Raw genomic sequence first — 72,089 nt, forward strand, 5'->3', positions numbered from 1 at the left:
TCTCCTGATCATCTGACACTGTCAGACGTTACCTTTGCTCTAATACATTGTTCCTGCTACTTTGTTCTTCCTTAATTCCGGATTAGTTCAGTAACATTTCTCTCCCTTTTTCCTCTTTAATTTAATGTTGATTTCTCTTCCTCTCTTTATTATTTATGTTCTTTATTTAATTATGTCTAGCTAATTCCTTTAATATGTTAGGACTAGGGAAACCGTGGTAGCAATATGTTAGGTTCGACATGATTAAATTAGTTTAGCGACAAGAATTGTATTAAGCAATATAATTGTGATTAGGTTGAATGAATGCATGCAGGAGACCGATTTATTTAGTTACCCCCGACCTGGATCGAAAGATTGGAAGGGAAGGCTTGCTTAATTACAATAGGTGATACCTAAATAGGGCGAAAGCTAAGTTAGGGAAACCCTAGGGCGATTAGAGACCGAAAGGGTATAATCGAAGGTTTAAGGACCGAAAGGTGACGACCACGCTCTTCTTATCAATAATTTAATCGACTCAGTTGAGTTATTAATAGTGTAATTTGCCCGGGGTAGACCGATTCCTAGCATATTTCTTTCTTTTATCTAATTTACCCCTGTATTTCTTCATTATTTCCTCTTGTCTTAATTCTATTTGTTTAGTCAAAACATTTCAAACCCCCAACTTGTGACATTAGACAGACCGAATAGACAAGTAGATAGTAAACCGCCTCCCTGTGGAGATCGACCCTACTTATCGCTAGCTTCTGTTAGTTATATTTAGGTATTTATTTTTCGTACATAACGACCGTATCAAATTTTGGCGCCGTTGGCGGGGAGGCAACTATTTATTTATTTGTTTAATTCTGTCTGTTTTTAGCCTCAGGGGATTTTTCCCTTGAGGCCGTTCTAATCCTTTCTTTAGTGCTGTTTTGATAGGCCTAACAGGTTCTACCTAGACAGTTCTAGGTGAAAGATCGTCAAAGGGAAGTCTTGAGTACCTTTGACCCATCACCTATGTCCCATTATATGGCGCAGCAGGTGATTTACTGCGGGAGATGTGGCTCTGCTGAGTACAATGCAGCCCTTTGCATGGCAGAAACTGACGAGGTCCTCGAGTTCAGGCTTTGGAGACGAGCTAGTCAAGCAGCTGTAGTTGTGCCGCCAAATCCACCCTATCAATGGCCACCGCAATAAGAACCTCCTGATATACAGAAAGAAGAGATTGCGGAGCTGAAATCTCTGTTGGAGACACTTGCATCCCAAGTGCAAGAAGATGATAGTCGCACTTGTGCGCGATTTGATAAGCTCGAGTCTGAAATTGCTCAGTTAGTAGCTAAGTCGGATAGTTCGCAACCAGAAGAGGTATACTTTAGTGAGAGCGGTTATTCCCATGAAGAAACCGTGTTGCCCAATTCTGAGGATGATCTCTATGATTCGGACGACAAATTTCTATCATATTTCAATAGTTTACACGAAGATTTCAGCGCTGTACAGGAAGAATCACTCGATCGAGTGAATTATATTAGTCGATCGAGTGAATTTCCAGAAGGAAGTCCTCGATCGAGTGATAATTCTGCTCGATCGAGTGAAATGCAGGAGGAAAGTCCTCGATCGAGTAATAATTCTGCTCGATCGAGTGAGTTGGCCAGTGAGAGCATTGATACGTCACTTGGGTTCATTTTAGACGACAATTTTGATGATGACAATGGTTATGGTGAGTCTCCCCTATTCAAAGCCGAGTTGGATGCGCTTGAGGCTGAGATTTACGGGACGAATTCCACTGAGGGCGACGAAAGGACAGCTGAGTCGGTATTTGCTCCTAGCATGGATGAGGTAATACATTCCTTTGTCAGTGATTCCGACATTGAGAGCAACCTACCTGAGGTAATTAGCGATGATTTTATTATTGTTAATATTCAAAGTACGCTACCTCGTTTGACTCGTGCTATTTCTTTTAATGCTATACCCCCTCCCTTGTGGACGTATAAATTAACGAATTTTCACCGTCCTTGTCATCTCAACCTTGTTAATCTGAAACGGGGCCCTAATTTATTGTCAATTGCTCCAGCGCTCCTATATTTTGTGGATAAATTTAGGAGCTCACATAGGAAATTTGTTAGGCTTAAACATTTGAACATTTTATTTTCCTATTTCTTTATTCCACTGTGGTGCTACTTACATTTCTGTGTAGCACATGCGCAGATGTATGATCTCATGCTGCGCGCTTTGAGCTGTTTTGATTATGACTGATTAGAGAGGCTCGAAGAAAAGAAGGTCAAGCTGGGACCTGACTAAAGCTAGCGCTACCCGGGAGGAAACCCGGAGATTTAATTTTCATTTTCTATTTCATTTCAGTTGTAATAAATGGTTTTCGTACTATAGACTATCTCAGTTGAGCTTATTTTGTTAGTTTGCGGGCTGTTTTTATTTGCGTTTTTGCAGGAATACACTGAGGATCACTCAATCGAGTACTTTTTGTACTCGATCGAGCACTTTTGCTGATAAATGCTCTCGATCGAGCAGTTTTTCTACTCGATCGAGCACCTGCAAAAGAGAGAACTACTCGATCGACCTAATTTCCTTTCGATCGAGCAGTTTTGGATGCCCATTCACTCGATCGACCACTAAATCCTCTCGATCGAGTGCCATCGAGTGTTTTTGACTTGGATTAGCTTCCTGAGACGGTATTCCGAGCTATTAGTGTAATACTCCGTATTTATAGTCTTGGGGGTACTCTATCGAGTAGGCCTTACTCTGTCGAGTAAGGGTAAGTGGCGAAGCAAAACAGTTTCTGACCTGTTGGGTACTCGATCGAGTAGCTTGGGCACTCGATCGAGTAGGGGGGTACTCGATCGAGTACCTTGGGTACTCGATCGAGTGTCCGGTTTTACGGGGGAGTTTTCTCGGGTTTTGTTAATTACGCAATTAAGGTATTTAAACATATTCGTAATTGTTCTAAATCACTTTTTACAAAACCTAAAACCTGTTTAAGAGAGAAAGCAACTAGTCTTCTTCCTAATCGCGTTCTTGACAATTCCCGGAGTTCGGACGGTCGGTTTGCATCGTAGTTCGTGTCGTTGGATTCCTTGCGTCGAGGGTAAGCTTTTAATATAATTTCTATAATGTTTTGATAAGATTGATGAAACCCTAATTTAGGAATTGGGGGTTTTTATGAGTAGTATTTGAGTGGTAGCATCTATGTGTTGTATGATAGGAGGAGAATTCGTAGAGGAGCCGTTTTGATACAATTTGTAGATACCGTCTGCGTGTTGTGCTTTCCGGTAGGATTTCCTACTCAAAAGTATTAGTCCCATAATGGGATATTGGTGATGTCTTGTAGTTAGTTGTTTGATATGATGATTGTGATTGTGATTGTGATTGTGGTTGTGTTTGTTGATGGTTCTCGAGATGCGTTCTCGGCTGAGTGGGGTCACTTGCCGGAGTGATCTCACGCCCTAGTTTCGCCCTTCGTGGAACCCGCCATGAAAGGGGATGTGCACATTAATGGACAGGGTTATCGCTCGTACGATGAGCGGGGCTTAGGTGGGAACGGCTGCGGTCCCCCATCGGTGGTGGTCCGGTGGACGGTCGGTATTGAGATGATGGGAGTTGGTGGTGTGTGTGTGTGTGATTCGGTTCAAATTGTCTGTTTGTCTTATTATTGTTATCTATATTGATTGTGTGATTAGTACCGACCCCGGTGTTGTTTTGTAAAACTGCGGTGATCCATTCGGGGATGGTGAGCAGATATTGAACAGGTATAGAGATGAGTCTTGGGATATTTGGGATGGCCACGACATGACGATAGAGTCTTCATTTGTAGTTTAGCATTTATTTACATTTCGGTTGAGAACGAGATAGTTTGGAATAATGTGTATTGCACTTTCGGTTTGGTTTCGAGGATTGTATTTATTCATTAAACTATTTACAATAAATGTTGTTTCTGTTTTGTCTATTTGATTATCATACCTCGGGCGACCGAGATGGTGATGTCTTCATACCTGAGTGGTCCTGGTAAGGCACTCGGAGTATGGGGGTGTTACAAATGGTATCAGAGCGACGATCCTGAAACCTGTAACCAATGAACTTAATGAACATAGGGAGTCAATTAAAATGAACCCGGGGTAAAAGTTGCAGGAGCTAGTGCAAAGGCTTGGGAGACGTCCTAAAGTCGCGGGGATCGCCCTACAACTTTGAACCGGTCACATGGGGGAAATGTGTGTTGAGTCATGTGTGTGCTTAGTAACTTGCGTAACAATGTGATGGAATGTGTTGATGGTTGGATGTTCGAATTGGAAGTTGATGAGATGAAAGAAAAGTGATGTTATATATATAGACATTGTTGATGAAATGATAGCATGATGGAATGTTTTACAACGTGGCAATTAATAGCATGAATGTTATGATATAATGTGATTTATAAAGTTAGCAATGTTAGTATGTGACGTAATATGCGGGTAGCTCTTACGTATTAGTGGTACTTGATCGAGTGAGGCTGACTCGATCGGGTAGGTTTATGGCGATTTTGAGTCCAGAATCGCGTTTTGGGGCACTCGATCGAGTAACTAGGGGTACTCGATCGAGTAGGGGGTAACTCGATCGAGTAGCCTAGATACTCGATCGAGTGGGTTAGAGATCAGAAGGGCTGTTTGGTTCTGGAGTTTGGGTACTCGATCGAGAACATGGGGGCACTCGATCGAGTAGCCCGTTACTCGATCAAGTGGGTTTGGATACTCGATCGAGTAGGTTCTGGGCAGCGTGTTTTCGTGTTTTGAAGCTTAGTACGTATGTTCATATCTACCCTTTTCTTATATATGTATAGTTTCAAGATGCCGCCAAAGAGAAATGCTTTGTACGCGAGAGCAGAGCTTATGACCACGGATGACATCGTTAAGATGTTGGAACACCAGGACGCTCTTACTGAGACCCTGAAGAGAGTGAATGAGGACAAGGATAAGAGTAAGGAGAAGGAGGTTGACCATGCTAAAGTCAGCCTCTATATTGCGAGGTTTAACCCGAAGGAGTACAAGGGAGTTGAGGAGCCTAACCATCTTGATAGTTGGCTGAGGGAGATGGAGAACATACTAGATTTAGTTCATTTGTCCGATGAGATGAGAGTGGATCAGCCGCATTCTATCCGAGGGAGGCGGTGGCAAGTGGTGGGATTCCGTGAAAGTGAGTGCCAAGGAGATATATACCAACCAAGGGTTGCTAAACCTTGGGAGGAGTTTTAGGGTTGTGAGGAAGGAGTTCGTACAGAACATGTGAGGAGTAAGTTGAGAGAGGAGTTCGATAAGTTTAAGATGACAATTTGAGATGTCGTGGCTGAGTACTACGGGCGGTTCAATGAGAAATCTAGATATCTTGAGGATATGGGTTTGAGTGAGGAGAGAATCGGCTTTGAGGTTTGAGAGAGGGCTAACCACGAAAATTATGGATAAGTTACCCGTGGGAGTCCTTGCGATGTAAAGGAAGCGTATGAGAGGGGAGAGCCGAGAGACTAGTGGAGATGGCTCGGGAGAGGTCGGGTGGAGAAAAGAGGAAGTCGAGAGCGAGGGTGGTGGCCAATCTAATTTCAAGAAAGGCAACCACAATCAATCTAAGGGATTTTCTTCGGGTCCGGGTTTAGTCTTTGGAACTTCCTTTGGGCGAGGCCGTGGGAGTGTGAGCAATAGCTGGGGAGTGACCTGCTTTGGTTGTGGTGGCGTAGGCCACAAGAGACATGAGTGCACGAGTGCACCGGGATCTTTTCAGAGACCTGCACAGAGCTTTGCGAGCAACAGACCAGCTGGATCATGGCCAAACCGGGGGGTCGAGCTACCAGAGTGGAGGCAACCGCAACGGCGTAATTCTTATCGAAGACACCGACGAACAACAACAACAACAATCAAGGGTCGGGTGCTAAGCCGACCGCATCGGCCCGATCTTGTCCGGGGAGGTGGGCGAGAAGACCGATGGCAAGTTGTTCATGATGGACAAGAAGGCGGTGAGGAAGATGCGCACGTTATCACCGGTACATTCCTTGTTAATGGTATTCCTACGTTTGTTTTGTTTGATTCGGGGCTTCTCATTCGTTTGTGTCTTGAGTCATGTAAAACAGTTGGGTTTGAGAGTATATGAGTCTGTTAGGGAGCAAGTTTTCATACCTTCGGGTGAGTCTGTATCGTGTGGGAGGTTGTTTAGAGATGTATCTTTGATAGTTGGGCAAGTCGATTTCCCGGTAGACTTGCTAGATTTTCCTTTTAATGGTTTTGAGATGATAGTTGGGATGGATTGGTTAGGAAAGTATAAAGCTAAGATAGACTGTCATCAAAAGAAAGTGTCCCTAAGAGGTCCTAAGGGTGTTAGTGTGTCTTACCGAGGGTTTCTAGTCAAACCCAAAGTTAAGATGATTTTTGTCACCTTGAAGTCGTATACGAGGAAGGGATGTCCTCTGATTTTGTGCCATGTGAGAGATGACCGGATAGAGAGCCCGGCAGTTGACGAGATACCAGTGGTGGGAGAGTTTGCAGATGTTTTTCCAGAGGAGATTCCGGGGTTGCCACCGAAGAGGGAGATAGATTTCACCGTTGAGTTGAAGCCAGGGACGGGGCCAATCTCTAAGGCACCGTACCGTATGGGTCCTAAGGAGATGGAGGAGCTTAGGAAGCAGTTGGATGATTTGATAGAGAAGGGATACATTAGACCAAGTGTATCGCCTTGGGGAGCACCAGTTCTTTTCGTGAAGAAGAAAGATGGGAGTTTGAGGTTATGCATAGATTACAGGGAGCTGAACCGTGTGACGATAAAGAACAAGTATCCTTTGCCAAGGATAGATGACCTGTTTGATCAGTTGAGTGGTGCAACAGTCTTTTCTAAGATTGATTTGAGGTCGGGGTACCATCGGGTGAAGATTAGAGAGGTGGACATACCGAAGAGAGCTTTCACGTCGAGGTATGGCCATTATGAGTATGTGGTGATGCCATTTGGGTTGTCTAATGCGCCGGCAGTGTTTATGGATTTGATGAATAGGATCTTCAGACAGTTCTTGGACCGATTCGTGGTGGTGTTTATCGATGACATCTTAGTCTACTCTAAGACTAAGGAGGAGCATGAGGAGCATCCGAGGATCGTGTTGCAGACTTTGAGGGATCATGAGTTGTATGCTAAGTTTTCCAAGTGTGAGTTCGGTTGGAGAAAGTTGCTTTTGGGGCATGTAATCTCTAAAGATGGGGTAGTGTGGATCCGGCGAAGATTGAGGTGACAAAGTGGGAAGCAGAAGAATGTTCTTGAGGTTAGGAGTTTCTTGGGTTTATTTGGATACTACGGGCGGTTCGTGAAAGATTTCTCCAAGATAGCTAGACCGATGACAGCGTTGATGAGGAAAGAGAACAGGTTTCGTTGGGTTGAGAGTTGTGAGACGGCGTTCCAAACATTAAAGGAGCGTTTGACCACAGCTCATGTCCTCGCATTACTGAAGGGAGCGAGAATTTTGAGGTTTATACGATGCTTCGAAGAATGGGCTAGGTTGTGTGTTGATGCAAAATGGTAAAGTGATTGCCTATGCTTCTAGGCAGTTGAAGCCTTATGAGGAGAATTACCCTACTCATGATCCGGAGTTGGGTGCAGTGGTGTTTGCTCTCAAGATTTGGAGACATTACCTTTATGGAGCAATCTTTAAGGTATTTTCGGATCACAAGAGTCTCAAGTACATCTTCACGTAGAAGGAGTTGAACATGAGACAGAGGAGGTGGATGGAGTTGATTGGCGATTATGACATGGAAATCATCTACCATGAAGGAAAGCCAATGTTGTAGGCGATGCTTTGAGTAGGAAGAGTGTACATTCTTTGTGTACAGCTCTATCTTTGATGAGGCTGAGAGATGAGGTAGCGAGGTTCGGGATACATATGATGCAGAAAGGAGATGCCATGGGTGATATGACAAAGACGACTTGAGTTTTATGATGATATTCGGGATAAGCGAGGCTTTGGATCCTAAGATAGTGGAGTGGAGAGTGGGGTAGAGAAAGGGACGGTGTCCGGTTTTCCATTCATACTGAGATGGTAGTTTGAGGTTTGATGGTAGGTGGTGTGTTCCTAATGATGAGGAGTTGAAAAAGACTATCATGACAGAGGCACATTGCATACCATATTCAGTGCATCCGGGTGGAGATAAGCTTTACAAAGATTTGAAGAAAACGTTTTGGTGCCCTGGGATGAAGAAATAGACAAATTTGAGTTTGTGTCCCGTTGTTTGACATGCCGAGAGTAAAAGGGGAACAGAGAAGACCACAAGGTAAGGTTCGGTCTTTGGAGGTGCCGGAGTGGAAGTGGGAATCCATTTCCATGGATTTCATTGTGGGTTTACCTAAGAGTCAACAAGGTAACAATATGATTTGGGTGATAGTGGATCGTCGACCAAGTCGCTCACTTTGTTCCAATGAAAGATACATGGACTAAGGCACAATTGGCTATGGCCTATCGAAAGAACGTGCTTAAGTTACATGGAGTCCCTAAGGACATAGTGTCTGACAGAGATGCGAGGTTTATATCGAGGTTTTGGAAGGAGTTGCAGGAATCGTTGGGGACAAATCTGAAGATGAGTACACATTTCATCCCGCGGCAGACGGGCAGATCGAGAGAACAATCAAGACTCTTGAGGATATGTTGCGAGCTTGTGTGATGGATTTTGGTGGTAGCTGGGAGCGGAGGTTGGACTTGATAGAGTTTTCTTACAACAACGGCCTATCACACCGGTATTGGTATGGCACCGTTTGAGGCTTTGTATGGGAGGAGATGTAGGAGTCCGATCTGTTGGGACGATAGTCTTTGAGGCGGTGGTTTTAGGACCAGAGATGGTACATGAGATGGTGGAACAGATTAAGATGATCAGGGAACGGATGAGAGCGGCCCGGGATCGACAGAAGAGTTATGCGAGATCTACACCGTCGGGACATAGAGTTTCGGGTTGGGGACAAGGTTCTTCTGAAAGTGTCTCCTATGCGTGGGGTTATGAGGTTTGGGAAGAAAGGCAAGCTAAGCCAGAAGTTTATAGGGCCTTATGAGATCTTAGAGCGAGTTGGGGAAGTTGCTTATCGTCGGCTTTACCAGTGCATTAGAGAGAGTACATAATGTGTTTCATGTATCGCAGTTGCGGAAGTATGTGAGTGACCCGTCACATGTGTTGGAGGCGGAGAGCTTAGAGCTGGATGAGTCTTTATCATACCTTGAGGTGCCTAAGCAGATCCTAGACCGAAAGGTTAGGAAGACCAGGAGTGGTGAGACAGTTTTGCTCAAGATCCTTTGGTCTAACCACGAGACCGAGGAAGCTACATGGGAGGCAGAGAATATCATGAAAGAGCGTTACCCCTTCCTTTTTGATCAGGTATGTATGGTTACGGGGACGTAACCTTGTTTCTTCTAGGGGGTAGGAGATGATCGCGAGAGTTTCTAAGAGTTTTATACACCTTTTTATATGTTGCGTCGGTAGGTTGTCGGGATGAGTTGGGTAAGTAGCGTGTTTTAGATTGAGTTTTGTTTTGGTTGTTGAGTCGGGAATGTTTTGGAGTACCTTTGTTTTAGTAGTGGTTTGAACCGGGGGACGAAGTTCCTTTTAAGGAGGGAAGACCGCAATACTCCGTATTTATAGTCTTGGGGTACTCTATCGAGTAGGCCTTACTCTGTCGAGTAAGGGTAAGTGGCGAAGCAAAACAGTTTCGACTGTTGGGCACTCGATCGAGTAGCTTGGGCACTCGATCGAGTAGAAGTACTCGATCGAGTACCTTGGGTACTCGATCGAGTGTCCGGTTTTACGGGGGAGTTTTCTCGGGTTTTGTTAATTACGCGATTAAGGTATTTAAACATATTCGTAATTGTTCTAAATCACTTTTTACAAAACCTAAAACCTGTTTAAGAGAGAAAGCAACTAGTCTTCTTCCTAATCGCGTTCTTGACAATTCCCGGAGTTCAGACGGTCAGTTCGTATCGTAGTTCGTGTCGTTGGATTCCTTGCGTCGAGGGTAAGCTTTTAATATAATTTCTATAATGTTTTGATAAGATTGATGAAACCCTAATTTAGGAATTGGGGGTTTTTATGAGTAGTATTTGAGTGGTAGCATCTATGTGTTGTATGATAGGAGGAGAATTCGTAGAGGAGCCGTTTTGATACAGCTGTAGATACCGTCTGCGTGTTGTGCTTTCCAGGTAGGATTTCCTACTCAGTATTAGTCCCATAATGGGATATTGGTGATGTGTTGTAGTTAGTTGTTTGATATGATGATTGTGATTGTGATTGTGATTGTGGTTGTGTTTGTTGATGGTTCTCGAGATGCGTTCTCGGTTGAGTGGGGTCACTTGCGGGAGTGATCTCACGCCCTAGTTTCGCCCTTCGTGGAACCCGCCACGAAAGGGGATGTGCACATTAATGGACAGGGTTATCGCTCGTACGATGAGCGGGGCTTAGGTGGGAACAGCTGCGGTCCCCCAGCGGTGGTCCGGTGGACGGTCGGTATTGAGATGATGGGAGTTGGTGGTGTGTGTGTGTGTGATTCACTTTGTCTGTTTGTCTTATTATTGTTATCTATATTGATTGTGTGATTAGTCTTGACCCGGTGTTGTTTTGTAAAACTGCGGTGATCCATTCGGGGATGGTGAGCAGATATTGAACAGGTATAGAGATGAGTGCGGGATAGATGGGATGGCCACGACATGACGATAGAGTCTTCATTTTGTAGTTTAGCATTTATTTACATTTCGAGTTGAGAACAGATAGTTTGGAATAATGTATTGCACTTTCAGTTTGGTTTCGAGGATTGTATTTATTCATTAAACTATTTACAATAAATGTTGTTTCTGTTTTGTCTATTTGATTATCATACCTCGGGCGACCGAGATGGTGATGTCTTCATACCTGAGTGGTCCTGGTAAGGCACTCGGAGTATGGGGGTGTTACAATTAGTCACCTCCCACGTTGCTGGCTGGTTTGGGGAGGTCCCTTATTCGCGCAATCTTGTAAGTTTTCCGCATTTACTCTCTTTCTCTTTTAGTTTGCGTTTCCTTTCCATGTTTTGGTATAATGAGGGCATTGTACGGTTTGGTTTGGGGAGGTTATGCATCCATATCTGTGTCTGCATGTTGTTTTTATTGCATTTCTGTTGTCACGTTTAATTTTTGTATGCATTGTTGTTTATTTTCATAAAAATTCAAAATCTCATAAAAATTGAAAAATTCAAAAAAATTCACGTTTATTTTAGCATATAGGTTGAGTCGGAACAGTAGATTTCAATGATGAAATTGCACTGCAATTGTCTTTTTGCTTAAGCCTTGCATTAAACTGTTATCTTTTAGCTTTGTCTTATTGCATATCCACGAGTTAATGTTAAATTTAGATGAATGAATAGACTTGACCTGTAATTTTGGCAACCTACTTATAATTTCTAAGGACTTAGAGCCGTATAAACTGGTGTCATTTGTGACCGGTTTCATGTAGGATTGTGAGTAGTTACTCCTTGCATAGCATGTTCATTAATTTGCACGTATATGAAATTCAATTGCTTTTTGCCTGCATACATTCGGGTTAGTGGTTGGTGTCACATGCAGGGAGGTGCTTACAATTTCCCTTTCTTTTATTTTTACCCATTTAACTCCACATTAGCCAAATTTGCCTATTGACCCTTAAGCTACATCCCAAATTCAGCCTGCCTTGTCAAGCTAGTTTAGTGTACGTTTTGCGGTATATATTTCATTGTGCCAAGTTTGGCTTGTATCTGTTTATTCGGAGTTGGTAATTTATGAAGAAAAGGAGGTTGATGAAAAAAAACGTGAAAAAAGAAAAAAAAAATAAGACATGAAAAAAGAAAAAAAAAACAAAAAAAAAACGTGAAAGAAAAGAAAAGAAGAAACCGAAAAAAAATAGAAAAAAAAAAGAAAGAAAAAAAAGAGTTTGTACTGTTGACGGTTTCGCTCCTATGCTTTATCTATATCATTTGAGGAGTATTTTCAGTTCGGTTTGGTGAGTTTTGTGCCAAATGAAGGGCATATGCGCTTAATTCATAATTGAGTTGGAATTGGATGTTGCCATATGGTTTTGTTTAGGTACTAGCTTGATCACCTATACCTCCACATTCCCATAAATGTTTTGCCTTTTCTTACCCATTGCCTCACTTTACCATATTTTTGTAAGCCCTCCTACATGTGTGGGACCTTGTTTGGTTGGAATGTATGTACGGTAGCTAGAATTGTCTATCATATTAGTTGCATGCATGTTTATGTGGGTCGTAGTTTAGGTGAGCGACTATTTTTTTTTCTCTCTTACATATATATGTTCACCCTTTGCTTCATGAGAGAAGAGTGACCCGTGAGAGTCCATTATTAAAGGTCTTGCAAGGTCGACGGTTCAGCTTTATTATAAACATCTTACAACTCGTTTGCATTTGACTGTTTGCTATAAGAGTTAGTTTGCTTGCATTAAATTGGTTTAAGTGGGCATTTGTAGCTAGCTCTGAGTTATCTTCTCCATTCCATTAGTTGCATTTAGTTTACTCGAGGACGAGTAAAGGATTGGTTTGGGGAGATTTGATACGTGCATTTTATATAGTCTTTTTAGGCCTTGTTATGCACGTATTTCCATGCTTTTATCGTGGTTTCATGCTACGAAATGCCCCGAATATGCTACTTTGGGTTATTTTGTTTTATTTGCAGGAATGAACCCAAAAGTAGTGAAATCGAGCCTTTTACCGTCCGTTTTGCATGCATTTGGAGGAAGAGTGAATTTGGAGCGGAATTATTGCTGTCTTGGGATGCGTGAAGCTATTTCGGGAGTTAAAAGGACAAGTCAAAGCTAAACTAACGAGATTTTGTAGCTGCTGAAGTCAAGATCCACTCGATCGAGTACTTAACTGGTCGATCGAGTGGTTTTAGGTTAAGTAATAAGTCGATCGAGCACTTTATATGGTCGATCGAACAGTTCCATATTAGTGTTTAGTCGATCGAGTGAATCTTTTGGTCGATCGAACGGTTTGAGCCTGAGTTTGCTCGATCGAGTAGTTTAAAACCACTCGATCGAGTGGATTCTCTTACGGGCTGGACTTTTTAGTTTATTTCCGTCATTAGGTTAAATAATTCCTATTTTCTTATAAATAGGAAGGTAGGACGTCAGTTGCACCTCTCTCCTGATCATCTGGCACTGTCAGACGTTACCTTTGCTCTAATACATTGTTCCTGCTGTTTTGTTCTTCCTTAATTCCGGATTATTTCAGTAACATTTCTCTCCCTTTTTCCTCTTTAATTTAATGTTGATTTCTCTTCCTCTCTTTATTATTTATGTTCTTTATTTAATTATGTCTAGCTAATTCCTTTAATATGTTAGGACTAAGGAAACCTTGGTAGCAATATGTTAGGTTCGACATGATTAGATTAGTTTTGCGACAAGAATTGTATTAAGCAATATAATTGTGATTAGGTTGAATGAATGCATGCAGGAGACCGATTTATTTAGTTACCTCCGACCTGGATCGAAAGATTGGAAGGGAAGGCTTGCTTAATTACAATAGGTGATACCTAACTAGGGCGAAAGCTATGTTAGGGAGACCCTAGGGCGATTAGAGACCGAAAGGGTATAATCGTAGGTTTAAGGACCGAAAGGTGACGACCTCGCTCTTCTTATCAATAATTTAATCGACTCAGTTGACCTAATAGTGTAGCTGCCATGGTAGACCGATTCCTAGCATATTTCTTTCTTTTATCTGATTGACCCCTGTATTTCTTCATTATTTCCTCTTGCCTTAATTCTATTAGTTTAGTCAAAACATTTCAAACCCCCAACTTGTGACATTAGACAGACCGAATAGACAAGTAGATAGTAAACCGCCTCCCTGTGGAGATCCACCCTACTTATCGATAGCTTCTGTTAGTTATATTTAGGTATTTATTTTTGGTACATAAGGACCGTATCACTTTCTTTCGTCCAAACTCATACACAAAATATATTTCCACAATCCTTCCTCTTATCCTTACAACATATTTATCTCCAAATATTTTTATGGGGATTATTTGTATGGACCTTTAGATCTACCATTATGGTCTCTTATTTTTAATGGATAAAGAAGAAGAAGAAGGGTCTTTTATGGTGAATTCATGAATTTGGATTCGGCTATTCTTAATGTTAATTTTGGGGACGTTGACACGTGTTGGAGACAAAGCTTTGTTGGTCATTTTCTTTATGGAGGTTTCATTAATTGCTAAAAAGGTAACTAGGTGTTTCTCTTTTAATTGCATCTATGCCAATTGATGTAATTAATATGATTTAATAATTAGTTTGTATGATTGGTACATGTTTGATTGTTTATTATCATTAATAATTATGTTTGCGCATGATTGTATATGATTTAAGGTTTTAATTATATATCGTATGTTGTTTATATGTTTATTATGGGTGTCATGAGCGCAATTAGGGTTTACGAATGAAACCCTAGTAGCGGCATGATAGGCGGCCAAGAGTAAGATGGTCAGTTATACTATCCTATCAGTTGAGTCCTGATGTAGTTCACGCATGTTAGTACAGCCGGTTATAGTGCATTTGTTTGTTGGCTAGTTTGAATAGGTTACGGTAGTTACGGTTATGTGCTATCGGAAAGAGCCAAAGCCGCCCGTGGATGCGGGATTTATTTGGTCTATGTTCGGGATAGGGCAGAGGCAGTGGTTATACGCTCTATTCCCCGAGTGTCGTTCGGTGTACAGTTATTGCACCGAAAATGCGCCGAGAGTCTGGCCAGGTCTTAGACAAGAGGCACTGGTTATCGTTATACATAGTACGGTGGAGGCGGGGGTTATACGTTTCGTCAGCTAGAGGCAGTGGTTATACGCTCTGGCAAGTTAGAGGCAGTGGTTATACGCTCTAACGAGCGTTCGCTCTTCGCTATGCTTTGTTGCTAGCTTTGTGCCTTCTGTTGCTGTGGATTCTATGTCACCATATTCGCCATGCTTTAATGCTAGCATTGTGCCTTTAGTTATTATGGGTCGTGTGCTACTTTGATTGTAAGTGTGCATGGTCTAGTGGTTGGATATGGTCTAGGTTTGCATGTTTGCATTCGCTTAAGATTGATAAAGTTATGGTAAGCGATATTAGGTTTTCAAGAGTGTAGATGGTCTCACATGCTTACTGGTTTTACATTTATATTGTTAATGATTGTTAGTTATATTCAATTTTTGTAAGCATGACTGGGGGAGAATCTAGTTACTCCCGACTGATTGTCGACCCCCTTTCTCAGGTTGTTCAGATTGTTGATGACTGGTTGATGCTAGCTTGGGGAATGTGCGAAGCGAGTTTAATAATAAATTAGGAGTTTGTTTTTATGTTTGAGAACTCTTCAATAATGTATTAGTTTGGTTTTTGGATTTAGTAGCGCATCGGATTAGTCAGGTGTTTCCGCCACCTTGACCCTTTTATCAGTATTATATTCTGATATTTACTTTATATTATGTTTTCCCTTTGTTTTATAATTCGGGTTGTTACATCAAAGGGTGGAGAAATATCGTGTATGATCACGTCGGGAATGGGACCCTCTGCAGGTGGAAGTCTAGCTTCTACGGCGACAATATGGCCTTCGATAGCGGTAAGGCGAGCATAAGCTTGGTCTTGGCTTGTCTGGAGACTAAGGAGTGCAGCTAGGATTTGATCATTACCACTTGCGGGCTGTTTGGGTTAACCATTAACGCTACCATGACTAGTTCCCATCATTTTGGACTGAGGATAAGAAATCGACGACGAATCAAAATACGATCGGCCATTTCTGTACACTTACTCAAAAAAAAGACTCGACTCGTGAAGTGAGTGTGTGCCACTGTGTCAAGTGGGATTTGAAAATGACAAATAATTTTGAAATGTTTGTCCTAGACAACTGTAGTGTAGCTCTAGGAGTGCTGACTCGAAGTGAGTTTTGAAATGGGTTTGAGGTCCGAAGTTTGACGCGACATTAGACAGAGTTTCGGCTTATTTTGCGCTGTTTTAGGCCATTTTTGAAAATGTTTTTATTTTGAAATGTATTTTATTTTACAAAATGTCGTCATGGTTTTGTTTACAAATGGTGATCACGTATATGATACAAACATACATATGGGCATTAAAACGGTATGCTTAGTCCATTTAAAGGGTTTTGGCTTAAAAAGGTGGGTTGCCATACTAAGCAATCATACCCTGGTCTATGCAGAGGTCCGTGCCAAACACGAGTAAGGTCGGTTCCTAGTCCATTTCCTCGAGTAGTGAAAGCTCTCGATACAAACAGGAGTATGTACCGCAGTATGGTTGACGTCAATCGCTATCCATCGTTAGGCCCAGATAGGAATTTGGACCGTCCGGACGGGACGATTGGTCGAATGGGTTGGTTTAGGGCCTAGGAAGACCAAATGAAACGACCTAAGAAGGTCGTGTAATAAAAATCGACAACTGTCTCGTATAAACTATTCCCTAACTTTGTTTAAGTTTCACCCTAGGTAACACGTAAGTGTATCATCGCCAGCGTAGTCGCCAAACTGTGGATAAGGCCACCCGCACCGCGTGCACCCCCACTTTGTGGTTTTGAGGCGGCGGCACTTCTCCCACGGAACCTTGGTTTGCCAAAGCACGTCATGGGCCGTTACTGATTTGTGAGGCATTGAAACCTGTGAAAGGTTGCATAAGCCTGCATTTGTGGAGTCGCCATCAATTTATTGTGGAAAATTGGAAACCGTTCGAATACCTCGTGCCATGTCAAGACACAAGGTAATGACATGAGCACTAAGAACTCGTTACCCTTAGCATTCTATGTCTAGAATGACTCTCGAGATGCCAATGGACACGGATGTCCAGAGATAACTGGAGTAAGGGGTGAGGGTTCGTATCAGGAAGTTCTTTAATTCGAACACCTAATCCCACCCACCTTGATAGCGGCCTCTACTAATGATTAGGGAAGTCATTCATATTTGATATGTCGTCGATGTAATGCATGGAATGAAACAAACATCGATTAATCCTAGCATGTGAAATTAGACTATGTCGGTTAACACGTGTTTTAGCAAAAAAAACTGGTTGAAGCAAATGTTAGATTCAATACATGCGAATACCATACAATTAAAGTATACATAATAATAATTACGATAAATGAATTACAATAATTAAAATTACAAAATTATAAGCTTTATTCGATCTACGTCAAAATATGAAATTATCTACTGCGTCCTCTGGAAGAGGCGCATCACTTCATGGGTCTGTTCTCGAGCTGGGTTATGGCTGTGAAGTCAGAATCGCAACACTGTTATTTTTCGTTGGTAGATTTAAGATGGAATATCGATATTAGACTCGAATTGAAGTGTTTTAACCGATCATATATATCTGGGCAAGTAATAAAACGAATTAAAACGAGAAATTACATCGGTTTACATGATTATGATTATACGATGAACTCGTGTCGGAAATACAAAAAGGCAAAACTTGAGGTTAGTTTAAGACGAAACTGGATAAATAAAATTCGGAAGAAAACTTGTGTATCAAATTGGGACTCCAGATCCTCGACATGAACAAGTCAAAACCCCGAAGATCGATTTGAATTAAAACGGCGAAAACCCGCAAGTATTGAATTACTCGAGATTAAGGACGAATTAAGCATTGTAATTAAAAGGGAGTTGTTAAAATATGATTTATATAGTGAAATAACAAAGAGACTGAAAGAAAATGAAAGAATAAGAAAAGGAGGAAATTTGCAGGAAGTAGAGGAAGAAGAAGAAGAGCTGGAGCAAGGCTGCGATCCTTCCTGAAGGCGCAGCTGCTGCTGCATTTCTTCTCGACGTCTGACCTCTACTGTTTCGTAAAAACGGCTTTAAAAGGTGGATTTTAAATCGGTTTTCGAACGTGCTCTTGATATAGATTTACATTAATTGATACAAAATAAAAGTACAATAATAAAATGGGATTTACACACTCAGACTTATATGTTTGACGAAACGATTGACTAAAGTTATCTTTTAGTGATTGCTCGACTCGAATATGCGTGGAAAGTGCCCTCGTTAGAGGATTTAGTAGATTGATTAGGTTGATTAAAGGTGGAGTTGGTCAAGTTGGTCGGTCTATGCAACGTGACTAGGAGTCAGAATGATCTGAGCTTACGTGGTCGATTGATCAAGCACGTAGGCGTCGAAACGCAATAGCGTAGTCTAGAATGCAAATAGAGAGAGAGAGAGAGAGAGAGAGAGAGAGAGAGAGGGAGAGAGAGAGAGAGAGAGAGGACGGAACACTCGCGTTCCGAATATGGAGGCCGAAGGCCTCTATTTATACTAAACATATGGAAAAGTTTTGGAATGATACGGATTTAGAAACAAATCTCGAAAATATTCTGGAAAATGCGAAAAGAGGGCTGGAGAAGAGGCGCAGCAACTACTGCGTTTCTTCGAAGAGGCGCAACATTTGCTGCGTCTTTTCTCCAGCGGTTTCCTCCTCGGCAAGAAAGATTTCCACGTTTTATTATAAAATTTCGGTAGATTTACAATTCCTTAATCCATGAAACACAATATTACCGTAGATATTTACTTAAAATATTAATTTTAATTAGGAATAAATATCTAGAGAATTCTAGAACATTCCGGAATATTCCGACTCGTCATTTAAACGGTTTTAAGAAAATGAAGCGGTTTTTGACCCGGACTCCAAATGAACTCTAATTACTATCAAAACGACCGTACCGGTGCGTAGATGACGACCTAGGAGTTGACTCGTGTGTTTGAGCTATCACTTGACGATGAACTTATGGGCTGTCATAAATCGTTCCGCGTATCAAACATGCGGCTTAATCATCACTGGGTGGTTGGCGGGAGGTGTAGAAGTGAGGTATCTACAGCGAGTAGTCGCATACGAGATAACCGTCTCTAAAGTCGTCTATCTCACAAACATCATAATACGTAAGTTTGAGGGTGTTAATATGTAACACCCCGTATTTTATTAAGTTGGATAAAATTCTTTTAATTGCTATTTTGAATTTAATAACATCATTTAACGATTTATATATATATGCTTAGCTAATTAATTAATTTCATCATACTTCGATACGTTAATTTTAATAATCATTAATAAGTTTATTTAAAGTTAGTTCGAGTTTATTGAAGTTAGTTCGAGTTTATTTATTTAATAATTTCCGTTTCTTTACGAGTCCTTATGAAAGTTGTTTTAAGTGAACCCGAGATGGATTTTGGGAACAAAACCGTCCAATTAGCTATTTTGAGCTTATTTCACTAAATTAGCAATTTTTATTAATATCCGTTAGTTTTGTAAAAATCGCTAATAATTCCGATTCAAGCTGATATTGTATTATTTACGTTAACTAGCTGAGTTTATTTTATTTTCACTCATTAAATTTATTTATTATTGATTCCGTTTTATTACTGAAACTTTTACTAAAACAGATTTTATTAACTCGAGACGGTTTTAAAAACGAGCGAAATTACTTAACGATGAAGAAACGTACGTATAATTAGTAGCTAGCAAGCTAGCTGGTGTCTCATTATTATCATTCCTCACGTCTTCTTCCTTTCTTCTGTTTCCTTCTTCTTTGTTCTTCTTTTCTTTCGTTTAAATTTTTGTCTATAAGTCGTCCTGATGCTCCGTTTCTCATCCGTTTTCAATGATTTTTGTTCCATAGCGCTCCTCTCGTCGTTCTCGTCATTCCGATGTAAGTAACATTCATTTTCGTTATGTATTTCTACAAACCCAATTTATACTTTCAGCTTTATTTATTATAAGACGGTTGTAGATGCTAAGATAGACGGTCTTGTATAAGATTTGTTAGTCGTGAAGGACTAGTTCGATCGGAAAAAGGTAACGATGACGGGTTACTCGATATTACTTGTAAAATATGTTTATTTCGAATGCTGGTTAGTCTGTTTTATAATTGAGACGATGTATAATTATATATAGGGATCCTTATGGATGTTAATTAGTCAGTGGTATAGTTGAGACGTGTATATCGATATGTGGAGATGATTGAGACGGTGTATACTTGACTGTAGGGATCATTTGGGATGCTAGCTAGTAAGTGGTATATTTAAGACGGTGTATCTTTGAAAAGACGATGGGGTTTTGATTTGGAACCGCGACAGGGGGTTTTGTGAGCCCCTGTTTTGGGGCGTTTTAGTATAGGGTTTGGGACTGTTTTGACGTGGATCGAGCAGCGGCGGTTATATACTGATGGAGGACTGTTTTATGGGTTGCGTATGGGTTGATAAAAATGGGTGCAGTAGAGTATATTTCGTTATTTAATTATATTTCCGTCTCATATTTTATATAAAGATAATTCGTTAATATCATCCTTTCACATAATTATTTTAGGTGCCTCATATGTGGTTGAACATGAAGAGTAATTTTGGGTTTTAGAAGCTTTCTCAAGTTATTACTTGTCTCTTTGCTAGCGTAAGGTAACTATTCCGAGTTACTCGACGAATTAATGTCACATTAGTAGTTGATGTTTTGTTTGTTGTTTGATAAGTGTTTAGGTGATTGATAATGTTTTACTTTCGTTTTTCACATGATAGAAATTGGAAATAGCATGAGAATAATATTGCGATAAAATTTGTGATTTGGGCCAAAGTAGGCCAAGACTCTGAGCTGGGCCAGATTGACCGAACGAGTTTGGTCAAACTAGGTTTAAACCGGTCAGCCTCGATTTGACCGATGACCCGTCGCGGGACTCGGGTCGAGGGTTTGTCTTTGAGGTGAGATTGGTTGTTATTGGAGGTTTTATGTTATGCCTTGATATTTGTAATTATCATTTCACATGTTGGTTGTTGGATGAATTGGTTGCCTTATACTTGAGTCTTCTTGCCTTGTTGCCATTTTAGCTTGTTCTCATGAATTATGATTAACGGTTAGCTGGAATTTGGATTATTATTGATATTGGAGATATTGTTGGATTGTCAGCTGAATATGCTCTTGCGTAGCCTTTCATATACTAGGGTGTGTATGATCTTTTGTGTGTATAAGTTTGGACTCTTTGCCTCTCTTATGGTTAATTGGGTGTCCTACTTGTCTTGTGTGGTGTGGGCTAAAGTATTCAAGCTGGGACCTAGATTGGTTTTATTTAGGTCCTAGGTGAGTATTTCGGCCTTCATCATAGATAGGCCATTATAGTCTTTGACGAGTATATGTTTGCGGCTTAATAGCCTTTGTGTTCCTGGCTTGGTGGGTTTATATCCAAGCTGGGGCATGACCTTTCTGCCTATTTTGTGAGGAGATGGTCAGCTTAAGTACTAGCCAACCCTTTGGTGGACTCCTTAGGGTACTCATGTGGTTTTATCATGAGTCTTGGGTGAGGTGGTTTTATCCGCATTTCGCTAGGTCTGCGCAGTCTAGGATTAGGGTTGAGTCGTATCTTGGCCATGTTTTAAATGTAACTTCTGAGCCAAAATACTAGCTTCCCTACCTCGTGGTATAGACTCGAGTTACAAAGTGACTATTGACTATACTAGTAACTTATGCCTGTCTCTAGATATATTGTCCTTTCTTGTTTGATGATTCTATGAATCATAGAAGGTGAGATGCAAGCCGGCTATGGTTGATAGAGTTTGGATTCCTGGATGTTATGTGATTCACATGATAGTGTAGTATGAGTCGGTCTAGTATTCGCATGCTAGGACTATGTGTTGTTATATTGTTGTTCACATGATAAGCACGATTGTCTAGCATCTATATGCTAAGGCTATGTGTTATTCATATTCATATTCTTATGTTTACATGTTATATTAATTATGACATTTCGTGGCGGGAGAACTCGGAGTTACTCCCCCATCGACCGTGGCTTTCGTATTTGTATAAAATGCGAATGACAGGTAGGTGATGCATATATGGGGTACATGGACGAGTTAGCGAGCAAAGTAACCTTGGGACCTAGATTGGCTTTATTTTCTTGTGACCCTTAAACACTTTTTATGTCACATACATTTTAGGGACATATGTCTCCCTCTTTACATTTGGTTGTATAACTTTGCTATTCGCGACTTTAGCAATGGTTATGTTGCGAAACTTCTATTTGGACCTTGTATGTTTTGACACCTTCCAATTTGGATATCTTTATAACAGGTTCAGGTTTTTAAAAATTACAGGTTTTTACCCAAATGAACCTATTACAAACATATCCATGCTGTTTTATTCTAGAATTACGTGTTTACTTTTCCGCGATAAATGAGGGTTTCACATAATAACTCATTTATTTCATGTCTTTACTGTTTTCATAACTTTATAAACATGAACAATGCATAACACGATTCAAATATAGATTAGATGATCCAAAAACGAGTTTTGGCCTGAGACAGAAGTTCTTTGCTATGCAAAGAGGCTCGCGCCTCTTGTGGCTTCTCAGGTCAGACTCAAACGTGTTTGAGTTCATCTTCCTTCAACACTTTCTTTTGATTTTACTTCTTTTCTATTACGGTTTTTACCATTTTAATTCATCTTTCTGACAAACGTTTTAACCATAAATCATAATCACCCTTGGTTCCTTATACCATGATCGGTTTAATCCGTGAGTCGGTGATATTATTTGGTTAATTACATTAATGGGTATTCTAATATTCTTTTCTTTTATTTACCATTTTTCTCGTTTATTTACACTTGCAAACATATTAGTCATAATTCATAGTCATCCTTGGTTCTTTATGCCTTGTGGGTTTAATCCGAGTACGACGATAAATATCAACTAATTACAAGTAAATGAACTTAACATAATTAGTTCAAATCAAACATTTTCCTTTCACTTTTATTTCATTTTATTTTCATCTTTGTCTTGACAATATCGTATGTCATCCTTGGCTAATATATATGCCATGATCGATTGAATTCGAGCACGGTGACGAAACGGTTAAGCATACACCTTTTACATTTTTATTTGTAAACTATAGTTTCCAAGCTTGCAAATATGAATTCGGCGACGAATATTACTAATAGAATGGTAATCATTCCGAGTCATGCAAACAACATTTTCAAATCATTCATCACAAATACTTGTCGTCGTCTGACTCGCACCCCAAGAGGCCGTATGTTTTCATATTTCAAAACCTGGACATGCTCTGTTCCCTCGCCTAATGGCTTGCGCCCCAATGGGGTAGCCTCGCACTGTTCTGCCTCGTTTTGGTACTTGTCTAGGACGATCCCGATTACGGTTAACCCGAATATGTGACGGATCACATTGACAGGCTTACGTTTTTACACTTTGTCATTTGACACCCTTTTTCAAACAATTGGATCGTGTTAAGCATCATACTCCGAATTTGGTAAATGGATGTTTAATTTTCTTTTTCACATGCAAATCAATCTAAATCCAACCCGATAACATTTTCTTGATATTTGGATAAACAAACCGACTTAGGAAATTCTCACATATTAGGTTAAGCTTTTGGATGCGCATTCATGTATTTAAACCGTTTTATCAACTCTTGCACTTAAACAACCGCGATCGATCAGTAGAAGCCGCTAACGCGAGCGGGATTGGGTGTCCGATTAAAGGACTTCCCAATACGTACCCTCACCCCTTACTCAGAAACTTTGGATAGTGGATGGCCTTATCCAAGGCGTACGAGAGTCATTCTAGCGATAGGATGCTAAAGGGGGACTAGTCCTTATCTTTAGTACCTATGGCAAGCACCGCTTTTTGCCTTGGTTGACCTAGGTATAAAGTGGATTTCGAACAGGTTCCAGGCCTCCCATAATTGCTTGGTGGCGACTCCGAACATCCCCACATCGTTTCGAGACATTGACCGAGACGAAACCGACTGATCTAAAACGATTCGGTCGAAAGCATTTCAACGCCACCGAGCGTGGCTTTCAAAAGACTGCTGCATGTCCACTGATTAGTCTGGCGTGTAGGTGGCTCATATCTACAGACTGGTAGGTGGCCCTTGTCCACAGAGCAGTAAGTTTCCTATGTCTACAGTTTGGCGACTTCGCTGGGGAAAACTAGGTCACTTGTGTCTTTGTGGTTCTTAGAGGTGAAATTCCAACAAGGTCGTGGTAAAAGTGCATTAATTGATATTAGGGTCATAAGTCGGGTTCCTTGTCTAGACCCACAACCAAACCTTTATCGACCAATTGGCTCGTCCCGTCGGCGCGAGTTTTCTCATCCCCGCGTTTAGAATCCCGGTTGGGTCAATCATACCATTGACGTTACATATTTCTGTTTCGTCAAAGAGCATTCATTTCTATCTTGCACGAGGCTAGGGCACCCTCCTTACACATTTTGTTTGGATTGGTATCCCTCTCGAAAATCGGTTATTGATCGCTTGGTCTGTAACCACCCTTATTAAGACAAAACCCGTGTCAGCATTATGCATAATATAATGAATTGCGAGTGCTTATCTGTTATGTGATCATAAGTCCTTCCGTGTCATTTCCAAACTTTTAAAAAACCCTTTTTTGCGCCATCATAATGGCCATTTCAAACCCCGGTCTCTCGCCGACCGTGCCAAACCTTCTTCATGCCGTCGTAATAACGATTTTCAAACTTGATTTTTATAACTGTTTCAAAGCATTTACAACCATCACATATCTTTTCAATGAGACTTGTAAGACATAAACCAACACGAGTCTCATTAGACCATGCATATAGTTGGATAGGGAGGATTAAGTGGACTTGTAGGTGTTGTACAATCGAATCGATTCGGCTCCAGGACCCAAACCTTCCTAGGATTGTAAGATATAAACCAACTCGATCCATCACAATAATAATTGCTTGCATCTAGTAGGAAACATGTTTGTATGATCAACTCCCATGAATCCCTTATGAACCCATGACATCCTAGTGCTTTTAGTCATTTGTTTACATTTCCTAGTTCATCGTTTGCTTTAGTTTGTTACTTTCACTAGTTTAGAATACAACTACAAACCCCATCAATTGTGACACTAGCATAAATTGAGATAGATAGACTTAGAACCCAAAGCACACCGTCCCATGGATCGACCTCGACTTACCGCTAACTAGTTGTTTGTTGAGTATTATAAATGTGTTTGATTGGATGTGACCTGACGACATAACACCACATCAAAATGGCGCCGTTGCCGGGGACGGTGCTATGTGATTATGTTCTTACTTATTTGTCTATTTTGATTTTGCTTTCACCTTGAGGCACTTGTTCCTCAAGGATTGCTCTTACCGTTTTTGTGTAGTTTCCATGCTTGTAGTTGTTTCCTTGTCTTAGCTATGATGGCTAAAGACTTGACTTATGGAGTATATGTTGGATCTTTTGAGTATGACTACAATGGGTATGGGGAGTTTGAGGAGCAAGTCAACACAAACCTACCTTACAACTCATATAATGAAAATTCTAACTACTACCCCAAATTTTCCCACCAAAATCACCACATCCAATATCCACAACAATCACCCTCCCAATACCCACCTTTCAATCAATTCCAAATGCCACAATACAACCACTCTCACACCCACCCACAACATGAATATGAGCCCAACTTTGACATTCAAGATATGGTTCTCCAAATGATGGGAGACCAATAAAATTTCTTCACACAAATTCTAGAGGAGAGCGAAAATAGGAACAATGTTCTCCAAAGCATTGTTACCCATGGTGAGGAGTTGGCAATTCGAATTGCCCAAATCAAAGCAACCCAAGAAACAACCCAAACAAACACTCCCCACCAATCCTTAAGCATTGAACATGAATGTTAATTTGAGGCAATAACCTTTGATGAAGAAGAAGTGAAGTGGGAAGAGCCAATCTCTTTGAGCTCTTGTGAGTATGAAAGTGTGGTATTTGATGAGGAAGATATGAGGTTGAGTAAGCCAAATACTCTTAACCTTTGTGAGTATGAGGGTGTGACTTTTGATGTAGACTTTAAGGTGTTGGAGAAAAAATTAATCAAGAAGACTGATGCCCCCATTTATGATTCTTATGGAAATAGTGATGATGACATGCCTATAGAAGAAGCTTATGCGGAATATGTGTCTTGCATTGAAGAAGAGGAATGGAGTTGTGAGATTGCCTCACTTGAGGAGCCTATCCTTGAGAAGTTTGAGGTATGCTTCCATGAAGAAGATGAATTCCTCTCTCCTATTGACCATGAAGACCTTTTCGCACCCACCATGGAACCTATGATTGTTGGAGATGATGTGGAAGACCTTATCCAAAAATTCAAAGTATCATACAAAAGCTACTTGGTGGAAAAGCTCAAAGAGAAACTTGTAAATGAGCTTGCTTGTGGAAATTTGGCACCCACAACATCAATTCCTAAGGTATCCGATCATCAATGCTATGAGAATTCTCCTTCTACTCTTGAAGGATTGATAAATCCAAATGCTATCATCATCACAAAAAATGAAGGAGAAGGTGGTGAGTGGAAGTCTCCGGACGAATATGAACCATACTTGATACCTTATGTTGACAAGAATCATGGGCTTGCCGGTTTGAAGCATTACAAAGACTCAAATGCAAAGGGTAAGGTGAAGAAGAGAATAAGTGACAAGCTCCCTTGGCCAAGCTTCATCTTGAATTGGAACAAACCGTATTCATGCTTATTTGAGGATTGTGCTCAAGCCTTTGACCGGTTATTGAGAGCATTAAGCAACATGGACAAGATCAATAACCATGGCAATAAGGAATGAGTTTGGTGGAGTCCTCCCTCAAACCACCATTTGTAAGATACCCTTTCCCTTGACCTTGCATTTACATTTAGCTTGCATTTGTATTATATCTCATATCGCACTTGCATTAGTTAGTTCATTTATATTAGTTTGCATTGTATTTACCTCACATGATTCATGTAGATAGTTGCATATAGACTAGAATTCATGAATAGTCTCTAATGACCAATCATATTCTTTTCTACACTAGAAATAGTGTTTAAATCGGTTTGGGGAGGTTTGATCATAAGTGACCATTGTTTACTAGAAATCATGCATCATATAGTATAGTTTAAATTGCATTCATTTGTTATATATGTCATATAGAATTGCATTTAGTTAGAGCATGCATTCATTCATATCATATCATTGCATTTGTACTTTATTTCAAAAAAATTAAAAATCCAAAAACATGTTTTCCTTTTTATTCCTACTCCTACATGTACATTGAGGACAATGTCCATAATAAAGTGGGGGATGGGAATTTATATTCCAAAAATGCATAAAAATTGAAACATTTCGAAAAATCACAAAAATATGTCTTTTAATAAAAATAAAAACCATAAAAATTTGAAAAAATTAAAAATCCAAAAACATGTTCATTTCCTTTGTAGTGTAGTCTTGTATATATTGTTTGTATATATTATGTTTGTTCATCCTTGTTCACATTGATTGACTACGCCACATACGAGACATGAGGATATTGAAGACCGCATGGTATGATCTTTCCAATGTCCTTTTTCCTCTTTATGTTAATGACTATGTGGCTTTATTTTGATGGATGCGGTATAAACAATGTGAATTTAGGACTTGCATTTAGATTATTTGGCATATTATTTAATAGAATCATATGCATTAGGATGTATATATGATAGTTGCATCATGGCATGTAGTTTGCATGTTAGAAAAAATTGTGAAACCGTCTACTTGGGAAGCTTGACAAGTGTATATAGGCCCTAGTAGATGCTTTTTCTTCTTAAGACTTTGCTTGTTAGAATACTTGTAAAACGCCCTAGGATGTGTCATGCCAGTATCCTTTGACCCATGGATTAAGGCCTAGTCAAGAGTACCTTGTGTTGTGATAACTCCTTGGCTACCGTTTATTTCAAGGTGACCCTTGAAACCGTGCAACCATCATTCATCCATGTTCTACCATATTTTGTCATCAAAGGGAATGGGCACAAAAAGAAATTATTCATATTTGAGTTCAAGAAATGAAATGAAAAGAAATTGAAAAAGTTTGCAAATTGCATCAAAAAGAAAAGAGGAGTAACAAAAATGAAAACTCCTATGCTTCAAATATAAGGCACCCTCGTTACAAATTGGTGTGACTTTGAAAATGTTCAAAAGAAAATGCAAAAAGTTGAAATTGTCAAGCATTGAAATGCCAAAAATCAAAAGAAATGGCGAAAAGAAAGTGTTCTCGAATGTTATATGCCACAAGAAATTGGGGGAAAAAAAACAAACAACAAAGCAAACTCCCAAATGAAACTCAAATCCTATTGATCCCTTTATCCATCGTATCCATTTTTGTGCATGGTATAGAGGGGACGACCCTTCTTCTTGTCTAGGCAAGAAGGGGAATTCCGTGATCCTCCAGTATTTCTAACACCATAGGGAGTCTATTCTTGACAAAAGCATTTAACGATTGAAGACAAAGGTACCCTAGCTTGACAAAACTTGGAGGTGATTTGTTGGTATCCTTCTAAGCTTAGTAGTTTGAAGAAATTGCATCTATCAAGGAGTGTGTACCCTTGAATTGCTTCCCTTGTAGATAATTTCCGCCACTTAGATGAGGAAAGTGGCTATTCTTTTGTAGATTCATCCATTACTTGATTTTGCGTGCTTAATGTTTGGATGTGTCGCCATTTTGGCAAAACCCACCTTGCCTTGCAAGAAGGCATCCTACCTCATGGTTGTCTTGTTGTGAGTTGAAGGGGCGGAGTGAGACCCGCTAATTGTCTCACATCGGTTATATTAGTAGGTTAGTTTGAATACGGGTCCTAGTTTTTGTCACCTCTTTACTCGGGACGAGTAAAGGTTCGGTTTGGGGATATTTGATGTGAATATTATTTGCGCACATTTAGTCCCTTAATTGAACCCATTTTGCATACTATTATAACATTCCATAGCCATTTTATCCGTCAAATGCTTTATATTTTGCTTTCCTAGTGCATTTCGTATGTTTTGTAGGAAAGAAGACAATTAGGCGGAAATTCCCGTCTCTCATGCATATTTAGAAGCTTTTTGATGATATTAGATGGACTAGTTTGAAGAGGAGGCAATAATGATGACCAAGGATGTAGGAATAAAGAGTATATAGAAGGATCACAGGGTTAAAAAGCAAGGATGACGAGAAGGAAGTCAATGCAAGAAGAAATTGCTTGGAACCAAACCAAGGGTTGCCCCTTTGGCCCTGAAAGTATGCTAGATGGAACAGCATCGAAAAATCAAGTGATCTAGGCTTTTGAATCACTCCAATAGGAGTCCGGATGAGAAAATGACGTCCGTTTTACAATCCGAGCTCAAGTGAAGCAGGATACAGCTCAACCCGCTCGGGACAAATTCAACCCGCTCGGGTTGAAGCCCAGGACGCTCATATTACGCTCGGGACGAGCGTATTCCTGGACAGGAAGCCTTCCCTTGCTACGTGAACCATGATCCGCGCATATTTCTTGAGAGACTAGCAAAAAGGAGACCGGAGTCTCTCTTGAGACCGGCGATTCCCTACCCAACAATTAGCATTGTTAAATTACTATTTTTACCGTTGCTTAACCTAATGATGCTCTACTATATATACCCCATTTGTAATAATCAAACCATCAAGTTTTCATTAGGTTAAATCAATCCTTCCTTAGATTAGATTAGGAGTAGATTAGAATAGATTATCATTTAATCTTTCCACAAATTACACATTAATCTTTCCTTAATCATTGTTCAAGTTTATTATTAAGTAATTCAAGTTTATTATTGGGTAATTAGAAGATCATTTGGGTTTATTGGTAGATTGACAACCTTCCATCAATCATCAAGTTCTTCTATTATTCTTTGCATTATTATTTTGGAATCTCCATAGGTATAATTCTCTTAATCCTTGTTTTAATTATTGTTAATCTTTCTTACTTGTTCATCATGTTTGGCTTTGTTAGTATGATTGACAACCTTATTAACATGTTAAACTTGATCATGAGTGAGTAGTTACTTAGCTAGGATTAATGGGTAATTAGGGGAAATAAACATGGGGAATGATTCATGCTTAATCTAATATGCTTCCATAATTAATTTGCTTGCTTGTTGTGATTTCAACTTATGCACATGTTATGTTTGATGAAATTATAAGCCTATGAATCCTTGCATTTACAACCATCACTTATCTTTTCAATGAGACTTGTAAGACATAAACCAATTCGAGTCTCATTAGACCATGCATATAGTTGGATAGGGAGGATTAAGTCGACTTGTAGGTGTTGTACAATCTAATCGATTCGGCTCCGGGACCCAAACCTTCCTAGGATTGTAAGATATAAACCAACTCGGTCCATCACAATAATAATTGCTTGCATCTAGTAGGAAACATGTTTGTATGATCAACTCCCATGAATCCCTTATGAACCCATGACATCCTAGTGCTTTTAGTCATTTGTTTACATTTCCTAGTTCATCGTTTGCTTTACTTTGTTACTTTCACTAGTTTAGAATACAACTATAAACCCCATCAATTGTGACACTAGCATAAATTGAGATAGATAGACTTAGAACCCAATGCATACCGTCCCATGGATCGACCTCGACTTACCGCTAACTAGTTGTTTGTTGAGTATTATAAATGTGTTTGATTGGATGTGATCCGACGACATCACACCACTTCAGTATCGTGTTGGAATTGATAGTTGGTGATAATTGATTGTACAACTGGTTATGATTGATTGTCTGTGGTTTTCGAGGTGCGTCCTCGGCTGAGTGGAGTCACTTGCGGGAGTGGCTTCAAGCCCTTGATTCGCCTTCTGTGGAACCCGCCACAGAATGGATGTGCACATTAAATAACATGGGTTTTATCGCTCGGATTTAATGAGTGGGGCTTAGGTGGGAACGGCTGCGGTCCCCCACTAGCAGGACCAGACCTTCTGGCAGTCAGTGATGTGTGGTTGGTTAGAGGAGGTGACGTGTTTTTGTTATTGTGTTTCTTCTTGTCTGCCTTTGTATTTTTTACCTCAGTTACTGACTTGGTGTGGTATTGTTGTGTTGTCTTCTTGTGTTTTGTCAGCCGTGATCCACTATGGTGAGCAGTCAGTCTTAGCAGGTTGGTGAATGGATCATAGTTGGGTGCTTGAAGGGACGAGTCATGGCGTTGATAGTTTCAGCTAGTTGATAGTTATCACGAGTTGTATCTTTTGTATCAGTTGTTTGGTTAAATCACTTGTAATTTATATAGTTGTTCTTTTATCGACATTTGATTATTACTAACCTCGGACAACCGAGATGGTAATGCCTTTATCTACTAGGAAAGGTCTTAATAAGGGTCTTTGGTAGATGGGGGTGTTACAAACTGTTGGAGTATGTGTCATCGACAATAATGCGATCACATGTTTAAATCTCATAATAAGAATACGTGAGGGAAATTAATTTTTTATTGTCAACTGATCCACATTATTCGGTAATGATTGGCTGGCTAAAGTTTGACATTACTGTCGTATGACGGTGGTGATCAGTTGATCCCTTAAGGTCATACCTCTAGGGTAACACTCTTAATTGATCAATTAATTAATTGTATATTGATACAAGTTAATTAATCCTTTAAAATTGAAAAGGTGTTTCATTATTGAAACTTTATTACTGTTTGTGAAACCATTATAATTAGAATGAATAATGTATTATAATTGCAAGGTGTTGTGAATTATAATTTAATGGTCCATTTTAAGTATACGTAATCATGTATTGCTATTTATGTTATTGTATGTGATTTATTTTATATGGAATCCCATTTTACATAAGGAGACCGATTTTTCCATGAGTGGGGGACAATTGTGCTTTTGGCTTAAATGTTTAAGACAACTTAATTGTGCTAGGGTTAGGCATGCTAATCTACCTTTCTTGTGAAGAACAATTGAAAGAAATCATAAGCATGCATTGGCCTTGTTTACCTAAGGCACCCGGCCTCCTCTATCCTCTCTTGAATAAGAATTGTTTTTCTTATTTACATTAGTATTCATTCTTATGTTTCTAATTTGATCTCTCAACAAATACTCTAAAATTATTTTGAGATATAAAATGAAAAAATAATTGAAATACTAATATTGAGATCTTATTACTAGTAGTAGTAATATAATTATATTAGTCATTTTAAAGGGACATATACTAATTTCTAGTATCTATATTAGTATATGTATTAAGTGGGTTATCTCGGTACAAATCCTTGAGGAGTAGATTCTACCATTGGATCTAAGTTCATCCTTGGAGCACTCGGATTTTTACGAAGACTAATTTGGTAGGAGAACAATTAGTATAACCGTGCGACACTCCTTTTGTAAGTCGATTGATTTCTTCTTACCTTGTTGTATATTGTTATGCATGCATAAGATCTAGTTAGTTTTGTCTAAGCTAAATTTATATAGTTATTAGAAATGTCTAATAAAAGGTTTATCAATCCTTCAATTGGTATCAGAGCAATGGTTGTTGCATGCATAATCGATTTATAGTTTTTTCGAGTTATATGTAACTTAAATAAAACTAATATTTTGTGATTTATGAAGATAAAGGCTACAAAATTTTGCATGATTAACATTCTGGTCCTAAATTGATTTTAGGTCATTTTGATGATTTATGGTATTTTTATTGCTTACTAATTTATTTTTTAGCATTTTTATTACATTTTGATTAGTAAAATGACTTTTAAAATACTAAAATTAGTTAGACTATGATTCTGACCTACGAAATTTTTACACGACCCCACATGCATATTTTACTTATTGTATGTAAAAGTTTGTATAAAAGTGTTTTATATTGCATGATTTATGATTTTTACATGATAAAAATAAATTAAATGGAGGTATTTTGGTTAAAATTAGTTAGACTTCGTCTCTGCCCATGAAATTTTAGTATGTTGTCACATGCAATATTTACACGCTGTATGTAAATTTTGAGGTAAAATGGTTTTATTTTGCATGATTTATGATTTTTAGATGTAAAAATCACATAAATAGTGACTATTTTAGCGAAAATAGCTAAAATGAATTTTATGGCATGAAATTTTCTCCAAATGTTGTATATATGATATGAACATCAGATCTAAAGTTGCATGTCAAATTTCATTTGATTTGGGTGATTATTGATTTTTATATAATAAAATTGATAAATAGCAACTTTAAATGGTCATAACTGTAAATTCAATTTTTTGGGCTTGAAAATTTGTCATTTACAGGTTCTGGAAATTTATATAGAATATTCAAAATTTTAATTTTAAATTTTCATAATTTTTAAGTTTTATTTGGAATTAAAAGGTTAAAGTTATGTATTATACGATTTATTTGTGAAATAAATAAAAAATATTCTATGGGCAGATTTTATTAAAGTTTTGGAATGTTGGCAATTTTCCAGAATATACAAAATTATGATTTTGAAATTTTCGAATTTTTGTGACTTATTGGGAATTATTTCTTTATTTTTATGATTAAAAGATATTTAATGATAGAATATCAAGTTGAATTATTGTCAAATATTTAGTAAAGACTAAATTTTTGAGTCCTAAAACAGTTGGGGTAATTAACTTGGACATAGATTTGATTTATGTAATATTGTGTGATTTTAATAAGTTAATAATCGCAACTATCCATAAAACCGGACCAAATATACGATATTAGCTTAAATAGGGCCATTTGGCACATCACATGGCATGTTTCATACATATACTAATGCTGCATTTTTAGTATGAATGTCATGTTTTATTTTATGTAATTTTGAATTATGTAATTCGTACTTAGTATGGCCTTAGTTTTTAATTGATATTTTCCGAAATGAATGGAGATATCGATTCGGTTGTAATTATTTGTGATCTCGTATCACTTTTATTTTATTTTTATTTTTTTATAATGTATAAAGTAGAAAAGCTATGTAATTTATTTGTCTCGGAGTTCCTTGACGGTGCCATTCGGGAAGGCGTTCCGACAAAGACGGTGTTGCCTTGAAGTGCGTACCAAATGAAGTTCAAGGGACCAAGGAGTTGGTTTCCGAATTTGTAAATAGTTTATTAAATTTACTGCTTTAGTTCACTTAAAACGTGATAGATAACAAATTGACAAGACCTCTTACTAAATAATAATTGAGAGATGGCCTTACCAAATAGTAGAAACATGAGTCCCAATTTCATAAGGAAGTAGGCTCGGCTAACCGGGGTGCTAAACTTGTTACGTTGGGTAAGTGGGTAGTAAATTGTTATTACATCGAAATTTGGATTGAGCTCAACGGAAGTATTCGCGACCGTAGCCGCATGTGTTCCGGGCTTAAGATAAATATAAAAGTAATTTTATCGACCGAGAGTTCTAGAAATAGAATCGATTAAGGAGTTAATCCACCAAGTTATATTGATAAGGGATGAATCGGCTCACCGTGCCCAAGTTAATATGAATTTGGATCTCGGGATCATTTATAATAGTTGGGTAGAGGTCACTATATAAATGCTTAAAAGTTGTTTAAAGTGTTTACAAGTATGATTAAAATGACAAATGTTAATGTTTCCTTTACCTCCATTTTGTAGTTTATCAATGAATCTTATCAATCCGACAACACCTATTACCATTGAGTCTTGTCATAACTTATTTGATGATATTTGCTCCAACGACAACTTCGATACAACTAGACAGCTTCATTTTGGGATCGGTTCCGACGGAAACCTTAATTTCATTACTTCCTCCATACCTCCTACTATGACTAGATCTTTTGTGAATGTGTCTCGGGAAGACCATCTCACCAAATCTATGGGATCCTTATCTTTAGAAGAAAGGAATGCCGAAACTAGTGGGAGTCCTAGCAAGCAAGCTCTTGCAACTAAAGGGAAATGGTTCAAAAGGAAGGGAAAGAAAGGTAGAAAGTTCAACAATGGGAACAAGATGGCTAGTGGGACTACCAAAGGAGCCCAAGTTGATGATGAGTGCCATTATTGTCATGGGATAGGACATTGGATGAGGAATTGCCCCTTATATTTGGGAAATATTAAGGATGGACTTGTTATTCCACTCGGTAAAATTCCTTCTGAAATTTATGTTATTGATGTAAATTTTACTTCCACCACAACGTAGGTATTAGATACCGGTTGCGGTTCTCACCTTTTTAATCATTTACAGGGGCTATGAAACGTGGAAAAGCTGAGCAAGGGCGATGTTGATCTCCGACTTGGTAATGGAGCTAGAGTAGCGGCCACATCCAAGGGAACTTATGTACTTGTTTTAGCAAATGGATTTGTGTAACACCCCGGTTTATAAAAGAAGTCCTCGTCAAGACATTCCCTCATAAAACGGACTGTTACCATCTCGGTTTCCCGAGGTAGTGAATAACAAATTAAACTCCAAGGCAATTTATATAATATTTTAACTTAATTATTACAAATTCTCTTTTCAAATTAAATTACAAGAACTGACGTAAATAAAAGTGAAGTCTTCTAGATGATGATCTAGTTACTAAGTCGTCTGATCCAGTGTCTCACGCCCATCCAGCTCCCGTCCTATCTCTTAAACCTGTCAAGTCTGCTCCCCATAAAACGGTTCATCACAGGTGTTCACGAATACACAGGGTCAACCACGAGGTTGAGTAGGGAAAACAATAAAACAATAAAATATGATATGCATGATACTCCGTCACCTCCATCTCCATCTCAACTCATCACACACATCTCATACCCGGAACGCCCTTGACCATACCGATCCCCGGTAGACTATAAATATCGACCGAAGTCGATCTGCCAGCTCAACAGCTGAGGACACCAGGGCAAGTCCTGCAGAACCCGCCTGGGCCTTATCACAACATCACATCGTATCTCAACATCGTCACCACCACATCCTCCTCCAACTCCAATGCATATGAAATGCTCAACAGTAATTAATGCAATGCAATATGTATATAAATCACTGAACTGATAAATCATAAAGTCATGCCAGTTACCCGATGTTGTGATATCATACTCAATACGATCAAATCAGTCAATCACTTTTCCGAATGTAAATGATAACGTAAATCAACAACCAGGAATCCAGTCAACACAATTCAACTATGACGATAACAGGACAAGTGTATTTCCCTACCTCAAAGTGCCAGCAGTTCCAATTAAGCAGTTAAGCAGTCCAGAAAGTAAAGCAATGAATTTGATTATCGATCCTTCACGAATCCGTCACCTAGAACAATTATAATATTTATAATTACTAACTACTAAATATAGAAATCCCTCAAAATAGAAACTTTCCCGATATAGTAACTTTCCATTTTAACCAGTCCCGACTCAAAATCCGTCTCTAATTATTTTAATCAACTCGGGAATTAAATTAAATAACCTATATGATAATTAAAAGATTAAACGAATCATTCGATTAAGAAAAACCCGAATCAAATATTGAACAACTCACAACCCGACTTAAACTCGTCTTTAATTATTTAAATAACTCGGGATTAGATTAATTAATTAAGAACACGACCCATTACGAAATATAACGATTAAATTATGAAAACCCATTTTTAAATAACTCGGAAGTTAATTAACTACTAAACACGATAATTTAAATAATAAAGAAAACGAATACAACCCGACTAAACACACGCCCTTCACTCTCACCCAAACTCACCACACATCGCCTGAACCACCGCGTCCACCACCAGCCGTGCTACCCACTTCAACCCCACCACCGGCAACCAACCCCACCCTGGTCGACTGCCGCCGGCGAGTCGAACCAGGGCTGCCAACCTGGCCAGTTCACCACCGAGCATCACCAACCGCCCTATTTCCTCTCCTGACCACCACCGCAGCCAACAACCTTACCGCAGCCAACCACCACGACCTTGCTCTCCGTCATCCCACGAACACCGACATCTTAGCACCACCGTCTCGACCTCCCCCTAGTCCACGGTGGTGCCACCCAAAACCCACCTGTCTAAACTCCCCTGAAAACCCGTGTAATAACCCGTTTCTACCACCCATGTCGCTGCTGCCTTTTTCCGCCATTATCACCACCAACAACCCCCTAAACACCACCAATACACTCGCCCCTTACCACCCATTACCTATACCCAGACACCAACCACCAGCATCCCCACCCTAAGACACGAACAACACCCAAAACCCACGACATAAACAATGAAAACAGAAAAGAAATGTGACGTGCTTACCTTTCCGCCACCACACAAACCACCACGGCCACCCTCAGACGTCGACAATAGCCCCTACCCCTTCCCTGCTGCGCCGTCAACAACCCAGGCACTCTCTCTCTCTCTCTCATTTTGTGTGAAAGCCGAGATGGTATCTGAAGAAAAGAGGGAGGCGGTTTGAGGGAGTGTAGGAGGGAGGCGGGTTGACTGTTGAGGGATTAGGGGTACTATTAGGTTTAGGGTTAGGGTTAGGGTTAGTGTTTAGTTGGGCTTAGGGTTAAATGGGCTGGACAGTTATTGGGCCAGCTCAACTGATTAGCTCACACATCGAATTCCATATAAACCCGTCTTAATTAACTTAGCTCGATAACTTAACGTAATTATCGACTCAACAATTAACCTGATATAAATTAGTGATATAAAATGTATAATAAATAATATATAATAATATCCGTTTAATTTATTATATAATATCCATTTAATTTATTATATAAAATACGGGGTATTACAGTCTTCCCCCCTTAAAATGAACTTCGTCCCGAAGTTCGCTCCCGTACCCAAACCTCAGAAGGGTATAGCATATTGTACTTACGGACGTCACGCATTTCTAACACGGTTAACACACACTTTTGACACACCAATTAAACATGACAAACACGGAATGTTACATTCTGCCCTCCTAAAAATAAACTTCGTCCCGAAGTTTAACTCATCATTACCTAACCAACTAACTATCACTAATAACTTTCTGAGAACACAAAGGTATAGCAACTTTATAATCATCTAAGAACACCGTCATCTTCCGTCTAAATTCCGATTCCAACTCAAGTAATTCAATAACCATGGTCTCACCTTTGGACCGCAACGTAACTCGGCGCAAAGGCCCCACAACTCAAAACTCAATACCAGTAGTTTAATCACACTCTCTTTTTTTTTTTTCACATCAACCAACTAACATAAGTAGGAACAAAACATGTAGAACTCATTTGTATAGGTACCCCACAACTAAACATCAACTTGGTCAACTATAATCTACAAACAAGTGCAAATTAAACATCAAGATTTTACAATCCTCCCCAACTAGAAACATGGTTACGTCCTCGTAACCTTTATTATTATAACAACGGTCTCAAACTACTGCTAACAACTTAGAAGGGATAAAAAAAAGGTTCTCAACTCTCGCTTAAGTTAACTAATCCTTACCAAAGACGATCGATATGCAAGCTCTCTCAAGGAAGCTACCGTTACCAGTATAAATCATTAGTAATTATTCATCTCACCAATCATTGTAATCTCATACTTTAGAAACATAGGGGATCAACCAACATAAGAAAAGAATTATGGTCAACACTTGATAAATCGATTTATGAAAATTTATAACCTAATAGGTCCAATCTGACTTTCCTTTACTTAATTGTACAGATTTAGGTCAAGACACAAAATCACCAAAAAAATAAAAATAAAAAATGAAGACAACCAGTTTCGAAGTACTTATCATCCAAAATTATTTTACTCCTCACAACAAAGGGTTTGAGATTTATTCACGAATAACGAATGCACCTTGATTGGCAAATCTTACCAACTTATTGGTCGAGTCAAACAAGCGAGTAACCAACGATATTGTAAAGTTAACCTACCAGACTATCAATTATCATGGACACATACAACCAGACACTGGCTGGAATTCTCATTCTGAATTTATACTCATACGACACAAATTTAACTTCCTTTTTCAAAACTTTTACTTTCATCCTGGACGGTGAATAATTTTCTTAACATAATCTTATAACAGGGTCGTCATAGAATCCACTTACAGCTCACTACGAAACCGAAAATCAGATAAACTTAATTCAATTACTTTAAACATAACAAGCTTAGGTGTCGACTCACATATTGTAATTTACCGGTTCATCTTATTCAATTCAGTCCTATCTTTATTAATGAACGACTATTACTTCAACATCAGGATTTTAGTTGCACTTCTTTACTCAATTATATTCACGGCTCAATTAAACGTAACTATAACGACTATCATTTAAAACAATGCATATCACGTGAATCCTAAAAAGGGTTATCCCATTATAATTGCCAATCTCATTATCATAAACAATCTTTATTAAAATATGATTGATAGTAACGACTCGAGAATATAGATATGTCGAATGTCGTGTTACAATTGCATGAATCACTTTAGCATTGTATGACGATATAATAACGAACATATTCAATAAGGAATAACGACACTAATCGTTTTTATTATCATGTTATAGGTTTTAGGTTCAATGAAATAATTTAATGTAATGAAATCAATAGGTATAACTATAGGTACATGAGACTCTCATAAAGGACCTTAGATCTCGGGTGACATCCTCCACGTGTGAAAATTTAGACATAATCATTACTACCACCCATTTGTAAACTTTTAAACATAATTATTGTAAATATTCATGCGAGTATATTAGAACAATCACCTTAGCTTTTAACGCCATCAATTTTACCTAGGTACGACAATATAGTTTTATTATTCATATATATCCGGCCACTATGCAAATATGATATAAAGTATTACAACATGCCAAATGTATATAAAATATGCAAACAACTGGACTCGTATAACATATTTCACCCTTGATTAGAAATCAATTTAAGCTTATTCAATTTTACTCATACTATCATGCCAACAATGTTATCGACTAAACTTTAATTTTATCTTGATTAAGATACCTAACTACGAACATGCGTGCTACTATCGTCATATAAAACATTATAAATTCACATTACTAAGGCTTATGTATTAATCAAACAACTGTATGAAAATTCAACCTAGAACACACATTTTAAATGTTTTGATTTACGTTGTAACTTCCAAAAATCACGAATAAATAACCGTTCGATTAAAACTTGATTCATATTATTTTTTTATTTTTTTTTTTTATAAACACAGAGAGTTAAAAACACAGGGGAAAAATAATTAGGTCTACAGCACAAGAATTTCATTTTTAAAGAATTTTACAACTCGGTTGGTCCAAACAAACATGTGACAGCTATTGGTTCAAAATTTGGGTCAGTTTTCAAAATTTATTATTCAATATTGAAACATCAAGATTTTTCGTGGCTTATTAATTTGAAAACATATGCGAATTTTATGATCGATGGAGTTGGAATTATGCGAAAATTATTAATACAATTTAAATGAGGATTTTTACAAAATCGTTGGTCAAACATCACTGCACAGGAACTTCCTAACCACAGCTCACTAAAGTATTTATTTCTCCTAATCCGTATATCATATAAGCATGAAACCGACGTCAAATGAACACTAACTCACGAGGATATCTCTCATAAAATTTTCATCCGTAGGCAATAAACAGAGAAGAAATGGCAGTAAGGTTAATTAAAGAGTAACATCAACCAAAACAAGTTTCATCACTAAGTCTTTCATTTCCTATGTCCCAATTCTTACAACTATACTATCGATACTAACCCATACCAACTTAGATCTCACACTGTACTTATGTAAACATCTATCCCATAGAATCCCTTCGCATCTCGATCTACTCCTTACGTCTAAATCACGATTGCTACGACGACAGCATGTAATTCACTAGTGTTTCTAATTACTATCACAATACTATACTAGCATGGCTTTGGGATCACATAACCGCATATTACTTAGTCATAGTAGTGCTATCAACACATCATTCTTACAAATTACTTACCGTAGCGTTGTCCTGCAATAATCAATGTATCAATCAATTAACACTTAGGCAATGATATATGAATTTTCTGTTCAACCTCAAGCAGCTATTCTACCCTTTCTCTCGTATACACTCATGGTTTCCGGTTCAACTGAGAGGACCACTGGTTCGGTGTGAGGGGGCCCCTAACTCATACCTTACCTTAGTGTGCTCCTAACAGTTCTATCCCGGGGTTCATTTTATTTAGACACATCCTATGTTCATTGGGCTCATTGGTTTAGGCCTGAGGATCGTTCGCTTTGATACCACTTTGTAACACCCCGGTTTATAAAAGAAGTCCTCGTCAAGACATTCCCTCATAAAACGGACTGTTACCATCTCGGTTTCCCGAGGTAGTGAATAACAAATTAAACTCCAAGGCAATTTATATAATATTTTAACTTAATTATTACAAATTCTCTTTTCAAATTAAATTACAAGAAGCGCGTAAATAAAAGTGAAGTCTTCTAGATGATGATCTAGTTACTAAGTCGTCTGATCCAGTGTCTCACGCCCATCCAGCTCCCGTCCTATCTCTTAAACCTGTCAAGTCTGCTCCCCATAAAACGGTTCATCACAGGTGTTCACGAATACACAGGGTCAACCACGAGGTTGAGTAGGGAAAACAATAAAACAATAAAATATGATATGCATGATACTCCGTCACCTCCATCTCCATCTCAACTCATCACACACATCTCATACCCGAACGCTGACCATACCGATCCCCGGTAGACTATAAATATCGACCGAAGTCGATCTGCCAGCTCAACAGCTGAGGACACCAGGGCAAGTCCTGCAGAACCCGCCTGGGCCTTATCACAACATCACATCGTATCTCAACATCGTCACCACCACATCCTCCTCCAACTCCAATGCATATGAAATGCTCAACAGTAATTAATGCAATGCAATATGTATATAAATCACTAAACTGATAAATCATAAAGTCATGCCAGTTACCCGATGTTGTGATATCATACTCAATACGATCAAATCAGTCAATCACTTTTCCGAATGTAAATGATAACGTAAATCAACAACCAGGAATCCAGTCAACACAATTCAACTATGACGATAACAGGACAAGTGTATTTCCCTACCTCAAAGTGCCAGCAGTTCCAATTAAGCAGTTAAGCAGTCCAGAAAGTAAAGCAATGAATTTGATTATCGATCCTTCACGAATCCGTCACCTAGAACAATTATAATATTTATAATTACTAACTACTAAATATAGAAATCCCTCAAAATAGAAACTTTCCCGATATAGTAACTTTCCATTTTAACCAGTCCCGACTCAAAATCCGTCTCTAATTATTTTAATCAACTCGGGAATTAAATTAAATAACCTATATGATAATTAAAAGATTAAACGAATCATTCGATTAAGAAAAACCCGAATCAAATATTGAACAACTCACAACCCGACTTAAACTCGTCTTTAATTATTTAAATAACTCGGGATTAGATTAATTAATTAAGAACACGACCCATTACGAAATATAACGATTAAATTATGAAACCCCGTTTTTAAATAACTCGGAAGTTAATTAACTACTAAACACGATAATTTAAATAATAAAGAAAACGAATACAACCCGACTAAACACACGCCCTTCACTCTCACCCAAACTCACCACACATCGCTCTTTGAACCACCGCGTCCACCACCAGCCGTGCTACCCACTTCAACCCCACCACCAAGCAACCAACCCCACCCCTGGTCGATTGCCCGTGAAGTCGAACAGTGGCTGCCAACCTGGCCGATTCACCACCGAGCATCACCAACCGCCCTATTTCCTCTCCTGACCACCACCGCATGACCAACAACCTTACCGCATGACCAACCACCACGACCTTGCTCTCCGTCATCCCACGAACACCGACATCACAAAGACCACCGTCTCGACCTCCCCTAGTCCACGGTGGTGCCACCCAAAACCCAATTGCCTAAACTCCCCGAAAACCCGTGTAATAACCCGTTTCTACCACCCATGTCGCCTTTGCCTTTTTCCGCCATTATCACCACCAACAACCACCCTAAACACCACCAATACACTCGCCCCTTACCACCCATTACCTATACCCAGACACCAACCACCAGCATCCCCACCCTAAGACACGAACAACACCCAAAACCCACGACATAAATAATGAAAACAGAAAAGAAATGTGACGTGCTTACCTTTCCGCCACCACAACAGCCACCACGGCCACCCTCAGACGTCGACAATAGCCCCTACCCCTTCCCTGCTGCGCCGTCAACAACCCAGGCACTCTCTCTCTCTCTCTCATTTTGTGTGAAAGCGAGATGGGATCGAAGAAAAGAGGGAGGCGGTTTGAGGGAGTGTAGGAGGGAGGCGGGTTGTTGTTGAGGGATTAGGGGTACTATTAGGTTTAGGGTTAGGGTTAGGGTTAGTGTTTAGTTGGGCTTAGGGTTAAATGGGCTGGACAGTTATTGGGCCAGCTCAACTGATTAGCTCACACATCGAATTCCATATAAACCCGTCTTAATTAACTTAGCTCGATAACTTAACGTAATTATCGACTCAACAATTAACCTGATATAAATTAGTGATATAAAATGTATAATAAATAATATATAATAATATCCGTTTAATTTATTATATAATATCCATTTAATTTATTATATAAAATACGGGGTATTACAATTTGAGTTGTATTTGCATAATTGTTTTTATGTACCTTCTCTTTCTTAGAACATTATTTCTATTGCTATGCTACACATAGAGGGCTTTAATTTTGCCATTAAAAATAATTGTTGTATCATTTCTAGAAATGACTTGGTTATAGGCCGAGGCTCTTCTATTAATGGCATTTATGTCCTAGAAACTTCAAACCTAAGTAAAGACATCTATAACATACAATCCAAGAGACTCAAATCAAGTGATCCAAATGAATTGTACATTTGGCATTGTCGATTAGGTCATATTAACGAGAATCGCATAAAAAGATTAGTTTCAACTAATCTTATTAAACCATTTGTTTTTCAATCATATGGTATATGCGAATCTTGCCTTCTAGGCAAAATGACTCGTAATCCTTTTAGTGCTAAAGGGACACGAGCAACTGAACTATTGGGCCTTATACATACCGATGTATGTGGACCAATGACTATCACCGCTAGGGGTAATTATGACTACTTCATTACCTTCACCGATGATTTAAGCAGATATGGGTATATCTACTTGATGAAATTCAAGAGTGAGGCTTTTGAGAAATTTAAAGAATTTCAAAATTAAGTAGAAAACCAATTGAACAAGAAGATAAAGGCACTACGATCCGATCATGGTGGTGAATATCTTAGTAATGAATTTGATTCACACTTGAAAGGTTGTGGCATTGTGGCACAACTCACTCTACCCGGTACACCACAACTTAATGGTGTTGTCAAGAGGAGAAATCGAAACCTACTAGATATGGTGCGATCTATGATGAGTCAAACCGAGTTACCCGACTTGTTTTGGGGATTTGCAATCCAAACCGCAATCAAATTATTGAACAATAGTCCGACAAAAGCAACCGAAAAGACTCCATATGAGTTATGGAAAGGAAAGGTTCCAAATATATCCTATATGAAGATTTGGGGATGTGATGCTTATGTCAAGGTAAAGACAGACAACAAGCTAGCCCCACGATCCGAAAAATGCATCTTTGTAGGTTACCCCAATACCTCCCGAGGCTATTACTTCTACAAACGTCATGAAAACAAAGTATTTGTGTCTAGTGAGGCTTTTTTCCTAGAAAATGAGTTTATTTCTAAAAGACAGAGTGGGAGAAATTTTGAACTTGAGGAAGTTCAAGAGCCACAAACCGAAGTAGAGACGCAAGAAGACGTTCCTTCGTCGTCTAATTTTGTTATTGTTCCTCAACCAAGGAGGACGGGTCCAGTCTCTCGACATCCTGAAAGATATGTTGGGCTTATCCAAGAGGATGGGAGTTTTGATGTGTTACTTTTAGAAAGTGACGAGCCCGCCACCTACAAAGTTGCAATCTCTAGTCCCAATTCAGCTTTATGGCTTGAAGCCATTAAATCCGAAATGATTTCTATGCATGAAAATCAAGTTTTGAACTTGGTGGATTTGCCTAGAGGAGTAAGACCTCTTCAATGCAAATGGATCTTTAAAGTAAAGAATGGGATAGAAGGACATGATGACGTCTACAAGGCTACGCTAGTGGCAAAAGGTTTTACCCAAGTTCATGGTCTTCACTATGACGAAACCTTTGCCCCCGTTGCCATGTTGAGATCCATTAGGATTCTGTTAGCGATCGCCGCATTTCATGACTATGAAATATGGCAAATGGATGTCAAGACCGCCTTTCTAATTGGGTATTTGGAAGAGGAGGTGTATATGATGCAACCTGAAGGTTTTGTAGATCCTGAAAATCCTAACAAAGTGTGCAAGCATAAGAGATCCATTTATGGTCTTAAGAAAGAATCAAGAAGTTGGAACCATCGATTTAATCATGTAATAAAAGAAAATGATTTTACTCGAAGTGTTGAGGAACCATGTTTATACATGAAGTTCAGTCGGAGCAATGTTGTGTTCCTAATATTGTATGTAGATGACATACTGCTTATTGGAAATGACATTCCAATGTTGTCCTCCGTCAAGGAGTGGTTGGGAAATCATTTCCAAATTTAGGATTTAGGAGAAGCACAACGCATATTAGGTATCCGGATCTATAGAGATAGACCCAAAATGATATTGGCATTAAGTCAAGAATCTTATATTGACAAGGTTCTTCGACACTTCAACATGGCTAGTCTAAGAGTGGCTTAATTCCCATGGGTAGTGGGATAATTTTGATTAAGTCTTAATCACTCACCGAACCTGAAGATGTTGAACGCATGAAGTTGATTCCCTATGCTTCCGATGTTAGACCAATCATGTATGCCATTATATGCACTCGTCCAGATTTCTCATATGCTTTAAGCATGACAAGTAGATATCAAGATAATCCAGGTGAGAGTCACTGGATAGCTGTTAAAAACATCCTTAAGTACTTACGAAGGACTAAGGATTCTATCTTAGTGTTTGTAGGAGACTCTGAGCTATGTGTTAAGGGTTACACAGACTCGAGCTTTTAAACAGGTAGAGATGACATGAAATCCCAAGGTGGGTATGTTTTCATGCTCAATGGTGGTGATGTAAGCTGGAGAAGCTTCAAGGAAGCTCTGATTGCGGATTCTACAATGGAGGCTGAGTACGTTGAAGCATCAGAAGCTGCCATGGAAGCTGTGTGGATTAGGCAATTCATGGTGGGGCTAAAGGTAGTTCATGTTGGAGTTAGTGTCCTCCACAATAGTGCGTTAACATAATAAATCTCATTAATGGAATATCATCAGATATTTAATTATTTGATCCTCGTCAGTTGATTAACGTAAATCGATAACGGTTGTTGTCGACTAGAGTTTGACGTTATTGTCGTGAGACGACGGTGATCAACTGACCCCTTTCGGTCACACCTATAGGAACGAACCCCAATAGACAACTAATTAATTGTATGAGATACAATTTATTTAGTCCCTTGATTTGTAGACTAAAAGGTTAGTCAATTATTTTAAGAGATAATTCGAGTTGCGAACTCGAGGAACGGCAGTTATTATTTAATTATGTGATAATTGAATAATAAATTTTGGGAGACGGGTTTTAGTTAATTAATTGTTAATTCACTAAAATTGTACTAATTGATTAATGTGATTAATAGTAGTACGTAAATAATATGTGTAGTGGTACACGTATATTTACGGAGTGATTTGGACGAATTAATTATGGAAGTATTTAAACATGAAACGATGTTTAAAATAAAATTACACGTATTTGTGCGACAAATATAAGAACCAACATGGACCCGTAAATGGGCAAGTGTACCATGTAAAATTGAGTACTGGATGATTAGAAACATAATCATCTCATCTTACTTTGTATACTACCATAAGTTATCTTATATAAGATTTTGCATGTGATGTAAGATAAAAATATAAGACAAATTTAACACTCTTCCTCACCTAACCCTCCACCCCACCCGGTTTTCCCTTCCTTTAAAGGCCAAATTGTTGTTCTTTTTATCATTCAACTTGTGCACTTTGCATGTGAATTATTTGTCTTCCTCTCTCTCTAAAAATAATATTCATCACTACTAAGATTGTTAGTATACATATTAATATTTACTAAGACTTTTTAGTAATATTACAAATAATATCAAGGGTATAATAATAAAAAGTTCTAGTTAAATACTTGTTATTATTTTTGGGTAAGTTCTTGGGTGCATCTTAAAGGAGATCTTCTTCTTGAAGATTTGTAAGGAGGATCATCCATTTGGTATAAGCTCAAGAACAAGCTAGTAAGGTGAACTAGTTTGTGCTTACCACAAAATCAATGTAAGGAAATTGTTCTTCCTTGAATTTTCATTTTTATGCTTTCATGTTAGCATGCATGTTACATAGATCACCTAAATGACAAATTATGACATAATTTAATTTTTATTAGAGAGTCTAATATGGATCTATGATCTTTCAAGTGGTATCAGAGCTTAGGCTTTTAATTTGCATGTTGATTTTAAGCATTTTAATGAATTATGAGATAATTTATAAAAACTGAAAAATGGCGTTAGAAGAGGTTTTAGCACAAAATTTTTGGGACATGCGTACCTACTGATCTTAAAAGGTTTGTGGTTAAGTTTGGTGATTTGTGAAGTTATTTTGCTATTTTTAATGATTTTTGGTAAAAAACCGAGTCAAAATGTCGTATTTTAGTTAAAAATTGACTAAAAATAGTTAAAAGTTGATTCGGTGCATAGATGTTTTATGGTATTTCATGCATGTTTTCTACTGATTGTATGCAGAAACTTGAAGGTTGGTTCGAATTTTTTGCATGTTTATTGATTTTATGAGATAAAAGTCGATAAACGTGAAATTAATTAATCATAATTTTGAAACATTTGATTCTGCCCATGATAAATTTATGTACATTTAAGAATATTATTTAAATGTTAAAAGTGATTTTGCATGTGTATTTTCACTTTGTTTTGATGTTTATTGGTTTTAGTGGTTAAAAACCGATAAATGTCGATCTTTTTCTTCACATAATTTATCCGGAATTTTTGGGCAATTTTTCTGACATTTTTGTGTTCTTGGGAGTGTTCCAGAATACAAAAAATTTTGTTTTCAATTATTTGGGTAATTTTTCAATTATTTTTTATTTTTACTTAAATATTATGATTTTACCGATTAAATTTGCAAAATATCACCAATCAAACTAATTATTTATCATAAAATTAGTGAGGACTAATTTTGAGGTTCAAAACAGTTTGGACAATTAGTTTGGACTTAAATGAAATTTAAGAGTTGATTATTGATTTTTACATGTTAAAAATCGATTAAATCCACAAAACCCGAGATGGATACCAACGAATGATAGATAAGGCGATTTTGGCATCATTTTACAGCATTTTAAGCATATTTATTTAAGTTTAATGAATGATTGTCATTTATTTAAAGTATTTATCTTGTTGTACCAAGTATGACCTAGTTAATTTTTATCGTTATTACCCGAAATGAATGGGAATATCGATTTGTTTGTAATTAAATACGATCTCGTATCGTCGGTTTGTAATTAATTAATAGTTTTATTTATTTTATTAATTAATGTATAATTGGAATAGCTATGTAATTCAATTGTAATAGTTATTTTTACCGGCGTTTCCAAAAGACGGATTACATCGAGACGGAGTCTATTTTCGGAAGGTGTTCCAAATCCCAGAAGGAAGAGCCACTTATGGAATGAAGAGGCAAGGGACCAAGGAGTTGGTTTCCGAAATGTAATAGACTAGTGTTTTAATAACTAGGTGGCCATACTAGAATTTATTCATATGCTTACATGTTTGCTTGTTTTATTTTCGCACATGCCAACATCGCCATTCACATGCATTTTATTTTCGCGGTTGTCAATTCACGTCATTTACATTCACCGAATTAATTCACTTACAAGGAATTTATGACTAAATTGACAAGATCTCTCACATAACTAAAATTGAGATTAGCCTTACCAATTAGTAACACCTATGAATCTCTTGTTCATTAGAGCCACGCTCGCCCAAGCGGAGTGTTCTCTTTTTACCTTGGGTAAGTAGGGTAGTAAACGGTTATCACACGCTAAAATTGGTTGGACTCAACGAGATATAAGACGGTCTTGTGTTCCGGGGTTAGTAGATGGATTTAAGGAAATTCGTCGACCAAGAGTTCTAGAGGTAGAATTAGTCAACGTGACTTACCGAATTTACGCAATTATGGGATGTTTCGCCCAAGCGATGCTCATTTTTGTTTAATATTTGGGTCTTGGAATCATTTATATAATTTAGTGGGAGGTCATTATATAAATGCTAAAACTTGCTAAACATGTTTTTACAAGTAATTTTTCAAACAATGAATGTTAATTTTTCCTTTTTGTTGTAGCATTTTAATTCGCAATGGCAACTTCATCAACTACTTCACTAGGCAAAGATTCATGGCTAAGGTCCGTAATGGACAAATGTATTTTAAAAGATGACGGTAGTAACTTTCTTGAATGGGAATACAACATCAAAAGTGCCGCGTTGTCCGACAATGTGCTCACTTACTTGACCGATGCTCCTCATATCGAGCCCGGTGCAAGGGCTTCATCGACGGTGCGGACGCTTATGATGACCATGTGAGGATGTTGAATGATATCAAGAATGTGTTGATATGGTCAATGTCGCCAAAGCTCAAGCTATCATGCATTTCTTTAAATGCATACGAGATATTGACTCGTATGATCACTATGTTTTCACAAACACCTAAAGTCCGTCAATACGATGCGGCGACATGCTACTTTGAAGCTAAGCTTGAGAGGGGCCAAAAGGTTGGTCCCCATGTACTCAAAATGGTCGAATATGTTGACATCCTAGAGCGTCTAGGGTGTAAGATTCCTAAGACTCTTGTGCTGGATCGTATCCTCCACTCACTCCCCACCAAGTTTGCCCACTTTAGGGTAAACTACAACATGGATGACATGGATAAGAGTTACCATGAAATTCATGCACTCCTCGCCCAAGCGGAGAGGGATATGGAAGCTAGTGGGAGTGAAAAAGGAGATGTTTTAACCATGAAGTTAAAGAACATGTCCCTTGGAGTCAAGAAAGGAAAAGGGAAGGAAAAGTCCCAATTCAAGAAATCGTCAAAGAAAAATGACAAGGGAAAGGGGAAAGCCGTTTAGAATGACAATCCTAAGGCAAAAAGTGTCAAGCTCTCCGAGGCTGAATGTTTCCATTGTAATGGGAAGGGGCATTATAGCAGGAGTTGTCCCAAATACTTGGAGGATCTCAAGGAAGGGCGTGTGACGCCTATTGGTATGATTTCCTCTCTCTATGTGATAGACGTTAATTATGCTTGTACTTCCACTTGGGTACTTGATACCGGATATGGCTCTCACCTTTGTAATCATTTGCAGGGTTTAAGGGACGTGCAAGCACTAGCAAAAGGTGATGTGGATCTCCGCATGGGTAATGGAGCTAGAGTAGCCGCCGTTTTCGTGGGGACCTATGTGCTCACTTTAGCTAGTGGTTTAGAGTTGTATTTAAATAAGTGTTATTTTGTACCAACATTAACTAAGAACATCATCTCCATTTCCGCGTTAGACGCGGAAGGCTTTTGTTTTATGATTAAGGACAAGTGTTGTACTTTTTCTTTTAATGATGTGGTTTATGGCAAGGCCATTTCAATTGGAGGCATTTATGTTTTAAATGATGTTAATGACGTTTATCATGTGGAAACTAAAAAGCTCAAAACGGGTGATCCAAATGAATCCTACCTTTGGCATTGTCGTTTAGGCCACATAAACGAAAGACGCATTAAGAGACTTGCTTCATCAAAATTGCTCAAACCATTTGGTTTCGAATCTTATGGTACATGCGAGTCTTGCCTTCTAGGCAAGATGACTCGTGCACCTTTTGCGGGAAAAGGGACACAAGCTAGTGAGGTTTTAGCTCTCATACATACGGATGTGTGTGGACCATTAACGATCACCGCTAGAGGAGGTTTTCACTACTTCATTACTTTTACTGATGACTTAAGTAGATATGGGTATGTCTACTTAATGAAGAACAAGAGTGAAGCCTTTGACAAGTTCAAAGAGTTCAAAAATGAAGTAGAGAACCAATTGGATAAAAAGATAAAGATCCTACGGTCCGACCGTGGTGGTGAGTATTTAAATATTGAATTTTATTCACACCTAAAAGATTGTGGTATAGTATCACAATGGACTCCTCCCGGCACACCGCAATTAAATGGTGTGGCCGAAAGGAGAAACCGAACTTTACTTGATATGGTTCGGTCTATGATGAGTCTAACTGAGCTTCCTAGTTCATTTTGGGGTTTTTCCCTCTTGTCTGCAGTATTTTCACTAAATTGAAGCCCGACTAAAGTGGCCGATAAGACTCCATATGAGCTATGGACAGGGAAAGTCCCTCATTTGTCATTCATGCCTATTTGGGGTTGCAAAGCGTACGTCAAGATCAAGTCTGACAATAAGCTTGCCCCCAGGTCTCACAAATGTCTTTTTGTAGGATATCCAAGGGAAACACGTGGCTATTACTTCAACAATAAACACGAGAACAAAGTGTTTGTGGCTCGTGATGCTGTCTTCCTAGAAAAGGAGTTTATTTCTAGGAGACAGAGTGGGAGAAAATTTGAACTTGAAAAAGTTCGAGAGCCACAAACCGAGAGTATTTATTGTTGAAGTATAGCATTCCCTCTTCCTCTGAAACGGTAATTGTTCCTAGAAAGTCAAGTAGGATTTCTAATCCACCTGATCGCTACCTTGGTAACATCGAAGAGGATGGTGTTTTGTTACTTTTGGAAAGTGATGAACGCACTACCTACAAATCGGCCATGTCTAGTCCTGACTCCTCGCTTTGGCTAGAAGCCATGCGGTCGGAAATGGATTCCATGTACGAGAACCAAGTATGGGACTTGGCGGATTTACCTGAGGGAGTGCGACCCCTTCAATGTAAATGGATATATAAAATTATGCTCGGCGTGGATAAACATGTGGATGTTTACAAAGCTAGATTGGTGGCAAAAGGTTTCACCCAAGTTCATGGTTTACACTATGACGAAACCTTTGCTCCAGTCGCTACGCTTAGGTCCATTAGGATAATCTTAGCGGTTGCCGCATTTCATGATTATGAGATTTGGCAAATGGATGTCAAAACCGCCTTCTTGAATGGAATTCTAGAAGAAGAGGTGTACATGATACAACCTGAAGGTTTTGTGGATACATCTAACCCTAAGAAGGTGTGTAAGCTCAAGAAGTCCATTTATGGTCTTAAGCAAGCATCTAGGAGTTGGAATCATCGCTTTGATCATGTTATTAAACAATATGGTTTCACTAGAAGTGTGGAAGAACCGTGTTTATACATGAAGTTTAGTGGGAGTAAGGTTGCATTTCTTGTCCTATATGTGGATGAAATATTGCTCATTGGGAATGATGTTCCATCACTCACTTCCGTTAAGGAGTAGCTAAGGAAACACTTCCAAATGAAGGACTTGGGAGAGGCACAACGAATCTTAGGACTCCGAATCTATAGGGATAGGTCCAAGAGGATACTAGCATTGAGTCAAGAAGCTTATATTGACAAAGTTCTTGACCGGTTCAATATGAAAGACTCCAAGAGAGTATTTCTACCTATGGGCCAAGGGATTACTTTGAGTAAGTCACAGTCTCCCACCACCCCTAAGGAAATTGAACACGTGAAGACCGTCCCTTATGCTTCCGCTGTTGGGTCTATCATGTATGCTATGATTTGTACTCGCCCCGACGTTGCGTATGCCTTGAGCATGACAAGTCGTTATCAAGCTAAGCCTGGTGAGAGTCACTGGATAGCCGTAAAGAACATTCTTAAGTATTTGAGAAGGACTAAGGATTCGTTCTTAGTGTTTGGAGGAGAAACTGAGTTGCGTGTAAGAGGTTACACGGACGCAAGTTTCCAAACCGATCGGGATGACATGAAATCCCAATCTGGCTATGTGTTTATGCTAAATGGAGGAGTGTTTCTTTGGAAGAGCTTCAAGCGAAGCGTGATCGGATTCTACAACAGAGGCGAGTACCTTGCGGCGTCGAGGTGCGAAGGAAGCTGTTTGGATTAGGCAATTTATGGAGGGACTAGGAGTAGTCCATTCCGCCAAAGATCTTATCACTCTATATTGTGATAACAGTGGAGCTATTTTTCAAGCCAAAGAGCCTAAGTCTAGTAACAAATCTAGACACATTGAAAGGAAATACCATGTAATTAGAGATTATGTGGAAAGGAAGGAAATTGACATTTGTAAGGTTGGGACAGATGATAATATTGCTGATCCTTTAACCAAGCCTTTATCAAAGGCTAAGCATGATGGTCATGTCGTCGCTATGGGATAGAGACGAGTACCAGATTTTCTTTAGATTATGGATATGTAGTAATTGGATAGTGTATCTCTTATTATATATATGATAATCACATTCATTGTTTTCGCATTCATTTCTTTTATGGATCTTTTATTTAGTGTGACTAAATTATTAATACCTTGTTTATCTGAATAAGTTGTGGAGACAATGTTGAACACTATTCAAGTGAATAAGATGAACATTGTATTTTGTCCCTAGGCACTTAATGAGGTGACGTCTCGGAGTGACTAGATTGTAAGTCGATTGATGGTTGTTCAACGCCATAAGGTCATACGTGATGACTAGTCGATTACATAGGCAGAGTGTGTGACACTTTGCCGGACAATGACCATTTAGAGAGTCCCTAAGTTCTATTATAGACGCCTGGTCGTGGCGGGGATCTCTAAGATGTTCTAATGAGTCGATTCTTTTGACTGGAGACTATTATCTGAGCAAGTGCAGTTTTCGAGTGACTTTGGTTTTTGTCCTAGGTCGTGCCGTGAAAGGAGGCCAAAAGGGCATTTACTAGGTCATGGTGAGTTGTATTGTGCAATAGGATAAATAGGGCATACATGAATTATCCACCCACGTTGGGTAACTATATCTCAAGGCCACTCGAGGAGTTAATGACTACAAATGCGTTGCCACGCATAGAAGTAATCTGTGAAAGATTTTTCCGGTCAGGTAGTCACACTCCCGATCGAGAAAACCACTCGCGATATGTTCGTGTGCAAATGCGACCTGAAAGACACCTTGCATTGAGTGGGAGATTAAAACGGACAAGAGAATTGGTTGCGCACACCTTGTGTCGGACAAGTGGGAGATTGTTGGAGTTAGTGTCCTCCACAATAGTGCGTTAACATAATAAATCTTATTAATGGAATATCATCAGATATTTAATTATTTGAGCCTCTTCAGTTGATTATCGTAAATCGATAACGGTTGGCTGACTAGAGTTTGACGTTATTGTCGTGAGACGGCGGTGATCAACTGACCCCTTTCGGTCACACCTATAGGAACAAACCCCAATAGACAACTAATTAATTGTATGAGATCTAATTTATTTAATCCCTTGATTTGTAGACTAAAAGGTTAGTCAATTATTTTAAGAGAGAATTCGAGTTGCGAACCCGAGGAACGGCAGTTATTATTTAATTATGTGATAATTGAATAATAAATTTTGGGAGACGGGTTTTAGTTAATTAATTGTTAATTCACTAAAATTGAACTAATTGATTAATGTGATTAATATTAGTATGTAAATAATATGTGTAGTGGTACACGTATATTTACGAAGTGATTTGGACGAATTAATTATGGAAGTATTTAAACTTGAAAAGATGTTTAAAATAAAATTACACGTATTTGTGCGACAAATATAAGAACCAACATGGACCCGTAAATGGGTAAGTGGACCCAGTAAAATTGAGTAGTGGATGATGAGGAACATAATGTACTCACCTTACTTTGTATACTACCATAAGTTATCTTATATAAGATTTTTCATGTGATGTAAGATAAAAATATAAGACAAATTTAACACTCTTCCTCACCTAACACTTCACCCCACCCGGTGTTCCCTTCCCTTAAAGACCAAATTGTTGTTCTTTTTATCATTCAACTTGGGTAATTTGCATGTGAATTATTTGTCTTCCTCTCTCTCTAAAAATAATATTCATCACTACTAAGATTGTTAGTATACATATTAATATTTACTAAGACTTGTTAGTAATATTACAAATAATATCAAGGGTATAATAATAATAACTTCTAGTTAAATACTTGTTATAGTTTTTGGGTAAGTTCTTGGGTGCATCTTAAAAGAGATCTTCTTCTTGAATATTTGTAAGGAGGATCATCCATTTGGTATAAGCTCAAGAACAAGCTAGTAAGGTGAACTAGTTTGTGCCCATTTTACCACAAAATCAATGTAAGGAAATTGTTCTTCCTTGAATTTTCATTTTTATGCTTTCATATTAGCATGCATGTTACATAGATCACCTAAATGACAAATTATGAGATAATTTAATTTTTATTAGAGAGTCTAATATGGATCTATGATCTTTCAGTTTCTACCGCCAAAGATCCCATTACTCTCTATTGTGACAATAATGGGACAATCTTCCAAGCTAGAGAGCCCAAGTCTTATAATAGATCTAGACATGTACTCAGAAAATTTCATATTATTAGAGATTTTATTGAAAGAAAGGAAATTGCGATTTGTAAGGTTGGGACAGATGATAACTTAGCAAATCCTCTTACCAAGCCTTTATCGCAGGCTAAACACGATGGACATGTTGTTTCCATGGGCCTTAAAAGTATGCCAAATTTGTACTAGATTATTTGATATGAAATAAAATGTTGTTTTTAATTTGTTCATATATGATAATCGCATTTGTCTTTAAAATTTAAATATTACTTTGTCATATCCAAATGGATTGTTGAGACAATATTGAACCCCATTAAAGTGAACTAGATTGACATAGTAATTGCCCATAGTTACTTACATGAGGTGACATCTCGAAGTAACTAGAGTGTGATGTGATTGATGGCGAGTTCAAGTGTCATAGAGTCATGAGAGATGACTAGTCGATCACATAGGCAGACTGTATGGGACACTCTATCGGGCTTATGACCGCTTATAGAGTTCTAGAAATTTTTATAGCCTGGTCGTGGCGAGAGCTACTACAGTATTCTCATGATTCGATTCTTTAACTAAAGACTGTTCGCCAAAGATGGCACAGTTTGATTTATGTTCTACGACCTTCGTAATTGGCGTCAGATGGGTATATCTTGGGTTATGATGAGCTGTGGCTATTCGAAGGGAAGAGTGCAATAGGAATTGTCTACCCCTAGTCAGGGTTATCTTATATCTCAAGGCCACTTAAGGAGTAATGATCCAGAAATGCGTGGCCACGCTCGGAAGGTATCTACGGTAGATAATTCCGGTCAGACAGTTATTCTCCAGATCGAGGAAACCACTCATGATATGATCGAGTGCAAGCATGACCTGCAAGACACCTTGCATTGAGTGGGAGATAGTAATAGGACAAGAGAATTGTTGACGCACACTTGGGTCGGACAAGTGGGAGATTGTTGGAGTATGTGTCCTCGAAAATAATGTGATCACATGTTTAAATCTCATAATAAGAATACATGAGGGAAAGTAATTTTTTATTGTCAACTGATCCACATTATTCGGTAATGATTGGCTGGCTAGAGTTTGACATTAATGTCGTATGACAGTGGTGATCAGTTGATTCCTTAAGGTCACACCTTTAGGGTAACACTCTTAATTGATCAATTAATTAATTGTATATTGATACAAGTTAATTAATCCTTTAAAATTGAAAAGGCGTTTTATTATTGAAACTTTATTATTGTTTGTGAAACAATTATAATTAGAATGAATAATGAATTATAATTGCAAGGTGTTGTGAATTATAATTTAATGGTCCATTTTAAATATATGTAATCATGTATTGCTATTTATGTTATTGTATGTGATTTATTTTGTATGTAATGATTTTTAATAAGTGAAAAATGCATTACATGGTCACATGTCTAGTAACATGTCACATAAGTCACAAATTACAATTGACAAAAACACAAACGTAAAATGGAATCCAAATTTACATAAGGAGACCGATTTTTCCATGAGTGGGGGACAATTGTGCTTTTGGCTTAAATGCTTAAGATAACTTAATTGTCCTAGGGTTAGGCATGCTAATCTACCATTCTTGTGAAGAACAATTGAAAGAAATCATAAGCATGCATTGGCCATGTTTACCCAAGGCACCCGGCCCTCTCTCTCATTTCTTGAATAAGAATTGTTTTTCTTATTTCCATTATTATTCATTCTTATGTTTCTAATTTGATCTCTCAACAAATACTCTAAAATTGTTTTGTGATATAAAATGAAAACATCATTGAAATACTAATATTGAGATCTCATTTTTAGTAGTAGCAATATAATTATATTAGTCATTTTAAAGGGACATATACTAATTTCTAGTATCTATATTAGTATATGTATTAAGTGGGTTATCTTGGTACAAATCCTTGAGGAGTAGATTCTACCATTGGATCTAAGTTCATCCTTGGAGCACTCGGATCTAAGTTCATCCTTGGAGCACTCCTTTTGTAAGTCGATTGATTTCTTCTTACCTTGTTGTATATTATTATGCATGCATAAGATCTAGTTAGTTTTGTCTAAATTAAATTTATATAGTTATTAGAAATGTCTAATAAGAGGTTTATGAATTCTTCACAAAGTGGTATCAGAGCGACAATTTTGGAACCTGTAACTAATGAGCCCAATAAACGTAGTGAGTCTAATAAAATGAACCTGGTGTATGTATGTTGGGAGCTCGAGCTAATGCTTGATTTTGGGTGAGTAGGCGCCCTCATTTTAAAATCACGACCCCATTATGCTTAAGTCAGTCACCGGATACGGGAATATCGAGTCGGGAACTATGTGCATAGTGTGTATAATAGATAAGTTAGAAATAACTGTGATGGAATCTCTGGTAATGTTTAGTGCGTGTAATTCGTGATGATGAGCTGTGAAGGTTTGTGGTTGAGTGGAAGTGTGTGTGGATGTGGTAAAAATGGTGAAAGTACTTATAGTTGCATGATAGTATTGGATAATGTGGTAAAAATAATGAGTTGTAAATCTTTGTATGCGCACTAGTTTATAAAGGGATTTGTAAGTCTTTGTATATGATGATAATAATGAGTTGCAAATCTTGTACTAGTTGATAGTGTTTGTCAAGTAGTAATTGGAATTGCAATGGATGAATATGTTGAGTACTTTTGTGCTATGGCATAATTAAGTCGGATATTTGGTTGATGAATTATTGTGACATGATTGGAATTTTAGCAAACTTGAGTAATATATGATGGTTTATTGATAGGTGGATGCTTAGGGTAGTGTATACATAGGTTGGATAGTTAAATTTGCAAATGCGTAAGTGATGTGACGTAATGTGTTGATTGTTTATATGTATGAGCCGATATCATAGCGAATTCTCTTGCGTAATGTTTGTTATAGGATGGAATGATATGTGTAATGTTCAGACGAAGTAGTTGTGTACATTTGAGTAGTAATAATGTGTCGTGATTGGATGAAATATTCTGTGACGATTTCCAAATGTAATTTGGAATCGACATGAGTTGTTGTTTTGCAGGGATCGTTAATTAAACTCGTAGCTTTTGGACCATGTACCTAACCTTACTTGACCAAGTACAAGTGCCTACTTGACCGAGTAGACCTTACTCGAGCTAGTTGAGGAGTTATAAGATCGAAAAAGTTGGAACTGCCAGCGAAAACTCGATCGAGTAGCTCCAACTCGATCGAGTAGAGGCCACTCGATCGAGTACCTTACTTACTCATTGAGTAAGTGCTAAAATACACGAGTTTTACGGGATTCATATACCTTTCCCAATTTCTTTTCCTCTTCATTTTTTCTTTCAATAAACCCTAATTTCTTCAATATCTATCTCTTTGCTCTCAAAATTTGGTGATTTTGTGCTTGATTTTTGGTGTTCTTCTTGTTTAATTCGTCCTTTTCACTTGCTAATCGTTCAAGGTAAGAATGTTCATCCTTTTCTTTATGTTTTCTGAAAATTCGATTTATATACATGTATTCTTGCTTATAATTGTTGTAACATGGTATAATTGCTCTAGATTGTTGATTTTTAATGCTAGAAGTAGAAAAACCGAATCAATATGGGTGTATGTGGGAGCCGAAATTTCTAGTGTTTGGGACTCAAATTGAATTTTTGTTTGTCTTTTGCATATGATAGAGGGAAAATTGAGTAATGTATGTTATAGGTATCATGTTTAGTGTTGATTTTGACTAGTTTTGCCCAAATATTTTGTCTTAAAACTCCGTCTTAAAAGTGCCCTAAACTGAAATTCGCCCCAATTCTTTTGATAATATCTATTTGTGAAACTCTTTTGAAAAGATTAATGCCATAATTTTGCAATTGGTTTGTTCATTGATGTAACAATTGTCATATTTTGATAGCTATAAAGATCGTCTGATAAGAATTTTGGAAGTAGTATGTTTAAACGTTTTGGATTGTTTTGGTGAAAGTGTATATATAGTTGTTTCTTCTTCCATGAGTATGCATGAAAGGTTTATTTTTCTTCTTCAAGTAAGTGATATTTGTGTGCCTAAAGACATGTGTTGAAATAGATGCCGAGACTTGCAGTTGGTACCCGTCAGAGTAAGAGAAGGGGGGGGGGGGGGAGGGGGGCTTCTGAGCTTGAGGTTGGTGAGGGGAGTCAGGGACCCACCGTCCCACTCGTGCCTGAGTAACCTACAGTTGTCTTTGCTGATTTTAAGCAAAGAGAGGCCTTTGTCGAGTTACAAAAGCGTCGTATAAAACCACTCGTTGTATCGACACCACCATATTAGAGGACCTTAAGGTAGAGACGGATGTGAGGCACATATTTGAGACCTTAGGCTTGACCGGTTTGTAACGTCTTAGGAAACATTCTTATGCCTTCTTGACATTGGAGTTCATGAGCTCTTTTCTTTATGATTTGGCGGCTAAGACCATCCAATTTTGACTCATGAACACTAGTTTTATCTTGACCATGGACTTGTTTGCTAGCCACCTTGTCCTTGCCTGACCGGAGAAGGGAGCCCTTAGGGATATCCCGACTAAGTGTGGAGCCACTAGTTACATGCCTTGTTTTACCGGTAAGCACGCCCCTACCTCTAGAAACATGTTAATCAATGATGTGCAACATATCACCTTAAAGATATTTCTTCGTGCCTTGACTTGCCTACTCTATGACCGGAGAGATGTGAGTAAGCTTAACTCACATGAGGTGATGTTGCTTGTTGCCTACCTTAACCCAACCCGAGCCTCGAGAGTCTCTTACAGTGCCCCAACCATAGTTTGTGCTAGCGTAGCTTTGATGGCCACTTCTGAGACCCGTTTCTTGGCAAGCGGTGCCATTGCGACATGGTTGGCAGAGCAGTTGACCACCTTTGAGGCCTCGTCGGCCTATACACCTTTGGCCCCGTCTGTGCCTACCTTGGACCGTGAGTACTTTCTCGACCAGAAATGGTTGAGAACCTTGGAGGGTGGTGGGTTGGCCTAGAGAGTTTGGGGAATGTGCTAGATGGGGATACCCGACCCCGAGCACTTTCCTGCGACTGAGCCCTTGGCAGCGACGGTAGTGGCAGCGGATTTTGATGACGAGGAGGAGGCTCCTGCACAGCAGTATTAGCTCATTGATGATGATCTTTTGGAGATAATGCAAGAGCCAACTAAGAGGGAGCAGGTTAGACCTGAGGATAGGCAGCCTAGATTGGGTAGGGGACCAAGACGGGTGTGAGAGAGGGTTGCCGAGACCCAACCAGAGCAGCACGTGCCTTCACAGCATCAGTTTCCCAGCTATCCTGCGTTCTTCAGTCCTGAGATGAGGGTGAGTGAGCTCACGGAGAGAGTGTCTGCCACTTTGACACTACAGAACCTTCATGAGATGGCCTATGTTCAGGGGATCGGGACCAAGGTGGTCCAACTGGTGTGGTGGAGAGGTGTTGGAGATGATAGTGGGGTCTTTCATTCCTTCAGCGTGGATCGGACTACTTGGGGTGAGCCTCAGAGTTATCCTTATGGTTGCTTGGCACCTTGGCACGTGGGAGCAGATTCAGGGGTTGGAGCCACTATGGGCGAGGGGACTGGAGGGGCTAGCACGTCTGGTGGAGGTGTTGGAGATGAGATGATGGATAAGCCGACCTTGGAGTGATGGTGTTTCTTTTTTTTATCTTTGTTTCCATGGATTTATAGTTAGACGGTACTTGTTGTGGTTGATACATTTACTCTACTTTGGTTTGTATTTGGCCATAAGGCCGTATTTTGGATGTTTTTAGGACTTGTTATGCAAGTGGTTGGTGTTGGGATTGACATTCCGACTTATATATATGTTTCTTTGATTGGACAAGGTAATCATTTGGAGAATATCGACCTGTGGCTACTCGATCGAGTGCCCCTCACTCGATCGAGTAACTACAAAAGTGATTTTGGGATGCATTCTGATCTCGACGTACTCGATCGAGTAGCTGATAAACTCGATCGACTAACCCTCAAACTCGATCGAGTACCCCTGTAGGATGTTTATTTCGTTTCAACATTTGTTTGTATCTTCGAATTGGTGGGTCTTGTGATCATTGTTCCTTGGTTTGGGTGAGTGACAACATTTTTTTTGTGTCGAGTATGGTTCATGAAGTTATATATAGGTGTGGTTTATACAATATGGGTTGGATTCGTACAATTTTGCATGATAAATCTATTTGCCACAAGTGACATGTTAAATAATGGTTATCATTCTTGTTGCATGATTTGTATAGTCGCATAAGAAATCAATTGGTGTCATGTATGATAATGGATGACAGAATGCGTAATTGTGTGGTTCACTAATCCGATGGTTTCATATAAATGAATCATATCTATGTAATGTTAAGGATGTGTCATGGTCATTGTGAGTATCAATGTATAATATGATTTGTTCGTAATGTCAATATGGAATAAAAATTTATTGCCATGCGAAATAATTAAAGTTGTTTTAATGGTGAACTTCGGGGACGAAGTTCCTTTTTAAGAAGGAAAGAGTAATGTCGCGTGGGAAAATGATATGACAATATTATGGTATTTTGGATGGTTGGTTGAGTAATTGGTAGTGATTGTTGAATAAATCTCTTATGTTGTTATAGCTCGTTTTCAAATATTTGTTCACAAAGTTGTTATATAGTTGAATGGTAGTTGTTATAATAATTGAATTGTTGTTACATGTGTGAGTAATAGAAATGACTTAAAAGAATTGATGTAAATGATGGAGGAATTGATGATTGTTGACGAGTAGTTATTGTGTGTAAGTGATCGATAATCTACTGCGTTTGAGTGTTTGGCAACTGATGGTTGTTGACAAGTAGTTGATGGAAGAATAAACCGATAGTTACGTTGGTCTATAGTTGAGTAATGACACGAGTTAAGTGGAGGTGATAGTTGAGTTGGTTGCTCTTGTTTGTGATGTGTGTTTGACGGTTTAATAGGAAATCGTGTTGTGTAATGTATGCTATGGTAGATGGTGATGATGGTTGATGAACATTCATGTCGGGGTGGTATTCATGAATGGTTGTGTTGGCTCGTGTCGGGATGGATAGTGGTAGTTTGCCTTAGTTCCATTTGCTTGGTGACATGGGGGGAGGATGAGTTGAACTTCGGGGATGAAGTTCTTTTTAAGAGGGGAAGATTGTAATACCTGTCCTTTTAGGGACTCGCTGACTGACGTTGACTGACCTTAGACACCTACTTTGACCTTCGGAAACCTTACGAGTGATTACTTGTGATGATGTGATCCTTAGAGTGCGTGTTACTCGATCTAGTGAAGGCTACTTGATCGAGTATTTTGGGAACTCGATCGAGTAGATGTCACTCGATCGAGTAAGTGCGTTACTCGATCGAGTAACGTGAGTTCAGCAGGGAATTATAAATCGTAAATCGTTAAACCCAAATCATTCCTCTACCTTTCTTCCTAAACCTAAATGCCGTCATTGCTCTTCTCCTTCACTATGAATCATCTTCTTGAGGTCTTTGAGAGTGTTTAAACCATGGGATTGGATGCTTGAGTCGGGTAGCGGTCTTGACGCCGGATTGCTTTGTCTAGGTATGTTGTCATCATCATCATCGTCTCCCTTGATTTCAGTTATGGTTGTGGTAGTAGTAATAGATGGTTATGATGGTTGTTATAGGTGGTTTTGCTGGTTGATTGTTGTCTTGTGGTCGGACGCAGAATCGTTGCGGTCTGCTAAAGGTAGGTTCACCTACTCAGTACTGTTGATTGTCTAGAGTGTCTGCTGTTTTTGTATAGTTGGTTTAGCGTCTTTGTTATTGGTTGGTTGTGGTTGATTGATTAGTATCGTGTTGGAATTAATAGTTGGTGATGATTGATTGTACAGCTGGTTGTGATTTATTGTCTATAGTTTTCGAGGTGCGTCCTCGGCTGAGTGGAGTCACTTGAGGGTGTGGCTTCACGCCCTTGATTCTCCTTCTGTGGAACCCGCCACAGAAGGGATGTGCACATTAAGGAACATGGGTTTATCGCTCGGATTTGATGAGCGGGGCTTAGGTGGGAATGGCTGCGGACCCCCGCTGGCAGGACTGGACCTTCGGGCAAGCAGTGATGTGTGGTTGGTTGGAGGAGGTGACGTGTGTGTGTTACTGTGTTTCTTCGTGTCTGCCTTTGTAATTGTTACCTCAATTACTGACCTGGTGTGGTATTGTTGTGTTGTCTTCTTGTGTTGTGTCTGCCGTGATCCACTATGGTGAGGAGTCAGTTTTAGCAGGTTGGTGAATGGATCATAGCTGGATTCTTGGAGGGACGAGTCTACCACGAGTCATGGCGTTGATAGTTTCATCTAGTTGATAGTTATCACGAGTTGTATCTTTTATATCAGTTGTTTGGTTAAATTACTTGTAATTTATATAGTTGTTCTTTTATCGACATTTAATTATTACTGACCTCGGGCAGCCGAGATGGTAACGCCTTTATCTACGAGGGAAGGTATTGTTAAGGCTTCGTGGTAAATAGGGGTGTTACATATGAATCATGAATTGGGGCTTCGCTTCTCCTCAATAATTCTTTCTCCACCACCTCAATGTTCACATCAAATGACACATCCTCATACTCACAAAGGCTTAGAGTATTTGGCTGCTCAACCTCATATCTTATCCCTCAAAGACCACACTTTCATACTCATAAGAGCTCAAGGTGATTGGCTCTTCCCACTTCACATCTTCCACATCAAAAGTCATTACCTCAAATTCACATCCATGGTCAATGCTTAAGAATTCGTGAGAAATGGTTGGTTGGGTTGCCTTCAATTGGGAAATTTGAATTGCCAACTCCTCACCTTGGGTAACAATGCTTTGAAGAACATTGTTTCTATTTTGGCTCTCTTCTAGAATTTGTGTGAAGAAATTTTGTTGGTGTCCCATCATTTGGAGAACCATATTTTGAATGTCAAAGTTATGCTCACCTTCTTGTTGTGCGTGGGTGTGAAAGTGGTTATATTGTGGCATTTGGAATTGGTTGCAAAGTGGGTATTTTTTTTTTGTTAAAAGGTAAGTATATTATAAAAGAAACGAAATAAAATGAGACCATACAAGATTTCGATGGGCTATCAATTAGACAGCCTAATCTGAAATCCAACAGCAAAAACCGTATTAGATCAAACAAAAAAGAAACAGATATGGAGCATACAACAAATTAAAACGCGATTTTTCCCCCAAATCCCCAATTTTCCTCAACCCTATCTCTTCCTCTTTACATCACCGGTCAAGGTGTTACTCGCCATTGATCTTCTGCAAAAACGCTTGATCTTTTTCCTTCACTGTCCCATTAGTCAGATAATTTAATCTCTGACGCATCTCCTCAATAATTTGAATTGCTACTTTCTCTGGTCGAATGATTGAGTTCTCATGTTTACTCTGATTTCTTTGCCTCCAAAGTGGGTATTGGAAGGGTAGTTGTTGTGGATTTGGATGTGGGAATTTTGGTGGGGAAAGATTGGGTAGTAGTTAGGATTTTCATTGTATAAATTGTAAGGTAGGTTTGTGTTGATTTGCTTCTCAAACTCCCCATACCCATTGTATTCATACTCAAAAGATCCACCATAAACTCCATGTACCAAGTCTTGGGTCATCATTATAGCCAAGATAAAGATACAACTACAAACATGGAAATTACAATAAAACGGTAAAAACGACCTTGAGAAACAAGTTCCTCAAGGTTAAAGAACATATAAAAATAGACAAACAAGTAAGAACTTAATCACAAAACACCGTCCTCGGCAACGGCGCCATTTTGGTGAAACGTTGTCATCGCACGCTGATGTGACTCTTAATTGCGTACATTTAGTCCCCTAATTGAACCCATTTTTCATACTATTATAGCATTTCACGACCATTTTATCCGTTAATCCCTTCCTATTTTGCTTTCCTAGTGCATTTTATATGTCTTGTAGGAAAGAAGATAATGAGGCGGAATTCCGGTCTCTCGCGCATATTCGGAAGCTTGTTGATGATCTTAGATAGATTAGTATGAAGAGGAGGCAAGAACGATGACCAATGAAGCAAGATTAAAGAGTATACATAGGTCATAGGTTTCTAAAGCAAGTGGTGGAAAACGGTATCAAGATCCGTGCATCCTAAGCACAAGACGAGCGGATTGCCTTGTCCAGATCCGAGCGGCCCGAGCACGAGACGAGCGAATCCGGGACCTTTGATCTGAGCATCTCCCTAGTGATCCGGGCGGATCCCTTGGCAGAATCAACCGTGCCTCAAGCAAAGACGGGCGGATCGTGTTAAAAGTAGCAACGCGATCTACTATATATACTCCATTTGTGATAATAAAAAAAGGGGGTTCCCATAATAGAAAATCCTCTTAGATTAGATTAGGAGTAGATTAGAATAGATGAATCTCAACCATTCCCCATTAATCTTTCCTTAATTATTGTTCAAGTTTATTATTATTGGCTAATTGAAGATTATTGGGTTATTATTGGAGAATTGACAACTCTTCATCAATGAATCAAGTTCTCTTCTATTATTCTTTCCTTTCCATTTATTCATCTTAAGTTTGGTATAATCTTTATACTCTTTGCTCTTTATTGTTTATTTCCTTTTTCTCTTATCATGTTTATACTTGTTGTGAAGATTGACACCATTAATGACATGTTTCCCATGATAATTAGTGAGTAGTTCTTTAGCTAGGATTAATGGGGAATTAAGGGAAACCAACATGGGGATTGATTCATGCGTAATCTAATATGTCTTCATAATTAATTTGCTTGCTTGTTGTGATTTCAACTTATGCACATGTTATGTTTGATGAAATGCGAGCCTATGAATCCTTGCATTTTTTCCCATCACCTATCTTTTCAATGGGGCTTGTAAGCTTATACACCAACTCTAGCCTCATTAGACCATGCATATAGTCGAATAAGAAGGATTAAGTCGACTTGTAGGTGTTGTACAATCTAATCGATTCGGCTCCGGGACCCAAACCTTCTTAGGGATTGTAAGCTTATACACCAACTCGATCCCACCACAACAATAAGTGCTTGCATCTAATTGAGAACATGTTTGTATGATCAACTCCCATGAATCCCCTATGATCCCATGACATCCTAATATTCTTTATTAATTGTCTACATCTTTATTTGCTTTATTGCTTATTTTACTTTGTTGCTTGCATTAGTTTCGAACCAACTCCAACTCAAATCAATTGTGACACTAGCCTAAATTGAGATAGATAGACTTAGAACCCAAAGCACACCATCCCATGGATCGACCTCGACTTAACCACTAACTAGTTGTTTGTTGAGAATATAAATGTGTTTGATTGAGAGCCCCAACGACACTCTCGTCAAAATGGCGTCGTTGCCAGGGACGGTGTTTTGTAATTAAGTTCTTGTTTGTTTGTCTATTTTAATTTTGCTTTAACTTTGAGGAACTTGTTCCTCAAGATTCGTTCTTAACGTTTTTGTGTTGTTTCCTTGGTTGTAGTTGGTTCCTTGTCTTAGCTATGATGGCTCAAGACTTGACATATGGAGCATATGTTGGATCTTTTAAGTATAACTATGGGTATGAGGAGTTTGAGGAGCAAGTCAACACAAACCTACCTTACAACTCATAAAATGAAAATCCTAACTACTACCCCAACTTTTCCCACCAAAATCCCCATATGCATTATCCACAACAACCACCCTCCCAATACCCACTTTACAACCAATTCTAAATGCCACAATATGACAACTTTTACACCCACCCACAATGAGAAATTGAATATGAATTTGACATTCCAAGTATGGTCCCCAAATGATGGGAGATCCACAAAACATCTTCAAACAAGTGCTAGAGGAGACCCAAAATAGTTACAACGTTCTTCAAGGCATTGTTACCCAAGGTGAGGAGTTGGCAATTCAAATTGCCCAAATGAAGGAAGCCCAAATAACTACTCCTTACCATTCTTTAGACATTGATCATGAATGCGAGTTTGAAGGAGTAACCTTTGATGAGAAAGATGAGAAGTGGGAAGAGCCAATCTCCTTGATCTGTTGTGAGTACGAAAGTGTTATGTTTGATAAAGAAGACATGAGGGTGAGTACGCCAAATACTCTTAGCCTTTATGAGTATGAAGGTGTGTCCTTTGATGTGAATATTGAGATGGTGGAGGATGAACTATTGAAGAAAGATGAAGCCCCCATTTATGATTCATATGAAGATAGCCATGATGACAAGATCGTAAAAGAAGGTTATGAAGAATATGTGTCTTGCAAGGACCTTTGGAATAGGTAAGAAGAATGGAGTTGTAAAGTCACCCTACTTGAGGAGCCCATCCTTGAGAAATTTGAGATATCATATCATGAATGAAATGAATATCTCTCCCCTATTGCCTAAGAAGATCATTTCACACCCACCATGGAACCTATGATTGTTGGAGATGATATGGTGGATCTTCTCAAAAAAGTTAAATCATCATATAAAGGATACTTGGTGGAAACGCTCAAGAACAAACTTGCAAATGAACTTACTTGTGGAGATTTAGCACCCACAATTCCAACCCCTAAGGTAACCGGTTATCATTATTATGAGAATTCTCCTTCTACTTTGGAAGGATTGACAATTCCAAGTGCTATCGTCGTCACTAAAATTAGAAAAGGAGGTGGTAAGTGGAAGTCTCCGGACGAAAATGAGCCATACTTTATTCCTTGTGTCGACAAGAATCATGGGTTTATTGATTGGAAGCATTGCAAAGGCTCAAGTGCTAAGGGCAAGGTGAAAGAGAGAATAAATGACAAGCTTCCTTGTCAAATTTCAGATTAAAATGGAGCAAACCATACTTATGCTTATTTCGGGCTTGCTTACAAGCCTTTGACCTTCTTCTAAGAGCCTTGAGCTCTATGGACAAAGAATTTCGACAATTCGAACTAATTTTTTGGAGTCCTATCTCAAACCACCATTTGTAATATATACCTTCCCATAATCTTTGCATTGTATAATATTGTATATACCTTTATTTTTCTTGCATTTTCTTACATGAGAGTAGTGAGAGAGGGTTGCTTACCCATTCATTTAGCATATTTTCAGAAAATGATAAGAAGGAATCACAAAAGGGTTCAAGGGAAATAATTCAAATGAAAGAAATGAGGGATTGACGAAAAACTGCAGGAGACACTCGTCCTGATAGCAAGACGCTCGTCTCGACGAGGATACGCTCGAGCTGGCCTCAAGATGCTCGTCCTGAGGCAACGTCTTAGGCAACTTTCTGCACTGGATGAGAATCCACTCGGATTCTCCAGTCCGCTCGTGCCAGCAGAGACGCTTGTCTCCTCAGCGATCCGCTCGTCCCTAACTGGATGTAAAAACACACGGCTCACTGTTTGAGAATCCGTGCGTCTCCACAACAGGACGCTCGTGCTGCAGCTACAAGACGCCCAGATCAACCTCGGGATGCCCGGATTGACAAGGTATTTGGCTGGGTTCTCAATTTATCCGCCCGAGTCCAGCCTTGGTCCACCCGTCTCCCACCTATTTCCTTTTTATAAACATCCCTACCATCCCTCATTTTCCTTATCTTATCTTCTAAAAATCTCATATCATCATCTCTCAACAATCCCCATAACAAAAACACCCAAAACCCTAACTTTTCCATCAATAAAATGATGAACCTAAGAGGCAATAGCAAGAAATCCTCCGATGCCGCACCTAAAGGCGCAAGGGTGCTTCTTCATCCACCCCAAGGGAGGCAAGGGGCTGTCAAAATATGGTGATACACGGTGTTACACAACTCGAACAATTTCCCGAGGTAATCTTCACTAGCGATGAACACCGCCAAAGATTTGAACATTTGCTAGGTAAGCATTACGAGCCTACTCAATTTATTGATACCGATGTTTTAGAAGTTCTTAGCATAAGGTATCAAACCAAAATGTTCTTCGATGGTTTGGGTCTTGGGAAGTTATTCTATGCTCATGAGGATACCTACCTAAGTCTTACCCTTGAGTTTTTGTGTAGTCTCCGCATTGTCACTAATACACGGAGAAATGTTTATTTGGAGTTCCGTCTTTGTAATCAAGACTATAAGTTAACCTTAGACCAATTTGAAAACATTTTTGGTCTTGAAGTGCCGAGGGAAAACACCGATAAGCCCTCCGACTTCACCGTTAACCACATTTGGAGAGCCATCTCCGGGAGGGAATTCCATTCCTTTAAACAATGCTATACCTTTTCCATCCAACATCCGGTGATTCGGATCACCGAGCGCTTTATAGCCGGAACTGTCAATGGGAGGCTAGAACAAGATAGGTGCATCCTTCTTGACTTGACCTTCCTAGAGTCCTACTTGAATGTTTAAGGGACGAGGGCTTACAATTTCAACATGCCCCTTGAGATGCTCACAAGGCTCTTTGACTATACTCAAGGGAATTCTAATATCAAGACCTTTGTGATGGGAGGCCTAATCACAATATTGGCCAATGAACTATGCCCCGGGTTTAACCTTCATGGGGGCTATGAAAAGCTCCATGGGAGCACTTTGATATATGAAGTTGCTATCTTCAACCACCACCGCTGGTGCACTTACAATCAAGCCAGAAGTGTGGAGTGGTTCACAAAAGGATGCTCTTCACTTGTCCTCATGGGGTGGAACGTACCACCTACCGAGCCACGGTTGAGTCGGTACTCACCGACACCGAACTACCTCCTCCCCATTGAGATTCATCCCAACCCACTACAAAGAGAAGAAGTACCTCGTCAACCTCATCAACCTCATCAACCTCGTGAGTTGCCGGAACGGGGAAATGCACCACCATCCTATGTGCCCATTCCACCCTACCCCACACAACATATGTCATTCGCGCCCCAAGATGCAAGAGTTCCAAACATGAATGATTTAATGAAGCTCATGCAACGTGTCGATCTTGGAGTATACAATAGGAGGGTTGACAACTACTTGGTTCAATACCCCTCCTACTACAACATGGCTCAAAAAGGGTACATCGACCCTAGAGGCCCTCACCTATCTTGGGCTCAACCGCACCTTTTATTTCCTAATCAAGGGAACCAAGAAGGGAACTTTGGTGGCCAAGGTGGAGGATTCTTTGGCCAAGGAGGAAGATATGACCAAGGAGGTTCTAGCGGGCGTAGATACCTCAATGATGATGATGATGACGAATGAAAGGGCAAGAGGTGTCTACCACACCACCTCCATTTGTATGATACTCTTTCTTTTCCTTTCTCTCATGCATAGTAGCATTGCATTTTAAGTTATCTTGCATTTAGTTTACACCTCACTTGCATTTGTATTATATTTCATATTGCATCTACATTAGTTAGTTCATATAGTATAGTTGCATTGTAACATGAATAGATTAGTTTGCATTGTGATATATTTCATATGGTTAGTTGCTATCATGCATATTCACTAATGACCAAACCTATTTCTTTCTACACTAGAAATAGTGCTTAAATCGGTTCGGGGAGGTTTGATCATAGGTGAAAACATGCATCATATAGTATAGTTTAGATTGCATTCATTTGTTATATATGTTATATAGAATTGGATTTAGTTAGAGCATGCATTCATATCATATCATTGCATTTGTACTTTATTTCCATAAAATCAAAAATCCAAAAACATGTATTGCTTTTTCATTCCTACTCCTACATGTACATTGAGGACAATGTCCAAAATAAAGTGGGGGATGAGAATTTATATTCCAAAACACATAAAAATTGAAAAATTTCTAAAAATCCCAAAAATATGTTCTTTAATTTAATAAAAACAAAATCCATAAAAAATTAAAAATTTCAAAAACCAAAAACATGTTCTTTAAGTTAGTAGTGTAGAATTGTATATATTTATGTTTTTGTTTTCTTCTCACATAGATACAACACTACATCTGAGGCATTGTCAAGGGAATATGAAGACCGTCTGGTATGATCGCTCTAATCCCTATTTCCCTTTCACTTCTTTTCATTATTCATATAAGGAGGATGGGCTTACATGTCAAGGAGGATGTGGTGTATTTTATTGTTGCGGTTTGTGTATTTATGTGTTGTTAGGAGTTTGCATTTAGTTTATATGGCATAATAGTTGATAGAAGCATATGCATTAGAGTTGTATATATGTTAGTTGAATCATGGCATGTAGTTTGCATGGTTAGAATTTTATTGAAAATGCCTATTTGGGAAGCTTGACAAGTGTATATAAGGTCCTTGTAGATAATTTTTCTCCTTGAGACTTTGTTTGCTAGAATACCCTCAAGACACCCTAGGATGTGTCATACTAGTATCTTTTGACCCATGGACTATGGCCTAGTCAAGTGTAACTTGTGGTGTGATAACGTCTTGGCTACCGTTTATTCCAAGGTGACCTTTGAAGCCATGCAACCGTTCTTTCACTTCTATCATCATATTTTACCAACAAAAAAGGAATGGGCACAAAAATCTCCAAATTGAGTTCAAGTACCAAAATCAAAATTAAAAAGTTTGCAAAATGCATCAATGAAAAGAGGAGCAAAAATAGACTCCTCTGCTTCAATAAAAGTACCCTTGCTACAAAATGGGGTTACTTTGAAAATTGTTCAAAAATGCAAAGATTGAAAGAAATTGCGAAGTATAAAAAATGTCTAACATCAAAGAAATGGCAAAGAAACTATTCTCAAATGTCAAATGCCACAAGAAATGTCAAACATGATGGAAAGGGGATGACCATTCTTCTTGTCTAGGCAAGAAGGGGAATTCTGCGATCCTACAGTGTTTCTAACACCATAAGGAGCCTACTTTTGACAAAAGCATTTAGCGATTGAGGATAAAAGTACCCTAGTTTGACACAACTTGGAGGTAATTTGTT

Source organism: Silene latifolia, chromosome X (assembly GCF_048544455.1).
Source record: "Silene latifolia isolate original U9 population chromosome X, ASM4854445v1, whole genome shotgun sequence".
Lineage (NCBI taxonomy): Eukaryota > Viridiplantae > Streptophyta > Magnoliopsida > Caryophyllales > Caryophyllaceae > Silene > Silene latifolia.